This window comes from Heterodontus francisci, chromosome 17 (assembly GCF_036365525.1).
Source record: "Heterodontus francisci isolate sHetFra1 chromosome 17, sHetFra1.hap1, whole genome shotgun sequence".
NCBI classification, from domain to species: Eukaryota; Metazoa; Chordata; class Chondrichthyes; order Heterodontiformes; family Heterodontidae; genus Heterodontus; species Heterodontus francisci.
In genome coordinates, this window is record NC_090387.1 from 91,073,816 (window position 1) to 91,138,294 (window position 64,479).

The window sequence follows — 64,479 nt, forward strand, 5'->3', positions numbered from 1 at the left end:
TAGCCTAATGGTCAACAGGCAGAAACAATGCAGCAACGGAAATTTGCATATTACAAACGTTGGAACAGAAAAGTTGTCTCTCCAGGTATCTTGTGAAGTATTGCAAATCGATGAAATGGAAAACCAACCCCATTCAACACCACATGACTGGGATTTAAAAATGGAAAATGAATAGAAAACGCCAAATTTTCAAAACAGAAGTTTTACTGGGGCAAAACTTCAACACCCAAAAAAGAAATCCAACTATAACTCTGCCTCATCGAATGAGAGGATGATGAAAATCTCAAACTTGAACAAAAATCGTTTATTAACAGACAATTCCAGCTTTAGCAGTTGTAAGATTGAGGTGTGTATCAGGAGTACAGAATATGTCCAGTGGTGTGACCTTGTCACTTCCTTTCTCAACCAAAAAAAACATAAAAATGAAATCCAAGGAACATCTTTTTTTCCCCTTTTGGGGGAGGTGTCATGCTCACGAGAAGTGCAGCAATGTAAATACAGAACCACACTAAAAAAAATACAAAAGTATCTTTTCCTTTTAAAACGTGGACAATGTGCTGCAAAGTGGTTGTCGGAGGTCAGGCTGACTGGGCCTGTATATTCAAACTGTCTCACTGTCTGTTAAGGACACAAGCATGCATTCCAAGTTGCGAGGTGTCAATTACACCCATCCTGGTTTACTGTCGGTCAACACATGAAGGGAGCCATGTATCTCCTAGCGGAGGCAACTTATGAGAGACTTTATCTCTCTGGAGAGAGAGGGTAGAGATCACAACAACATCACAAAAAGCCTGTAAAGGATCCAGCAAAAACCAAAGACGAACTCTGCTGCAAATTTTACCCATCAACTTGCTGCAGCAGAGAACTTAAAGTGACCACCATCTCCAGACTGAGGTCCAACCACCAGAAAATCTACAAACAACCCAGGCCTGAAACTTTAAAAAAGAAACTCACCTCTGAGAAGATTCAACAGGTTTCCTGTCAATGCTGCACATCAACCTCACTTCAAACCACATGCCCAATTTCACTTTATCTGTTTTTGGGCATGTGCATGTGAGTGAATACAAGCTTGGGTGAGCTTGGGACCGTTTCAGTAATTAATATTGTACAATAAATAGTTAATTTTATGGTTTTAGCCTACAAGAAAGTCTGTCACTGTCTGTTTATTTGACAAGTAAAACATAAAGGGGTTAAAATCCTAGTAACGAAAAGACCTTAAAAAGTATCTCTCTGGAGAGAGACGGTAGAGATCACAACAACATCACAAAAAGCCTGTCCAGCTTACCACAAAGAACAAAGAACAAAGAACAGTTTTGCACAGGAACAGGCCATTCGGCCCTCCAAGCCTGCGCCAATCTTGATGCCTGTCTAAACTAAAACCTTCTGCACCTCTGTGGTCCATATCCCTCTATTCCCATCCGATTCATGTATTTCTCAAGATGCCTCTTAAACATCACTATCGTACCTGCTTCCACCACCTCCCCCGGCAGCAAGTTCCAGGCACTCAGCACCCTCTCTCTGAAAAACGTGCCTCGCACATCCCCTCTGAACATTTCCCCTCGCACCTTAAACCTATGTCCCCTAGGAACTGACTCTTTCACCCTGGGATAAAGCTTCTGACTATCCACTCTGTCCATGCCACTCATAACTTTGTAAACCTCTATCATGTCGTCCCTCCACCTCCGTCGTTCCAGTGGAAACAATCCCAGTTTATCCAATGTCTCTCACAGTTCACACCCTCCTAACCAGGCAACATCCTCGTAAACCTCTTCTGTACCCTCTCTAAAGCCTCCACATCCTTCTGGTCGTGTGGTAGCCAGAATGGTACGCAATATTCCAAGTGTAGCCTAACTAAGGTTCGGTACAGCTGCAGCATGACTTGCCAATTTTTTCCTCTGTTCCCCGACATAATAATTGGTTTATGCAAGGTTCGGTTAATGTCCTTGCTTTTGGACTCTATATAGAATGCCAAGATCCGTTTTTGCATCCTTTTCGGCTTCCCCTACGATCTTCAAATATATGAGCATGTCAGTCTCCAGATCTCTCTGTTCCAGCACCACCTTTCAAATTGTATATTTTGTTCATATTGTGTCTCCTTATTCTAATTCTAAAAATCCATTGATTTACTTGTGCTGATGTTACCAGTCTGCCTATGTTCCCCTGAAGTCTGCTGCTGTAATCCATGGATTACATTTCCGAACTTGGTTTCATCTAAAGATTTTGAAATTATGTCCTGTAGACTCAGATGTATTTCATTAATATCCATCAGAAACAGTAGTAATGTTAATTCCACCCTGGGGGTATACCCCTGTCAACTTCTCTTCAGCCTGAAAAAAAAACATTCTATTGAACTATTCGCTTTTTGCCCCACAACCTGTTTCCTGTGCACTCTGCCACTTTAATGCTATTAGCTGCAAATTCATTAAGAGGTCTAATATGAGGCACTTTATCAAAAGCCTTTTCAAAGTCAATTTCCACAACATTAACTGCATTACTCTCATCTTCCATGACCTTACTTTTTTAACTAACTGAATAAAGTTTATCAAACACCATTTGCCTTCAACAAATCAGTTCTTGCTTTTATTTTTGAACACATAATTTCCAAGTGATCATATATATTATTATGGATTATTATCACTATAACGTTTCCCTGCCATCTAGATTTGGTTCACTGGCCTTGCTTTCAGGGTTTAGCCCTCTGTCATTTTCTGAGCAGGGGTATGACATTTATATCCATCCTGTCCTCTGCCACTACTCTCATACCTAAGAAGGACTGGGAGATTTTGGCTCGAGCCTCCATTATTTCCACACTTACTTATCTCAAGAACTTCAGATGCAACCCAACCAGACCACGAGCAATTTCTACTGTCAGTTGCCTAACTTTTAACACTTCCCTTTCATTTAGTTTATTTTGTGACATTAGCAGAGCACCTTCTTATTTTGTGAGGACAGGTCCAAAGTACTAATTATAAGTGATCATAACATGATCGAAGTTCACATTCAGTTTGCGGGTGAGAAATTTGGGTCCAAAACTTGTGCCTTAAACTTAAATTAAGACAATTACAAGTGTATTGTCACGCTGGAGCATTGACAAATTATGAACTATAACATGAATTGATGAATTGAACTCAAAACGGAACCTTTTGCTGCAAAACAAGATAAAGTAAGAGGTCAGGTGACCTCTCCTGTACTGCAAATATGCATGGTAACTGCTGAAACTCTGAATCAATTGTCATGTCTGACCAAGTGTTGAAGAAAGCATTAGAAATGTAAATGGCCCATTCAGTATTAATGGCAACCCCTCTTCAACACATTGAGCTAACAATGAGTTGGCAGACATAAAGACTCCAGACTCAAACTCAAGATAAAGGGTGTGATAAACACCATTTTATTAAGATGGCATCGAGGTGAGCAATGTCCAAACCCATTGTCTCACAATGGGCACACCATCAAACACCATTTATGAACAAACAACTGGAGAGAAACTTTGGTCACCTGACAGAGACCAAAGGCTGTATTTTGTGCAGGAGGCAGGGCTCCCATCTAATTGTTTTCAACCCCCTGGAGTGATCTTTGGGGTCAAAGTTTAAGGAGGCATATTTCCCATCCCTTTGAAGAAGTAATAGAAACATAGAAACAGCGAAAATAGGATCAGGAGAAGGCCATTCTGCCCTTCGGGGCTGCTCCGCCATTCAAAGAAATCATGGCTGATCGTGTAATTCAGTACCCTGCTCCCGCTTTCTCCCCATATTACTTGATCCCTTTGACATTAAGAAATATATCTATATCCTTCTTGAATATATTTAATGACTTGGCCTCCACTGCCTTCTGCGGCAGAGAATTCCACAGGTTCACCACCCTCTGAGTGAATAAATTTCTCCTCATCTCAGCTCTAAATGGCATACCCCATATCCTGAGACTGTGCCCCTGGTTCTGGACTCCCCAGCCATCGGGAACATCCTCCCTGCATCTAGCCTGACCAGTCTTGTTAGAATTTTATAGGTTTCTATGAGATCCCCTCTCATTCTTTTAAACTCTTGTGAATATAGGCCTCGTCGACCCAATCTCTCCTCATACGTCAATCCTGCCATCCCAGGAATCAGCCTATTAAATTTTCTTTGCACTCCCTCCATGGCAAGAACATCCTTCCTCAGATAAGGAGACCAAAACTGCACACAATATTCTGGGTGTGATCTCACCAAGGCCCTGTATAACTGCAGTAAGACATCCTTGCTCCTGTATTCAAATCCTCTTGCAATGAAGGCCAACATACCATTCACCTTCCGAACTGCTTGCTCACCTGAATGCTTGCTTTCAGCGACTGGTGTACAAGGACACGCAGGTCTCGTTGCACCTCCCCCTTTCCCAATCTATCACCATTCAGATAATAATCTGCCTTTCTGTTTTTAAAACTGAAGTGGATAACCTCACATTTATCCACATTATACTGCATCTGCCATGCATTTTCCCACTCACCCAACTTGTCTAAATCACCTTGGAGCCTCTTTGCATCCCCCTCACAGCTCACATTCCTCCAACCCCACCCCCCCCCCCCCCCCCCCAGCTTTGTGTCATCTGCAAACTTGGAAATGTTACACTTAGTTCCCTCACCCAAGTCATTAATATATATTGTGAATAGCTGGGGCCCAAGCACTGATCCCTGCGGTACCCCATTAGTCACTGCCTGCCACCAGGCAAAAGACCCATTTATTCCTACTCTCTGTTTCCAGTCTGTCAACCAATTCTCACTTCATGCCAGAATATTACCCCCAATCCCATTTGCTTTAATTATGCACATTAACCTCTCATGCAAGACCTTCTCAAAAGCCTTCTGAAAATCGAAATACACCACATCCACTGGTATCCCTTATCTATCCTACCAGTTACATCCTCAAAAAACTCCAGTAGATTTGTTAAACATCATTTCCCTCTCAGAAACCCATGCTGACTTTGTCCAATCCTGTTTATGCTTTCCAGGTGTTCTGCTATCACGTCCTTTATAACAGACTCTGGCGTTTTCCCCACTACTGATGTCAGGTCTGTAGTTCCCTGTTCTTTTCTCTCCCTCCTTTTTTAAATAGTGCGGTTACATTTGCCATCCTCCAATCTGTAGGAACTGCTCCAGAGTCTATAGAATTTTGGAAGATGACCACGAATGCATCCACTACTTCCAGGGCCACTTCCTTTAGTACTCTGGGATGTAGATTATCAGGCCCTGGGGATTTGTTAGCCTTTAACCCCATTAATTTCCTTAGAACTTTTTTTTTACTAATCCTGATTTCCTTCATATCCTCCCTCTCATTAGATCGTTGGTTCCCTAACATTTCTGGGAGGTTATTTGTGTCCTCCTTTGTGAAGACAGAGCCAAAGTATGTGCATAATTGTTCTGCCAAATCTTTGTTCCTCATTATAGTGTCCCCTGTTTCTGACTGCAAGGGACCTACATTTGTCTTCACTAATCTTATTCTCTTCACATATTTATAGAAGCTTTTAGTCAGTTTTTATGTTTCCCACATGTTTACTCTCACTCAATTTAACCCGCTTAGTCAACCTTTTTGTCCTCCTTTGCTGAATTCTAAACTGCTCCCAAACCTCAGACTTGCTACTTTTTCTGGCTATTTTATTTGCCTCCTCTTTGGATCTAATACGATCCCTAATTTCGTTTGTAAGCCACAGCTGAGTCCCCTTTATGGTTTTATTTTTGCAGCAGATTGGAATGAATAATTGTTGTAATTCATGCACACATTCTTTAAATATTATCCATTGCCAATCCACCATCAACCGTTTTAGTAAAGTTCCCCAATCGATCATAGCCAACTCACGCCTCAACCCATTGTAGTTTCCTTTATTTAGATTCAGGACCCGAGTTTCGGATTCAACTACTTCACTCTCCATCTTAATGAAGAATTCTATCATGTTATGGTCGCTCCTCCCCAAGGGACCCCACACAACCAGATTATTAAGTAATTCTTTCTCATGGCACAATTCCCAGTCGAGGATAGCCTGTTCTCCAGATGGTTCCTCAACGTATTGGTCTAAAAAAACCATCACGTACACACTCCAGGAAATCCTCCTCCACAGCATTATTACTAATTTGGTTTGACCAATCTATGTGTAGATTAAACTCACCCATGATTGCAGTTTTACCCTTATTGCATGCACAATACTACAGATGGGGATCCCACCCCCAAGTGCTGTTGGCTAATCACAGGGCCAGCAGCTCATCAGTATCGGCAGCACCATCAGGAGCCGTAACCAATGCCGATGCTGCAGAAGCCCCAGCGCTGGAACCCTTGAGAATAGGTAGATGAGGCAGGGTTGCAGGGGCCACAGCAGGAGGCCCTGGTGAGGCAGGGTTGGGGTTGGGCATTTGGCCCACAGGATGGTAGGGTCCGGTGGTTGACTTTGTGGGCCACAAATTGCCCATGAACCATGGACCCTCCCAAGCTCACAGGGTGGGCACCACATTTCCCAAGGTGTCCTCCCCAGGCAACAGAGATCCCGCCCCCAACACCCACAGCGGCTGGTAAGATTCCATCAGGTTCTGGAACAGGCCCTTAACTGACTTAATAGGCCACTTAAGTGCTCCTGGGAGAATTGGAACCCGGAAACCTGGCATTGGGTTCTATGGTGGGCAATTCTGTCCCAATTCTCCAATCCCCTGCCATGAAACCTGCCGTTGGAATGTGAACAAGAGCCAAGTCTCTGCTAATAGGTTTTGATAAGAGACGTTGGCTGGAATTTTACATTGGACTGGATGCCTGGCCCACCGACCAAAAAGTCAGGGGAGAGCCCACTGCCACCCAGCCTGGGAGTCACACTATAATTTTAAGTAGCCCAGGTCCTTAATTGGCATCAGGTGGGACTTCCACCCTCTGAGGCAGGAAGGACCACTTCCAAGTACCGCTGGCCAATCAGCGGACTGGCGGCTCACAGTTCCAGCAGCACCACCGGGAGCAATGGGGACTGCTGGGTCTGCAGGTCGGGAGAGGTACAAGAGGGACAACAGCCACAGAGAAATGGTAAATGCTTGGGATTTCGCTGGGGACAATTGGCCGGGCCCATGTGAGGCTAGGAGAGTCGGTTGGTGGTGGGGAGGATGTTGTGCAGTGGGACATGTGAGGGGGGACCCTCGGTGGGGCATCGGGTGCCCAATCAGGAGGGCACCCCCAGTCCACAAGGAGGCCACCAGGTTTTACTGAATAGCGTCCTGGGGGACCGAAGCCATCTTCCCACTACTGGTAATATAACAGCGGTGGGGGTGGGGGGTGAGGAAGCCCTTAAGTGGCATTTAAATGGCCACTTAAGGCTTTAATTGGCTTGGGGTGAGCGGGCCGTTTCTCGCCACTGCCAGTCTTCAGAAAATTGCAGTGGGAGTGGAAGGTGATGGGAAGGGCACTCTCCCCCTGCCTCCCACTCAGTTTTATGCCCCTCCCCCGCCTCCCACCTCCCGCCTCCCGCCTCCCGCCTGCGCCTGTGTAGAACTCCGGCCATTGACTGTGCAGAAAGCCAGAAGGGAGAGAGAGGCCCATCTCAGCAAGGAGAAGGACTCTGCCAGAACATCATGTTTAAACTACCTAGAGGCAGAGACAAAAAGGTGACCTTTGAAACTCTGTACCTCTGAGAAATTGTAACAGGATTTTTGCTGTTGAACTGTGACTGAGATTTAACCAATGAAGTCTGCAGTGTAGCACCCATCCCCTGAAACTTTCCAAAGTTTAAAGTCCATGAACGAGGATAAAGGAGAAACAGGCCTGTACTGTTTTTAATTTTTTATTTTTTTCTCCCAGCGAAAGAAACAAGGATTCACAACGAACTCTTTTTAAAACCATCAGATCTATTTGTATGCTATCTTTCAATTTCTATCTTTTCCTCTGTGTGGGGGTGGGGTGAGGGATAAATATTTATTTTTACACAATTCCCAAAATGTTTGTAACTTCACCCATGTACACATTCACTCACACACATATACACATTCACTCACACACATATACACAATACATAGATAGAAAGAAAAGAGTGGATATTCTAAAGTCCAAAGTGAGCTAAGTGTATGTGGTTTACAGTAAACCTATTGTATCTTCTCAGGATTTAAAGGTGTAGGCATGGTGTTTGAGTCATGAACTTGTTGAGGTACCGTACCGGTCTTGAGGTTACAAGTCAGCTCAAAGCTGGTGTTGTGGATGAAGAGTCTTAAAGTCACTTTGTGATGTCTCTGCTGGAGTGGTTGTTCAGTTATTGTTCTGCAGGTTTGTTAAAGGAAGCCAGGGAGGGAATAATGGACGTGATGAGGATCATTTTCAAATCCTTACTAGAGACCAGCAAGGTACCAGATGATTGAAGGTCTGTGAACATTGTACCATTGTTTAAAAAGTGTGCGAGGCATAGACCAAATAATTATAGGCTGGTCAGGCTGATCACGGTCATGGGTAAATGGTTAGAATCAATTCTGAGGAACAGGATAAACTGCCACTTAGATAGGCACAGATTAATCAGGGATAGTCATCATGGATTTGTTAAGGGAAGGTCATGTCTTACTAAATTAATTGAGTTTTTTGAGGAAGTCAGAAGAAAAACTGATGATGGCAGTGCAGTGGATGTGGTCTACATGGATTTTAGTAAGGCATTTGACAAGATCCCAAATGGCAGATTGGTCAGTAAAATGAAAGCCCATGGGATACAGGGCAATGTGGCAGGTTGGAACCAGAATTGGCTCAGGGCCAGGAGACAAAGGTTAGTAGTCGACGGATGTTTTTTTGTGAATGGAAAGCTGTTTCTCGTGGCGTTCCACAGGGCTCAGTGTTGGGTCCCTTGCTGTTTATGGTATATATTAATGACTTGGGCTTAAATGTGGGAGGCATGATTGGGGAAATTTGCTGATGACACAAACATAGGCTGTGCAGTTGATTATTGATTGTACCATCGATCAACCCCCGAATGAGGCTAACCAAACCAGGTGCCTTGAAATCAACAAGGTAACTGTTTAATTAGAAAGGCTAAATTCCTAAACACTATTAAACAACATTTAAAATCGAAAAATTAAAGTACTTGCAGATTTATGCTCCTGCTAGATGTGGAACAGTTCAAGATTGCTTGAAGTCCTCTCAGCCGTCTGATGGGGAAAAAATGGTTCTTCATCAGTAAAACAGTCCGTAGACTAATTCAGAAGTTGTAATTGATGCTTTCCTTCTCCAGTGATGTCGTTCAATGAATAACAACTTACAATTACTTTTTAATGAATCAATTTTGCTTTGGAATGTTTGAGGGATAAAAGATTCTCACAGTCCAACTTCCCTTCCTTCAGTTTAAATTAGCAGAGATCTTAGTTTTGCCTTGATTTTTTAGAATGTTGAGAGAGAATAATAAATAAACAGACTAAATTCTCTTCATTCAGTTTAAATGGTCTGAGAGCACTCATTTCAGGTGCTAACACACAGTTGAATGTCTGTTTTTTGAGTTAGAACTGTCTGTTTCCACTGTAAGCCAATTCAAAATTAAATTGTAACAATGTATTTCTCAATCTCTGGTCCTGAATGGCTGTATCCCAGGCAACGAGAATGCACTCTTTGAATCACAGTCTCCGAATGGCTGCATCCGGGGCAATGAGAATGCATTCTTTGACTCAGTTTTTGGGGCTTGCTGCCTTGTAGCAGTACGGGAACTCTTCCAGCCTTAAAGGCACACCATATTCTTCCCCCCACCAAAAAAACGACAGAAAAACCAAAAAGGAAATCACATTTGACAAATTTATTAATGTTCTTTCAGGATGCAACAAGCAGTGTGAATAAAGGGGAGTCAGTAGTTGTATGCATTTGAATTTCCAAAAGACATTTGATAAGGTGAATCATAAAATGTTGCTGCACAAGATAAGAACTCATAGTGTTGGGGGTAATATGGCGAGATGACTGGCTAACTAACTGGAAACAGAGAGTTGGGATAAATGGGTCTTTTTCAGATTGGCAAACAGTAACTAGTGGAGTACTACAGGGATCAGTGCTGGGGCTACAACTATTTTCAATCTACATTGTTAGAGACAGGTGTAAGTGGGTAGTTCCCACTTTTCACCTCCCAACTGAAAGCAATCATGTTTTGTTTAAAATGATAAGCCCTGAGCATTTTACTTTCCAAATAAACAGACAGTGACAAGTTTTCTTGTAGGTGAAAAACAGAAGGTTAACTAATTATTGAACAATATTCATTCCCCGAAATGTTTGCAACTCCACTCACGCACTCATTCACCTTCAAGAGAAGATAGAAGGTTAAGGGTAAGAATTCAAGGTGTGGTAGGTGTTTATGGTTTACGGTAAACCTGTTGAATCTCCCAAGTAGGACAATATTTTTTTTTGAAGATACAGGCCTTGTTCGTTTGCAGTATTGACTTGTTGAGATGCTGTAGATTTTTGAGGGTTAAGATTTCAGATTGAAGGTGACAGACCCTTTCAGTTCTCTGCTGCACAATGTTGAAGTGTAGAATTTGCAGCAGGGCTCCTTCCTTGTTTTGGCTGGCTCTTTCCACAGCCCCTGGCTCAATTGCCTTCTGTGATGTTGCTGTGTTCTCTCCCTGTGTTCCTCAAAATGATGACCTGATAAGGTGAACTTCACAAGGGTTGGCTTCGCCCATTTGACTTCAGGTTTCAGTCCAAGTTGGGCTGTATAATGTCCTTGAAACTGGCCCCATTCTGAACTCAGGGTGGTTCACACTCCATTGTAATGGAGAATATTCAGAAATGGGAAGTCTGAGAAAAGTATTGTCTCATTGTTTTTGAGTACAGCTCACATCCAAGTGTGATTGTCTGTCACATTTCAATGCAGACAGGGCTTAATTATTCTTCAGTTTTAGTAGACAAGGATGTGGATGAGTGCAAGAGATGCTGAGGGTCATGTGTCTTGTCCTCCATTTTGTTGACAGCACATGTACCCGTCCCTTTAAAACTGTTACAAATTTTTATAACTCTTCAGTTTGGTTCTGTATTTCTATCGCTGCACTTCTCATCAACATGACAATATAAATGACTTGGATGAAAAAACTGAATGTATTGTCGCCAAATTTGCCGATGATATAAAAATATGTGGGAACGCAAGTTGTGAGGAGGGCACAAAGAGTTTGCAAAGGGATATAGATAGGTTGAGTCAGTGGGCAACAATTTGGCAGATAGCCGATATTGTGGGAAAATGTGAGGTTGTCCACTTTAGCGGGAAGAATGGAAAAGCAGAATATTATTTAAATGGGAGAGACTGCAGAATGTTGAGGTACAGAGGGATGTGAGAGGATGTTTCCCCTCATGGGAGAATCTAGAACTTGCAGGCACAGTTTCAGAGTAAGGGGTGTCCCATTGAAGATGATGATGAGGAATTTCTTTTCTCTGAGGGTCTTTAATCTTGGAAATTCTCTGCCCCAGAGAGCAGTGGACGCTGGGTCATTAATTATATTTGAGGCTGAGTTGGACAGATTTGGATCTACAAGGGAGTCGAGGGTTATCGGGGTAGGCAGGAAAGTGGAGTTAAGACCACAATCAGATCAGTAATTGACTGGCGGAACAGACCCGACGGGCCAGATGGCCTACTCCTGCTCCTATTTCTAATATTCTTATGATCAGGAGAGACTTCTTTACCCAGGGAATGGTTAGAATGTGATACTTGCTACCACAAACCAGATAATCTGTTCTTCTGATGTTGATTGAGGGATTGGCATTGGCCAGGGCACCATGGATAACTCCCCTGCTCTTCTTCAGAATAATGCCACAGGATATTTTCCAGCCATCTGAGAGAGCAGATGGGGCCTTGCTTTAGCATCTCATCCAAAGTACAGCACTGTCGATGGTGCAGCACTCCCTCAGTGCCGCACTGGAGTATCAGCCTCGATTTTTGAGCTCGGGTCTTGGAGTGCAACCTGAGCCCACAGCCTTCAAACTCAGAGGCAGGCCTGCTACAAACTTAGCCACAGATAAGTTAGATAAAGACATACTGCGGAGAAAGGAATGGAAGGATTTGGTGATGGGATCAGATGAAGTATGGTGAGAGAAGCATAAACACTGGCATGGACCTGTTCATCAGAAACAATAAGGGTTAGTTAGTCATTTAGGACTGAGATGAGCAGAAATTTCTTCATTCAAAGGGTTGTGAATCTTTAGAATTCTCTTCCCCAGATTTTTGGGTATGAAGGAAATTAATGGATATGGGGACAGTGCGGGAAGGTGGAATTGAGTTCCAATATCAGCCATGAACTTACTGGACGGTGGAGCAAGGTCAAGGGGCCGAATGGCCGACTCTAGTTCCTTTTTCTTATTACCTCAGCCACATTCTCTACTCTCAATAAGATTTCCTTTTTGGTGCCAAAATAGACCTTTTATTCTTTGCCTGTTGATAAAAAACCTCAGTGTTCATTTTTAATGATACCGACTAATCGTTTCCAATAACATCTCATTGTCCCTCTTATTTCCTTTATAAATTCTCTTCTGTTCTTTTTGTATTGTTCTTGGCTCTGTACTGTATTTGACCCTGAAATTTATCAGAAACCTATTTTTCTGTTTCAAGTTAATCTCGTCATCCAAAGAATTCTAATGTTGGGTGACCATTCTCCCCCTCATGGAATGTACCTAATCTGTACTCCAACAGTCTCTGCTTTGGAGGCTTCCCATTGCTCAATTACTCTTTATCTGTTCATGTTGGTTTTCAACTTGTTTATTTTAGTAATAATGATAATAATAAAAATGAAACAATGTTACATTGGAACAGTTGTGATAGTTGATGAAGGTTGAAGCAGCATGAGGTTTATTTTTTGGCGCCCATTTCCCTCTCCCTCAGTTTGCCTAATGATGATAAATGACCAGAATTGAACTGATTTTTGAATATTCACTAAAATAAAAGCAAAATACTGCGGATGCTGGAAATCTGAAATAAAAACAAGAAATTCTGGAAATATTCAGCAGGTCTGGCAGCATCTGTGGAGAGAGAAACAGAGTTACTCCTTTGGGTGCATGGTTTATAAAAAGACAATCATATCAATTGAGAGTATTTTTTTCCCGTTATTGCCACTAAATCATAATTCCATGTGGTTATTTGTTGCTGCAGCCCTCTAACCTTATTGGCCACGCTCCATGTATTTCCACAGACACTCTCTAACACTTTCTAGAGACCTCCGAATAGTTCCAGAGATGTAGAGGAAAGGGTAGCGAAGATGATTCTCGACAGGAGCGAGAGTAACAGGGTAGTTGTTATGGGGGACTTTAACTTTCCAAATATTGACTGGAAATACTATAGTTCGAGTACTTTAGATGGGTCAGTTTTTGTCCAGTGTGTGCAGGAGGGTTTTCTGACACAGTATGTAGACAGGCCAACCAGGGGCGATGCCACATTGGATTTGGTACTGGGTAATGAACCTGGCCATGTGTCAGATTTAGATGTAGGTGAGCACTTTGGTGATAGTGATCACAATTCGGTTAGGTTTGCCTTAGCGATGGGCAGGGACAGGTATATACCGCAGGGCAAGAATTATAGCTGGGGGAAAGGAAATTATGATGCGATTAGGCAAAATTTAGGATGCGTAGGATGGGGAAGGAAACTGCAGGGGATGGGCACAATCGAAATGTGGAGCTTATTCAAGGAGCAGCTACTGCATGTCCTTGATAAGTATGTACCTGTCAGGCAGGGAGGAAGTTGTCGAGCGAGGGAGCCGTGGTTTACGAAAGAAGTTTAAGCCCTTGTCAAGAGGAAGAAGAAGGCTTATGTTAGGATGAGATGTGAAGGCTCAGTTAGGGCGCTTGAGAGTTACAAGCTAGCCAGGAAGGATCTAAAGGGAGAGCTAAGAAGAGCAAGGAGAGGACACAAGAAGTCATTGGCGGATAGGATCAAGGAAAACCCTCAGGCTTTCTATAGGTATATCAGGAATAAAAAAAATGACTAGAGTTAGATTAGGGCCAATCAAGGATAGTAATGGGAAGTTGTCTGTGGAATCAGAGGAGATAGGGGAAGCGTTAAATGAATATTATTCATCAGTATTTACAGTAGAGAAAGAAAATGTTGTCGAGGAGAATACTGAGATTCAGACCACTAGGCTAGATGGGATTGAGGTTCACAAGGAGGAGGTGTTAGCAATTTTGGAAAGTGTGAAAATAGATAAGTCCTCTGGGCCAGATGGGATTTATCCTAGGATTCTCTAGGAAGCCAGGGAGGAGATTGCAGAGCCTTTGTCCTTGATCTTCATGTCGTCATTGTTGACAGGAATAGTGCTGGATGACTGGAGGAAAGCAAATGTTGTCCCCTTGTTCAAGAAGGGGAGTAGAGACAGCACTGGTAATTATAGACCTGTGAGCCTTACTTCGGTTGTGGGTAAAATGTTGGAAAAGGTTATAAGAGATAGGATTTATAATCATCTTGAAAAGAATAAGTTCATTAGCGATAGTCAGCACGGTTTTGTGAAGGGTAGGTCGTGCCTCACAAACCTTATTGAGTTTTTCGAGAAGGTGATCAAACAGGTGGATGAGGGTAAATCCAAAGGTGTATATGGATTTCAGTAAGGCGTTTGATAAGGTTCCCCACGGTAGGCTATTGCAGAAAATACGGAAGTGTGGGATTGAAGGTGATTTAGAGCTTTGGATCAGAAATTGGCTAGCTGAAAGAAGACAGAGGGTGGTGGTTGATGGCAAATGTTCATCCTGGAGTTTAGTTACTAGTGGTGTACCGCAAGGATCTGTTTTGGGGCCACTGCTGTTTGTCATTTTTATAAATGACCTGGATGAGGGTGTAGAAGGGTGGGTTAGTACATTAGCGGATGACACGAAGGTCGGTGGAGTTGTGGATAGTGCCGAAGGACGTTGCAGGGTACAGAGGGACATAGTTAGGCTGCAGAGCTGGGCTGAGAGATGGCAAATGGAGTTTAATGCGGAAAAGTGTGAGGTGATTCACTTTGGAAGGAGTAACAGGAATGCAGAGTACTGGGCTAATGGGAAGATTCTTGGTTGTGTAGATGAGCAGAGAGATATTGGTGTCCAGGTACATAAATCCCTGAAAGTTGCTACCCAGGTTAATAGGGCTGTTAAGAAGGCATATGGTGTGTTAGCTTTTATTAGTAAGGGGATCGAGTTTCGGAGCCACGAGGTCATGCTGCAGCTATACAAAACTCTGGTGAGGCCGCTCCTGGAGTATTGCGTGCAGTTCTGGTCACCGCATTATAGGAAGGATGTGGAAGCTTTGGAAAGGGTGCAGAGGAGATTTACTAGGATGTTGCCTGGTATGGAGGGAAGGTCTTACGAGGAAAGGCTGAGGGACTTGAGGTTGTTTTCGTTGGAGAGAAGGAGGAGGAGAGGTGACTTAATAGAGACATATAAGATAATCAGAGGGTTAGATAGGCTGGATAGTGAGAGTCTTTTTCCTCGGATGGTGATGGCAAACACAAGGGGACATAGCTTTAAGTTGAGGGGTGATAGATATAGGACAGATGTTCGAGGTAGTTTCTTTACTGAGAGAGTAGTAGGGGCGTGGAACGCCCTGCCTGCAGCAGTAGTAGACTCGCCAACTTTAAGGGCATTTAAGTGGTCATTGGATAGACATATGGATGAAAATGGAATAGTGTAGGTCAGGTGGTTTCACAGGTCGGCGCAACTTCGAGGGCCAAAGGGCCTGTACTGCGCTGTAATGTTCTAATGTTCTAATGTTCTAATCATTTCGGTTTATCTCACACACCTCCGCCATTCAGCAGTTTCTGATCCTTCCTCTTTCTGAACTAGTCTTCATTTTAATGCTGTTTGCCTCAATCAGATCTGTTTGTTCAAATGACTGTAAGCAATGGCAATGATCACCCTAACTAATTGTGTCCCTGGAGGATTTATTCTGTCTGTATAAAGGCTCGTTTAGATTATCACAGTCTCAGTTGAAGTCATTGCTTTAAGGTGAACATGAAATATCCATTCAATGTGCTCCCAACACTCGCTGATGTTGAGTTCATTTACTGTCCTGTTCTTGGGGCCATCGGAGTGCCCAGTAAGTAATTAATATCTGTTCATTGCTGTCATTGACCAAGTGTTTCTGCTTTGAGCACAATCGGCAATCTGGTTACAAATTGTGCTCAAAATTATGCCAGTTTTGAGAAATGCTTTTTTTCCCCTCAAGTTTTCATTCAAACTCATTTGTATGTCTCTGAATGTCAAATCTGCAAATCTGCCATGGATCAGCACAATTAGTCAGCATTTTAGCATCTACCGATATAAAGATTTCATTTATAATATCCCTTGACTTATTTAAGAATGATAATCTCATGCAGTTTTATTAAACAGCTGAAAATGTGTTTATCACAAAAAAAAATCAGTGTTTAAAATCAATGTGTCCAGTCTTTCACCTTTGTGTAAACTTATTTTAAAAATTGAAAATAATGTAAAAAAAATACAGAACCATTCCATAATTACACTGGTGTACAATAGTCAATTTCTTCGTAATTAAAAAAAATGATGTTTAATGCTTTTAAAACATGCTTCTCAGAGTCCTTGCGCATAAACAAAAACAAAGCTTAATTTTAGGCACCTCCTTGAAGGCTCGCAAATAGGTGCAATTAGTGGAATCGCTCCATGGTAATTAATTAGATCAGGAAAGTGGGCCAGTTCTGTGGACAGGGTCAATATCTAGTGCAATATTTTTAAAACTAAAACAAAAGATTGGAGAAATCCTATTTGTGCTTAACACAATTTGTGCTTATAATTCCATGATCTTTTGCAATTGTTTGGCCGATTTCAGGTGAATTGTGCTGAAAAACCAGTGCTACTGTAAAGAAATTCTTGCCAATGTCTTTACTATTTGTTTTATTTTTGGAGGTTCAATAATGTGGCACTGTGTCTAATATCTTCATAACACAGTCACATGTTTTTGGTGAGTATGTACTGCACATGTGGTATTTACTTAGTGATTTTTATATCAATAATGATGGTTGTGGAATCCCACTCTGGGATGTTTGATTTCATGTGTTACCTCACCTTCCTCGATCTGCTCTTTTAGCAAATACTTAGAAGGTCATTGAGAGGATTGTCAAGGGGGAAGGGGCACCTGAGCCTTACTGGAGATTTATGGACAAGATATGTTGTGGATTCAACAATGATCCATCAAAGTAATAGGTGCGATGCAATGCAAATAGGCAGAAAACAAACCTGATTGAGTTCTTTGATGAAGTAATGGAGGGGGTTGATGAGGGTAGCACAGTTGATGTTATGTCCATGTATTTTGGAAAGGTGGTTGATAAAGTCACTCAATTGTTAAAGACCTGATAGCAGAATGAAAGTCTATGGGATTAAAGGGAAAGTAGTTGTGTCAATATGAAATTGGCTAAGGGGCAGAAAAGAGAGAGTTGTGGTGAATGATTGTTTCTCAGACTGAAGGGTGGCATACAATGGCATCTGCTAGGTTTCAAAATTTGGACTACTGCTCTTTTTGATTGTTCTTTGTCATTCATATAGATCTAAGAACAAAGAACAGTACAGCACAGGAACAGGTCATTCGGCCCTCCAAGTCTGCGCCGATCTTGATGCCTGTCGAAACTAAAACCTTCTATACTTACCGGGATCATATCCTTCTATTCCCATCCTATTCATGTATTTGTCAAGATGCCTCTTAAACGTCGCTATCGTACCTGCTTCCACCACCTCCCGGGCAACAAGTTCCAGGTACTCACCACCCTCTGTGTAAAGAACTTGCCTCGCACATCCCCTCTAAACATTGCGCCTCGCACCTTAAATCTATGTCCCCTAGTAACTGACTCTTCCACCCTGGGAAAAAGCTTCTGACTATCCACTCTGTCCATGCCACTCATAAATTTGTAAACCTCCATCATGTCGCCCCACCACCTCCGTCGTTCCAGTGAAAACAATCCGAGTTTATCCAACCTCTCCTCATAGCTAATACCCTCCAGACCAGGCAACATCCTGGTAAACCTCCTCTGTACCCTCTCCAAGCCTCCACGTCCTTCTGGTAGTGTGGCGACCAGAAATTCTTGCAATATTCTAAGTGTGGCCTAACTAAGGTTCTGTACAGCTGCAGCATGACTTGCCAATGTTTATACTCTATGCCATGACCGATGAAGGCAAGCATGCCGTATGCCTTCTTGACTACCTTATCCACCTGCGTTGCCACTTTCAGTGACCTGTGAAATCTGTACGCCCAGATTTTTCTGCCTGTCAATACTCCGAAGGTTCTGCCATTTACTGTACACCTCCCACCTGTATTAGATCTTCCAAAATGCATGACCTCACATTTGTCCGGATTAAGCTCCATCTGCCATTTCTCCGCCCAAGTCTCCAACCGATCTATATCCTGCTGTATCCTCTGACAATCCTCATCACTATCCGCAACTCCACCAACATTTGTGTTGGCCGCAAACTTACTAATCAGACCAGCTACATTTTTCTCCAAATCATTTATATATAATACAAACAGCAAAGGTCCCAGCACTGATCCCTGTGGAACACCGCTAGTCACAGCCCTCCATTCAGAAAAGCACCCTTCCACTGCTACCCTCTGTCTTCTATGACCGAGCCAGTTCTGAATCCATTTTGAGAGCTCCCCTCTGATCCCGTGTGACTTCACCTTTTGTACCAGTCTGCCATGCGGGACCTTGTCAAAGGCTTTACTGAAGTCCATCATGACCTGGTGTTGGGGATACAGCGCATCATTTTAAAGTTTATAGGTGACATAAAACTTGGAAATGACAGACTTCAGGACGACATAGATTGGTGAAATGGGCAGAGACAAGACAGGTGAAATTTAATGCAGTGAAATGTGATGTGATTAAGTTTGGTAGAAAGAATGAGGATGGATGTACATCTTTTTGAAGATGGCACTGCAAGTTGAGAAAACAGTCAAAAAGGCATATGGTGTTTGTTGGCTTTACGAAGACAGGTTCAGAACAAATAAACAACAACATTTTGCTAACCGTTTCTTAAACACTGTTTAGGTCTGAGCTACAGTATTCTGGCCAATTCCACACACCATATTTTCGGAATAAAGCCAAGGCTTTAAAGAGAGCACAGTTGCGATTTACTAGAATGGTCCCAGGGATGAATTGCATCAGTTACTTGAACAGACTGGAGAAGCTGGGGGTTTGTTCACCCTGGAACAGAGAAGTTTAACTGGAGATTTGATCGAGGCATTCAAAATCATGAAGGGGTTCAATAGATTAAATAAGGCAAAACTGTTACCAGTGGGACAAGGTAACCAGAGGACACAGATTTAAGATAATTGACAAAAGAACCAGAGATGACATGAGGGGACTTTTTATCAGCACGTTCTTGTGATCTGGGATGCACTGCCTGAAAGAGCAGTGGAAGCAGATTCAATAATAAAACAGAATTGGATAAACACATGAAGGGGAAGAAATTGGAGTTTTATGTGGAAAGAGCAGGGGAGTGGGACTAATTGGATAGCTTTGTCAAAGAACTAGCACTAACACAACAGATCAGGTGGCCTCCTTCTGTATTGTATTATTAGATGATGTTATAAAAGCATGTTTATTTTAGAAATGCTGGTGTAATTGTCAAGTATAATCCTAGAGTTCTAGAAGACCTGCGGGCCAGTTGCTGAATCACTGTGCAGCAATATTCACCAAAATAAATTGAAATTGAATCATGTATTTATAACATTGGAAATAAAATGAAGGAGCAAAGCTCAAAGTGAGCACTCAGTCCAGTTCTGGTCCCGAGTATAAAAGGAAGCAGTTTAGAGAACAACCAGAAGATCTCTGGGCACTGAGAACAAGTTGTGAAGGACAATTGATAAAACCTGAACTTTTCAGCCTTGAAAGGAGTGGTTGAAAGATGTATTGACTGATGTAAAAAGGCAATAACGATAAGCATACTGGGCACTATTTCAGACCAACCCATGACAAGGGGTCAAGTGCATACAGTTCCAAACTGGATATTGACAAATTTTCAACAGATTTCAGGAAATTCTTGAAACAAAACATTTAGATTCCTGGACGACTGGGACCGTTTCTGGGGAAGGTGGGACCTGTACAAGCGGGACGGTCTACATGTGAACCAGAGGGGGACTAACATCCTTGCTGGAGTGTTTGCTGGTGCTGTTGGGAGTAGTTTAAATTAATTTGGCAGGGGGAGGAGATGCAGACTCCTCGCAGAATAGGGACACAGCTAAACATAGGAAACCAAACAAGTCAGAGGGAATACAGCGGAAGTAAGTTTCAAGGGAGTAAGACCAGGATGGATGGCCTCTACTTTAATGCCATTAGTATTACAGGTAAAACGGATGAGTTAAGGGCAAGGATTGACACGTGGAATTGTGATATAGTAGCCATCATGGAGACATGGTTGAGGGATGGGCAGGATTGGCAGCTCAATATCCCGGGATCTAGAATCTTCAGGCGAGACAGAGGAGGGGGTAAAGGAGGAGGGGGCATTGCAATATTAGTTAAGGAGTCAGTTACTGCAGTAAGGAGAGATGATATCTTGGAGGGGCATCAAATGAAGCTTTATGGGTAGAGTTTAGGAATAAAAAAGAGACAGCCACATTGCTAGGTGTTTATTATAGACCCCGAGATAGTCAGCGGGAAATTGAGGAGTAAATATGTGTGTAATTCGCAGAGGTGTGTAAAAATAAAAATAGGATAATTATATTAGGTGATTTCAACTTTCCCAACATTAATTGGATAGTCATCATGTTAAGGGCTTAGATGGAGTGGAGTTCTGAAAATGTATACAGGAGAACTTTTTTAGCTCAATATGTAGAGGATCCAACAAGGAAGGGTGCAGTGCTGGACCTAATTCTGGGGAATGAAGCCGGACAGGTGATTGATATGTTGCTGATAACGATCACAACATGGTACAATTTAAGCTTGTTATGGAGAAAGAAATAGACAAGTTGCAAAAAAAGGTTTTGGATTGTGGGAGAGCGAATTTTAGTAAAATAAGGCAGGATCTGGCCAAGGTAGAATGGAAAGAGTTAGTTGTTGGGAAATCTACAGAAGAGCATTCAAAAAGGAAATGGGGAGGGTACAGGCCCAACATGTTCCCTCTCGGGTAATTGGTAGGAGCAACAAGCCAGAGAACCATGGATGACCAGAAACATTCAGGGTACGATGAGGAGGAAAAGAGAGGCTTTTAGCAAATACAAGGAGAGCAAATCAACTGAAACATTAGTGGAGCTGAGAAAATGTAGGATGGAGCTTAAGAAAGCAATTCGGAGAGCAAAGAGGGGAGATGAGAAAGCTCTGGCTGGCAAAAGTAGGGAAAATCCCAAGATATTCTATAAGTATATCAATGGGAAGAGGATAACCAGGGAAAGAGTAGGACCCATTAGGGACCAAGGGGGAAATCTGTGGGTGGAGCCAGAGGACATTGCTAGGGTGTTGAACAAATACTTCACATTTATCTTCACCCAATAGAATGAGGATGTAGATATGGAACTCAGAGAGGGAGACTGTGAGGTTCTTGAGCAAATTGTTACAGGGAGTGACAAGGTATTGGAGGTTTTGGCAGGCTTAAAAGTGGACAAATCTCCAGGTCTGTCCGATTTGTGTCCCAGAATGCTGTGGGAGGCGAGGGTGGAGATTTCAGAGGCACTGACCCAAATTTCTAATTCCTTTCTGGCCACGGGGGAGGTGCCAGAGGACTGGAGAACAGCTAATGTGGACCCACTATTTAAGAAAGGTTGTAGAGATAAGCCAGGGAACTGCAGACCAGTGAGTCTCACGTCAGTGGTAGGGAAACTATCGGGGAAAATTCTGAAGGTGGGAATCTATCTCCCCTTGGAGAGGCAAAATTTGATTAGGAATAGTCAGCATGGCTTTGCCAGAGGGAGATCATGCCTAACAAATGTGATTGAATTTTTTGAGCATGTGACCAGGAGTGTAGATGAGGGTAGTGCAATTGATGTAGTTTACATAGATTTCAGCAAAGCCTTTGACAAGGTCCCTGGGCTCTGTTGCACTAAGAAAAGCTGAGAACATACATAATAAATTCCACTTCGATTTGCTTATCAAGAAAGCAAATGGGATATCGGGTAACTTGATAAGGTGGATTCAAAATTGGCTTAGCTGTAGGAGACAGAGAGTGATGACAGACGTCTGTTTTAGTGACTGGAAGCTAGTGTCCAATGGCGTACCACAGGGATCTGTGCTGGGTCCCCTATTGTTTTCATTTATATAAGCAACATATATGACTATGTGGGGGGTAGGATCAGTAAGTTTGCGGATGACACAAAGATTGGCCGAGTGGTTAACAGTGAGGTTGAGTGTCTTGGTTTACAGGAAGATATAGATGGGATGGTCAAATGGGCAGAAAAGTGGCAGATGGAATTTAAGCCTGAAAATTGTGAGTTCATGCACTTTGGAAGGAGTAATGTGACACGGAAGTCCTCAATGAATGGCCTGACACTGGGAAGTTCTGAGGAACAAAGTGACCTTGGCGTGTTTGTCCATAGATCTCTGAAGGCAGAAGGGCAGGTTAACAGGGTGGTGATAAAGGCATATGGGACACTTGCCTTTATCAATTGAGGCATAGATTACAAAAGCAGGGAGGTCATGTTGGAGTTGTATAGAACTTTGGTAAGGCCACAGCTGGAGGGGGTGCAGAAGCGATTCACCAGGATGTTGCCTGGGATGGAACATTTAAGCTATGAGGAGAGCTTGGATAGGCTTGGGTTGTTTCCGCTGGAACAGAGAAGACTGTGGGTTGACCTGATTGAGGTGTACAAAATTATGAGGGGCATGGACAGGGTGGATCGGGAGCAGCTGTTCCCCTTAGTTGAAGGGTCAGTTACGAGTGGACTCAAGTTTAAGGTGAGTGGCAGGAGGTTTAAGGGAAATTTGAGGAAGATCTTTTTTACCCAGAGCGTGGTGATGGTCTGGAATTCCCTGCCTGGGAGGGTGGTAGAGGCGGGTTTCCTCACATCCTTTAAAAAGTACCTGGATGCGCACTTGGCACGTCACAACATTCAAGGCTATGGGCCAAGTGCTGGCAAATGGGATTAGGTAGACAGGTCAGGTCTCTTTAATGCATCGGTGCAGACTCGATGGGCCAAAGGGCCACTCTGCACTGTATTATGCTGTGATTCTGTGATCAAGCTATTTCGACTGGACTTTGGTTTGGATATTAAAACAGATTCCCCGGAGCATGTGAGAAACTACTCAATACTGTTTTCTGTGGAGTGTGGGTACATTATGGGGTTATTCTGAATGTTAGAATTGAAGGTAAATCCAATGATCCTTTTCTTTATCTGTTTTGTGGCCTTGATCCAGATCTGGTTGGGAAGCACTGGAAGATATCCCAAGGCCCTGAAAGTCATGATAAAAATACAAGTTCATTCTGCCACACGAAGCTCCATTCATCTACTATTCATGTCATTACTATGATCTACTGGCTCCCGTTCGCCATTCATTAATTTGAAATCTTCTTCTTTGGCCTCCTTGTCTCGAGAAACAATGGGTAAGCGCCTGGAGGTGGTCAGTGGTTTGTAAAGCAGCGCCTGGAGTGGTTATAAAGTCCAAACCTAAAGTGACAGACTCTTCCACAGTTGCTGCAGGTAAAATTGGTTGTCGGGGCTGTTACACAGTTGGCTCTCCCCTTGCGTGTCTGTCTTTTTTCCTGCCAGCTGCTCAGTCTCTTCGACTTGTCACTCTTTAGCCCCACATTTATGGTTGTCAGCCAGCTCGGGCGATCACTGGCAACTGACTCCCACGACTTGTGATCAATGTCACAGGACTTCATGTCGCGTTTGCAGACGTCTTTAAAGTTGCGACATGGACGGCTGGTGAGTCTGATACCAGTGACGAGTCCGCTATACAATGTGTCCTTGGGGATCCTGCCATCTTCCATGCGGCTCACATGGCCAAACCATCTCAGGCACCGCTGGCTCAGTCGGGTGTATATGCTGGGAATGTTGGCTGCCTCAAGGACTTCTGCGTTGGAGTTACAGTCCTGCCACCTGATGCCAAGGATTCTCTGGAGATAGCGAAGATGGAATGAATTGAGACATCGCTCTTGGCTGACATACACTGTCCAGGCCTCGCTGCCGTAGAGCAAGGTACTGAGGACACAGGCTTAATACACTCGGAAATTTGTGTTCTGTGTCAGTGCGCTATTTTCCCACACTCTCTTGGCCAGTCTGGACATAGCAGTGGACGTCTTTCCCATGCATTTGTTTATTTCTGCATCGAGAGACATGTTACTGGTGATAGTTGAGGCTAGGTAGGTGAACTCTTGAACCACTTCCGAGTGTTGTCACCGATATTGATGCATGGAACATTTCTGACGTCCTGTCCCATGATGTTTATTTTCTTGAGGCTGATGGTTAGGCCAAACTCAATGCAGGCAGCCGCGATCCTGTCGATGAGTCTCTGCAGACACTCTTCTGTGTGGGATGTTAATGCAGCATCGTCAGCAAAGAGGAGTTCCCTGATGAGGACCTACATTGCTTTGGTCTTCGCTCTTAGATGGGCAAGGTTGAACAACCTGCCATTTGATCCTTTTATTTTTTATTTATTTAGAGATACAGCACTGAAACAGGCCCTTCGGCCCACCGAGTCTGTGCCGACCAACAACCACCCATCTATACTAACCCCACAGTAATCCCATAGGCCCTACCACCTACCTACACTAGGGGCAATTTATAACAGCCAAGTTATCTATCACCTGCAAGTTTTTGGCGGTGGGAGGAAACCGGAGCACCCGGAGGAAACCCACGCAGACACAGGGAGAACTTGCAAACTCCACACAGGCAGTACCCAGAATTGAACCCGGGTCCCTGGAGCTGTGAAGCTGCGGTGCTAACCACTGCACCACTGTGCTGCCCCTTGTGTCGAGGAAAATTCCTTCTTCTGAAGACTTGAATGCATGTGAGAGCAGCAGGGAGAAGATCCCAAACAGTGTAGGTGCGAGAACTCAGCCCTGTTTCACACCACTCAGGATAGGAAAGGGATCTGATGAGGCGCCGCTATGCTGAGTTGTGCCTTTCATATTGTCATTGAATGAGGTGATGATACTTCGTAGCTTTGGTGGACATCTGATCTTTGCTAGTAGTCTGAAGAGATCACGTCTGCTGACGAGCTCAAAGGCTTTGCTGAGATAAATGAAAGCATCGCAGAGGGGCATCTGTTGTTTGCGGCATTTCTCCTGTAGCTGGCGATGGGAGAAATGCATGTCATTAGTGGATCTCTCTGCTCGAAAGCCACACTGTGCCTCAGGGTAGACACGCTCATCCAGCTTCTTGAGCCTGTTTAAAACGACTCGAGCAAAGACTTTCCCCACAATGCTGAGCAGGGAGATTCCACAGGAGTTGTTGCAGTCACCGTGGTCACCCTTGTTCTGATAGAGGGTAATGATATTGGCATCGCGCATGTCCTGTGGTACTGCTCTCTCATCACAGCACAGGCAAAGCAGTTCGTTGGGTGCTGAAAGAACAGCAGACTTGGCACTCTGGATTATTTCAGGCTTAATGCCGAGCTTCCCAGGGGCTTTTCCGCTGGCTGGAGAATCAATGGCATCACTGAGTTCCGATTTTGTTGGCTGTTCGTCCAGCTCATCCATGGCTGGCAGAGACTGGGCTGCATGGAGGGCGGTTTCAGTGACAACATTTTCCCTGGAGTGCAGTTCTAGGTATTGGTCCACCCAGTGGTCCATTTGCTTGTGTTGGTCAGGGATCATGTTCCCTGATTTAGACTTGAGGGGGGCGATCTTCCTAATGGTTGGCCCAAAAGCTCTCTTAATGCCTTCATGCATTAACAAAGAACAAAGATCAGTACAGCACAGGAACAGGCCATTCAGCCCTCCAAGCCTGCGCCGATCTTGATGCCTGCCTAAACTAACACCTTCTGCACTTCCAGGGCCAATATTCCTCTATTCCCTTCCTATTCATGTATTTGTCAAGATGTCTCTTAAACGTCGCTATCGTAACTGCCTCCACCACCTCCCCTTGCAGCAAGTTCCAGGCACTCACCACCCTCTGTGTAAAAAACTTGCCTCGCACATCCCTCTAAACTTTGCCCCTCGCACCTTAAACCTATGTCCCCTAGTAACTGACTCTTCCACCCTGGGAAAAAGCTTCTGACTATCCACTCTGTCCATGCCGCTCATAACTTTGTAAACCTCCATCATGTCGCCCCTCCACCTCCGTCGTTTCAGTGAAAAACAATCCGAGTTTTTCCAACCTCTCCTCATAGCTAATGCCCTCCAGACCAGGCAACATCCTGGTAAACCTCCTCTGTACCCTTTCCAAAGCCTCCACGTCCTTCTGGTAGTGTGGCGACCAGAATTGCAAGCAATATTCTAAGTGTGGCCGAACTAAGGTTCTGTACAGCTGCAACATGACTTGCAAATTTTTATACTCTATGCCCCGACCGATGAAGGCAAGCATGCCATATGCCTTCTTGACTACCTTATCCACCTGCGTTGCCACTTTCAGTGACCTGTGGACCTGTACGCCCTGATCTCTCTGCCTGTCAATACTCCTAAGGCTTCTGCCATTTACTGTATGCCTCCCACCTGCATTAGACCTTCCAAAATGCATTATCTCACATTTGTTTGGATTAAACTCCATCTGCCATTTCTCAGCCCAAGTCTCCAATCGATCTATATCCTGCTGTATCATCTGACAATCCTCATCATTATCCGCAACTCCACCAAACTTTGTGTCATCCGCAAACTTACTAATCAGACCAGCTACATTTTCCTCCAAATCATTTATATGTACTACAAACAGCAAAGGTCCCAGCACTGATCCCTGCGGAACACCACTAGTCACATCCCTCCATTCAGAAAAACACCCATCCACTGCTACCCTCTATCATCTATGACTTCTGTATCCATCTTGCCAGCTCACATCTGATCCCGTGTGACTTCACCTTTTGTACCAGTCTGCCATGCGGGACTTTACTAAAGTCTTTACTAAAGGCTTTACTAAAGTCCATATAGACAACATCCACTGCCCTTCCTCCATCAATCATCTTTGTCACTTCCTCAAAAAACTCAATCAAATTAGTGAGACATGACCTCCCCTTCACAAAACCATGCTGCCTCTCGCTAATAAGTTCCTTTGTTTCCAAATGGGAGTAAATCCTGTCCCGAAGAATCCTCTCTAATAATTTCCCTACCACTGACGTAAGGCTCACCAGCCTATAATTTCCTGGATTATCCTTGCTACCCTTCTTAAACAAAGAAACAACATTGGCTATTCTCCAGTCCTCTGGTACAAGAGCTGTAGCCAATGAGGATGCAAAGATTTCTGTCAAGGCCCCAGCAATTTCTTCCCTTGCCTCCCTCAGTATTCTGGGGTAGATCCCATCAGGCCCTGGGGACTCATCTACATTAATGCTTTGCAAGATACCCAACACCTCCTCCTTTTTGATAATGAGATGACTGAGACTATCTACACTCCCTTCCCGAGGCTCATCATCCACCAAGTCCTTCTCTGTGGTGAATACTGATGCAAAGTACTCATTTACTACCTCGTCCATTTCCTCTGGCTCCACACGTAGATTCCCTTCTCTGTCCTTGAGTGGGCCAGCCCTTTCCCTAGTTACCCTCTTGCTCTTTATATACGTATAAGAAGCCTTGGGATTTTCCTTAATCCTGTTAACCAATGACTTTTCACGACCCCTTTTTGCCCTCCTGACTCCTTGCTTAATTTCCTTCCTACTGTCTTTATATTCCTCAAGGGATTCGTCTGTTGCTAGCCATCCAGCCCTTCCGAATGCTTCCTTTTTCTTTTTGACTAGGCTCACAATATCCCGCTTTATCGAAGGTTCCCGAAACTTGCCAAACGTATCCTTCTTCCTCACAGGAACATGCTGGTCCTGGATTCTAATCAACTGACGTTTGAAAGACTCCCACGTGTCAGATGTTGATTTACCCTCCAGCAGCTGCCCCCAATCTAAATTCTTCAGTTCCTGCCTAATATTGTTATAATTAGCCTTCCCCCAATTTAGCACCTTCACCCGAGGACTACTCTTATCCTTATCCACTAGTACCTTAAAACGTACGGAATTATGGTCACTCTTCCCGAAATGCTCCCCTACTGAAACTTCGATCACCTGGCCAGGCTCATTCCCCAATACCAGGTCCAGTACAGCCCCACCCCTTGTTGGACTATCTACATATTGTTTCAAGAAGCCCTCCTGGATGATCCTCACAAATTCTGCCCCATCCAAGCCCCTAGCACTAAGTGAGTCCCAGTCAATATAGGGGAAGTTAAAATCACCCACCACTACAACCCTGTTACTTTTACATCTTTCCAAAATTTGTCTACATATCTGCTCCTCTCCCTCCCGCTGGCTGTTGGGAGGCCTGTCGTAAACCCCCAACATCGTGACTGCACCCTTCCTATTCCTGAGCTCCACCCATATTGCCTCGCTGCACGACCCCTCCGAGGTGTCCTCCCGCAGTACAACTGCGATATTCTCCTTCACAAGTAATGTAACACCCACACCCCTTTTATATCCCCCTCTATCCCGCCTGAAGCTTCTAAATCCCGGAACATTTAGCTGCCAATCCTGTCCTTCCCTCAACCAAGCCTCTGTAATAGCAACAACATCACATTTCCAAGTACTAATCCAAGCTCTAAATTCATCTGCCTTACCTGTTATACTTCTCGCATTGAAACAAATGCACTTCAGACCACCAGTCCCACTGTGCTCCATGCCTGCTCTTCCTCTCAGTCTTACTGGCCTTATTTACTAGTTCCCCCTCATTTACTTCACGAGCTTTCCTACTGCTCTGGTTCCCACCCCCCTGCCACACTAGTTTAAACCCTCCCGAGTGATGCTAGCAAACCTTGCAGCCAGGATATTAGTGCCCCTCCAGTTTAGATGCAACCAGTCCTTCTTGTACAGGTCCCATCTGTCCCTGAAGAGAGCCCAATGGTCCAGATATGTTAAACCCTCCCTTCTACACCAGCTGCTCAGCCACGTGTTTAGCTGCACGATCTTCCTATTTCTAGCCTTACTGGCACTTGGCACAGGGAGTAATCCCGAGATTACAACCCTCGAGGTCCTGTCTTTTAACTTTCTACCTAACTCCCTAAACTCCCCCTGCAGGACCTCGTCACTCTTCCTGCCTATGTCATTGTTACCAATGTGTACCACAACCTCCGGCTGTTCACCCTCCCCCTACAGAATTCCACCTGTCCGTTCAGAGACATCCTTGACCCTGGCACCAGGGAGGCAACATACCATCCTGGAGTCTCTTTCACGCCCACAGAAGCGCCTATCTGTGCCCCTAACTATAGAGTCCCCTATAACTATTGCTCTTCTGCGCTTTCTCCCTCCCTGCTGAACAACAGTGCCAGCCGTGGTGTCACTGCTCTGGCTGCTGTTGTTTTCCCCTGATAGGCCATCCACCCCCAACAGTATCCAAAACGTTATACTTGTTAGAGAGGGGGATAGCCACAGGGGATTCCTGCACTGACTGCCTGCCCCTTCCAGCTGTCACCCATCTATCTGCCTGCACCTTGGGTGTAACCACTTCTCTAAATCTCCTGTCGATGACACTTTCTGCCACTTGCATGCTCCTAAGTCCATCCAGTTGCCACTCCAAACGATCCATGCGGTCTGTGAGGAGCTGCAACTGGGTACACTTCCTGTAGACGTAGTCGTCCGGAATGCTGGAAGCATCACGGATCGTGGTGAATTAGATACTAATGCATGCAAAACAGTATTTTACCCCAACTCCTCCCAAATCTCTGACTTCACAGATTCAAGCTGTCAGGAGGCTTCATAACTCTCCGTGATCTTGTTGTTATCAGATACAGAAGATAGGTGGCCTTTCTCTGAACTCTTGTTTCTTGACTTGGACAGCCTTCATTGAGGTTTGTAATATCCAGTGCTTTCTGAATTTCAGGTTCAGCTTTTAATTCTTCCAAATGTTTGACTGACTGACGTCTTTGATGAATAGGAATACGATTCCTTCAGTTTCTCCGTAAAGTACCTTCTCAAGTTCGATGAAGTAAGATCGCTGTTGATTCACCTCTCTCTGAACAATTACTCCTTATCTGCTTTGGTCTCATGCCCCTACCTTCTGCCCTTCTGACAATCTCGATAGGTTTCTAGTATTTCCTGTTGTAATTATGGGGTTATTTCTTTCGGCAAGATTTGATTCTGTCTTGAACTCTCAGATACTTTGGATTTGTAGCCCTGGAAGTCATTCTTTGAGTAGGATTGGAAGTTGGTTTCGAGGTTTTCTTCCCATTAACAGTTCGGATGGTGCTAATCCACATGACAATGGAGTATGTCTGTAGTTTCGAAGTGTTGATTTTTCTTTAACAGTGCTTTAATAGTTCTGACTCTTTGTTCAGCTTCTCTATTAGATTGCAGATACCTAGGAGAACTTGTTGGATGTATCAATCCACTGATTTCCACAAAGTGCTTGAAGTAGTCGTTTCTAAATTGCGGTCCATTATTGGAGACTATCTGATCAGGTAGACCATGTGTTGCAAAGTTTTCACCCTCCTACCTTGTTCCCCCACACTATTAACACTAGAACCTCTTCCCTCACTGTTCCCCAGGTCATATGGCCAGAACTCATGCCTGTTTTTAAGATTAATGCTGCTTTTATTTCTCTCAGTTGATTCACAATTTGTTTTATTTTACAACCCGTTTCCTGTTGAAAACACTGGTACAATCAGATGTCATTTTCAAATAAAGGATGCAGTAAATTCAACGTAATATCCTGTTTAACTGATGCTTTGAACTTGACCAGTAATTCCTACCTTGTTTTTTTTTGCAGTTAACTTGCTGGCAATTGTGATCCTGTCTCGGGGAAACTGCGGTCTCTCCAAATGTGTCACTCATTACCTGGTAGCCATGGCAGCGGCCGATCTCATGGTTGTCATGACTGATGTGATTCTGAGGTGGCTGATTGTTTATTTCCCAGTTTCTTTCCTGGATATTACTCCTGTTTGTAGTTTGGTTGAGGTGCTCATTCCTGCTACGACAATGAGTTCTGTCTGGTTTACAGTTGCTTTTACCTTTGATCGATTTGTGGCCATTTGTTGCCAGAAGCTGAAAACTAAATATTGCACTGAGAAAACTGCAAGGGTGATTATTGGAGCAGTGCCTGTGCTGAGCTGTTTGGAAAGTATTCCCTGGTTCTTCAAATTTAAAGCTCAGTACATCTTCAATAACTTGGAATGGTTTTGCATCACAAAACCAGAGTATTACATTTCAATCTTCTGGGCAGCATACGAGATTCTTCACCGCCTTCTATCCCCTTTGCTCCCATTCGTTTTGATTCTGCTTCTCAACACTCTGACCGTCAGACACATTTTAATAGCTAGTAGAGCCCGCCGGAGACTCCAGGCAGACAGTGATAGGGAGAGTCCCAGTGACTCTGAGATGGACAAACGCAGAAAATCCATCATTTTACTCTTCACTATCTCAGGCAGTTTTATTGTTTTATGGACGACCTATCTTACGTGTTTCCTGTATCAGCGAATTGCATTCATGTCTGATTCCTATACCCCTTCACCCACCGCAGGTACTATCGGATACCTGCTCCAGCTCCTCAGTACCTGCACAAACACCTGTATCTACACAATGACTCAGAGCAAATTCCGAGAGCAGCTGAAAAATGTTGTGAAATATCCTTTCACTGTGATTCTCAGATTCATTAAACAGTGAATGAAAAGATTTCTCAGCATTAGAATTCAGTTCCATCTCATAAATAAGGCTATATCCCGATGAGCAGAGCTAAATTCAGAGCTCAGAGGAGCAGGAATGTATCAGACCCCAAATCCCAGAGCTCCGAGCAGCTCAGCATTGATTCCCTGACAATATTTATCCAATTCCCTTCGGAAATTTTCTATTGTTTCTGCTTCCAGCACCCTATCAGGAAGTGCATTCCAGATCATAACTTACTGACTAAATGTTTTTATTCCCATTTCCCCTCTGGTTCTTTTGCCAATTGCATTCAATCTGTGTCCTCTGGTTCCTGACACTACTGTCAGTACAAACATTTCCTCCACACGATTTTGAAGACTTTTATTAAATCGCCTCTTAACCTTCTCCACGAACAACAATCCCAGCTTCTGCAGTCTCTTCACATATACTCCTTCATCCCTGCTACCTACCCTGGTATTTCTCTGCAATCTCATTGAGGTCTTCACATCCCTCCTAAAATGTGATGCTCACAATTGGACACAAAACTCCAGCTGCAGCCCAAAAAACAATTTAGAACATTTTACCATAACTTCCTTGTTTGCGTACTCTGTGCCTCATTTATAAAGCCAAGGATCCCATAGGCTTTTTAACAGCCTTCTCAATTTGTCAAGCACGTTCTAAGATTTATGTATGTGAACCCCCCCAGGTCTCTGTTTTATTCTGTCTCTCTGTGTTACACACCCTTTAAAATTGTACCTTTTACTCAATATTGTCTCTCCTGCTTTTTCCTTCCAGCATGTTTAAATAAAACGCAAATAAACTGAATCTGATAGAATTCAGTGATAGCAGTGCAGCATACGACGTTTGAGAAGACTATACAATCGAACTTTATGATAATTGATAAGGGCTGTGATTTACATTATGGTAAAATAGTCTGGACTGTAAATCTGTCGTTCTGACAGATAATGACAGGAAATTATGCATTTCACTGTGTTGTGCTGGGCTAATTTGAGAGGTTGGAGACTGTTGGCAAGGAGGAGGCTAAAGTGTGTGCATTGTAATAAATTACAGGCGACTTTCAAAGTAAATAGGATATAAAACTTGGCCTTGAGCAGAGATAAAAATTGGGCAAGTTCTGAACTGAGTGACTGAACCATCGGTGTCACACTGAGAAGGTCCACCTCACTGTTTGCACCTCACACTCTGCCAGTGTTACAGCAAGACAATCTATCCCACTGTTTATGCAATCAATCCTCTGTGTGACACTGAGACAGTCTACCCAACTGTTTATGCAATCAATCCTCTGTGCGACACTGAGACAGTCTACCCAACTGCTTATAACACACAACATAAATTAATAATGCAATAAAAGCACAACCTACTCCTAAACCACAACCCATCTCCCAGCAGCTGGAAAGAGAAATAGTAATTTAATGTTTAAAAATTCTGAAATATGACAATCTAGCAAACACCAATATGGTGAATGAATACTTCATCTGCTTTTTGTGATGTTAGTTGAGGGACTAATGTTAGGAAGATAGGAACAAAGAAACACGAGAGGCCATTTAATGTTTTGAGTCTGTTCTGTCATTTAATGAGATCATGTCTTATCTGTGACCTAACTTCATATGTGCATCTTTGCCCCATTTCCCTAATACCTTTGAATAACAAAAATATATCAGTCTTACATTTAAGATTAACAATTAATTTCGCATCAGTTGCTGCTTTCAGAAGATAGTCATTGGGCAGGATTTTATCGAGCCCTCGATGCCTGGATCCGTTGTGGGGGGGGGAGGCATGAAGATTGCCCCAGACGAGGCCCACAATGGACTTTTAATCCTGACAGCAGTGACGAGGCCTCGTGGTGGCCTCCTCGCTGCTCAGCGACAGGACCTCAATTTTAATATGGAAATAAATTTACTTACCTGACTTAATGATGGTCCCATCGCCTCCTGATGAGCCGCCGCGATCTTCAATCTGGTGGCTGGAATTGACGCCCCTTCGGTTCCCCGTCCGGGGAAATGAGGCACAGTAACTGTGGGAAAGGTTTGAGGGTTACAGTTTATGAACTTGGTTGTGGGGGAAGGTCACGTAGTTAAGGTAAGTATTTGGGGGGTGCTGAATGGGCAAGGAATTAAATGTAAGGCCTTGGGGGGCCAGAGTAGGAGAGGGGATGAAAGAGTAATTATTTTCAATACTTTTTGAATGCACTGTGACTTTAAAAATTCAGACTGTCATTTTGGGTTCTAAGCCCTTTAAAAATGGTGCCAGTGCCTGCGCATTGGTGCCGGACGCTGTTGCCAGGGACAGTTCTCCTGCCCCCTCCATGTCATCGGAGGTGAGGGCGACCACACCAGCCCTGTTCATATCGCGGTTCCTCCGCAGAGTGAAAGCCGCATATTGGGTCCGCCATCTTTTAAAGCTGCCGTCACACTCAGCGGTGGCCACATAAAATGCAGCCCATAGAGTCAGAGACATTTACAGCACAGAAGAGGCCATTCAGTCCATCGTGTCCATCCCAGCTCTCTGCGGAGCAAACCTGTCAGTCCGACTCCTCTGGTCAATCCTCGTATTCCTGTAAGTTTATTTCCTTCAAGTATACATCCAATTTCCTTTTGAAATCATTGATTGTCTCTGCTTCCACCAACCTCGTAGGCAGCGAGTTCCAGGTCATTACCACTCACTGCATTAAAAAGTTCTTCCTCATATTCCCCCTGCAACTCTTGCCCAAACCCCTAGTCCTTGTACCATCAGTTAATGGGAACAGTTTTTCCTTGTCTAACTTTTCCTAAAGTGTGGTGACCAGAAGTGGATGCAATACTGTACTTGCTGCCTAACCAGAGCTTTATAAAGGTTTAGCATCACTTCCCTGCTTTTGTACTCTATGTCTCGAATTCTGAAGCCCAAGATCACATAGGCTTTCACTAACTAACCACTGACTCAGTATGTCCTGCCACATTCAAAGATCGATGCACATGGACCCCCAGGTCTCTCTATTCCTGCGCACTCTTTAGAACTGTGTCATTAAGTCGTTATTGTCTCACCCTATCCCTGCTGCCAAAATGCATCACGTCACACTTATCTGTATTAGATTCCATCTGCTACTTGCCTGCCCATTGTGTTGGCCTATCTATGTCCTGTTGCAGTCAGTTCATATCACACTCACTGTTTGCCACTCCTCCAATTTGGTATCATTGGCAAATTTTGAAATTTGACTCTGTATTCCAAGATCCAAGTCATTTATATATAGTGGTCCGAGCATTGACCCTTGGGGAACACCACTGTCTACCATGCTGCAGTCTGAGAAACAGCCATTTACCGTGATTCACTACTTTTTGTCCTTAAGACAATTTTTTTTATCCAATTGGACACTGACCTGCCTATTCCATGAGCCTCGATATTGTTAACCAGCCTTTTATGTGGTACTTTATCAAATGCTTTCTTATAATTTAGTGAACCTTCGCTGCACAGCCTCCAATGCAAATATATCCTTTCTTAAATGTGGAGACCAAAACTGCACACAGTACTTCTGATGTGTTCTCACAAAAACCCTGCACAATTGTAGCAAGACTTCTTCATTCCTGTCTGCCAATCCTCTTGCAAGAAAGGCCAACATGCCATTTGCCTTCCTCATTGCTTGCTGCACTGCATGTTAACTTTTGTATTTCTTGTGTGAGCACACCCCAGTCTCTTTAAACAGCAACAATTACAAGTTTCACACCTTGTATAAATATTTTGCCTTTCTATTATTACGACCAGAGAGAATAAATTCACACTTCACTATATTATGCTCCATCTGCCATCTTATTGCCCACAACTTAACCTGTCGATGGCCAGAATTTTACCTGCACAAAAAGGGCCTCCTCCAAGGTGGCTGAGGCAAAAAATGGCGAGTGATGACATCGGGCTGGGTCTCCGATGTCACGCTGCCCAATCCCCATTTTACGGAGGTCGGACAACAGGCGGGCGAGATCGAGATCGACGCACTGTCCGCCATCTGCTTTGCAGCAATTAAGGACCAATTGAGGTCATCTAAAATTCAATTGACAGGCATTTTACGTCGTCTGTCACATTTTACGGCTGTCAAACACGTCGAAGGGGGAGTCAGGAACCCGGCAGCTTTAAAAGAGCAGCAACCAGTATATCTGTGAAGGAGTTGGAGGTACTGGATTTTTCATTACTCTGATGGATTTGTGCACTGTTTTGAAGGTTGGGGCTGTTTTTACTGGTTCACCAGGATTCACCTGAGTGTTTCAAACTTCTGGTAGGGCCACAGCATCACTGATTTATTCTGTGTAGAGGAGGGGGACTGTGAGCACCTGTCCTTACAGCAGGTTGCAAATACCTGTCCTCATAACATCTCTGGGACACTGCAGCCAGGGAATTGTCCGCTCTGGAGGTGGCTTGACTACTGAGGAAGACGAGGCCACACGGAGGGACAGGAGGAAAACTGGCCAGGGAAATTAGCAACTTACTGGCCAAGTGCAGCCTGGTAATGAGGGAGGGGCAGATGGTTACAGAGTGCGCTGCGGGCAACCAGCAGTGAGCAGGCGAGCCTACCCAGTAGGCAGGGTCTACCACCCACAGTTCAGCTTTCTGCAAATGTCAGAGCACCAGTACCGAAGAAGACTGCGCCTATCACGGGAGACAGCCACATCTCTGTGTGAGGTGATGGCAGCGGAGGTCACTTCCAACTGTGTGGGTGGCCATCCAATACTGGTCAGACTGAAGCGAACAGTCGCTCTGAACGTCTATGCATCAGGCTCCTTCCAGACTTCATCAGGAGACATGTGAGGAGTCTCATAGTCATCAGTGCAGCACTGCATTAAGGTGGTAACTGATGCCATATTCAGACATGCCAACCCGTTCATCAAGTTTCAGACAGACTCCGGCAGTCAGGCCAAGAGAGCCAGAGGCGTCAGTGCCATTGCTGGGTTCCCCATGGTCCAAGGTGTAATTCAATGCACACATGTGGCCATTAGAACACCTGCAGGTCTGTCAGGGGCCTTCATTAATCGAAAGGGGTTTCACTCAATGAATGTGCAACTTGTCTGTGACCATCATAAGAGTGTACTGCAGGTGTGTGCTCATTATCCTGGAAGGTGGCACGATGCATTCATTCTCCAGAACTCCCAGCCTCCCAGGAACACACAGAATGAAGCCGAGGAATGGTAGAGTGTGAGCCATGTGACCACCAGAGTCACCATTGAGCAGACCATAGGACTGCTGAAAATGAGATTTAGCTGTCTCAATCACTCAGGTGGTGCCCTATAGTACTCGACAGAAAGGGTATCTCGCATTGCTGTCATCTGCTGCTCTTTACATAACCTGGAGCTGCAGAGGGGGGAGGCCCTGGAGGGTGAGGATATTGTTCAGTGCGAGGCATCCTCAGATGAGGATAATGAAACGGCTGAGGATGAGGAGAGGGGGCACAGCCACATGAACGTTGAGGGGAAGGAGCTGGAGGTTTGCAGTAGTTGAGTGCAAGGTAGGCCCTAATACTCAGGCATTTCTCCTGAACGGAGGCTCATCACCCAGGGATTGACATATCAGTCTGAAATGAGGCATTCACATCAGCTGGAAGCACAGAAGTACTCACCTTCGGGGGAAATCTCAGCTGCAATTGCCGACCTTTCTCTCAAACACCACAAGGTCCGAATGTGTCACCTCCCCTAATATCCTTCTCATGCAGAACAACCAGATCGTCTAAAACATCAGCATTGTCTTGTGACAGATGAAAATGAAAATGCCAAGTGAAAAATGTAGAAATTTCTGATGAGTAATAACAGCAAATAAATATTTACAAATCGCACCAGTGACCCCGTAGTGCAGTTCTTGTGATTGTTTGAACCGTTTGCGAGTGCTCACCCATGTGGACGACCCTTCGCCGCCAGCCACGGCAGAGGCCGATGACTGTTCAGGATGCACCGTGGCTTTGGATGAATTTAACAGGCATCCTTTGCCTGCCCGAGGCCGTGAGGGCTCCGGCATGTTGAGGTGATCTTGAGCAGTCTCAGGACCACCCTCTGACACCCTGGGATTATGAAGTGCTGATGTCACTGGCGGAGAGGACAAGGAGCTGCTGAATATATCAGAAGTGCCCTGAGAGGACACCCCATATAAACACTGCTGCTGCCCCTGTGCCCTTCGAGGCTCAATCAGGCCACCCTGCTGACCTCAGAGGGATGAGCAGCTTCCGGATGTAGTTGGAGCCTCATCACTTTCTCTGTGAGTTTCTGCAGGACCTCCAGGATCGGGCCCACCACGGCAGGCACCAATCTGTCAATGAAGGAAGCCAGATGGTCAGAGGACAGGGACTGTGTGGTACTCGTGGCCTGGATGGAGATCTCCAAAGTCCAAGCCAGAGCATGCATCTCTGGTAACTCTGCCAGATCTCCCCACACCTCACACTGCAACTGCAACATCTCCCATTGAATGGATGTCCTCAGAGGCTCATCATCAACATGGGTTCAGCACTGGCCTGACCTCCCACAGTCCTCCGAGTGTCAGAGGCTTTGGCCGATACTGCCTCTGCCAGCTGGTCCGGCACTGTGTGGCACTGGCACCAGATTGTGAGCATGAATCGGAGCAGGCTAACAGCCCAACCGAGGTTACTGCCTGTGTGCTGGTGTTTGGTGCGGGGAGAGGATAACGCTGCACCCTCTGAGGTCCGCTCAACCTCCTCAAAAGTGGACGGATGTGCCCCAGAGACACTGCCTGGCCAGTCCTGTGTTTCACCTGCAGGAGAAAAAGAATGATCAGTTGTGATCAGCACTCTGACTGAAGGACATGTCATTGACTGCAGTTTGGCCACATGTGTGAGATTTTGACCTTGCGAGCAACCTTGAGCCAAGCCCCCAACCACCCCCCTCCCCCTCGAACATACTCTGGGGAACTCACCCTCCTGGCCAGGTGCTCTGGCCTCACCATCAGCTGCTGAACATCCTCTGTCCTCCCCTGCAAACGTCAAAACCTCCTCCTCCACTCTGGTGAGAAAGGTAAAGCGGGCCACTCCACCACCGGTCCTGGGCACTTTCTTGGGCATTCTGTTCCCTATTCTGTCGAGACACAATTAGTTCATGGCAATTAGTTCAGACACTTGACTTGCAAGAGCACCCACTCACTCCTCGTGCTGCATGCTGCATCTGGAAACAATGCCATTGAAGTACATGATTGGCACACCTCTGGACCATTGTGCGTCTCAGATGTGTCCAGTACACGGTGCACGACAGAGCTGCAAAATTCACTGCAGATGGATGGCTTTGACTTTGTAGCATCAGCACACAGTGACCCTCCCGTGTCATTTAAAAGCTGCAATGACTGCGGAATGCCCCTCACCCTGGCAGAGTGCAGAAGCATTGACCTGCTCGCGGCACTGCAGACATGTCCTCCTCACTACCCCATGGCTTCTGACCTTCTCCACTACCTCCACCCATGCCTTCTTGGTGACTTGGGGAGGCCTCCTCCTTCCTTCTGCTGGGAAGAGGACCTCCCGCCTTGCCTCTGCCGCTTGGAGCAGGAAATGCATGGAGTCTTCAGAGAACCTGGGTGCCATGCGGTTGCATCTCTCTGCCATTGCCAAAAACGGGTTCTGGTATGTTTCAGGGGTATTAATGTTTACTGAAGGTGGTGCCCCTTTAATTCCTGTGGCACTCCTTTCACACTGAGGCAGCTATATTCCTTTTTCTAATATGCTGCTCCTTAAACGTCCTCCTTGCTGCAGTAAGCCTCTCCGAGCCACTGAGGTAGTTTTGAAGCCTGTTTTGAGCACCCTCTACCGGCTCTAACCCTGCCCCCACCAACGCTCACCCTCCTGCCCATGCATGCCCTTTTCGGTCAAAAATATGCCGCCGAGCCGCTAATTGGACACTTAAGCGCTGAATTGCGGTGGCAGCTGAGCGCAGAGCATGGAGCAGGATCGACTGCGGAACCCACTTCCACCTCCGGGACTGTGGATCCGCTGGGAAAGGTAACATTCTGACCTATATCTCTTTGCAGCCTCTCTGTGTCCTCCCCACAGTCTACTTTTCCACCTACCTTTGTATCATCAGCAACTTAGATACATTAGTCTAGATCTCTCCATCTCAGTCATCTAAGTAAATTGCTGAGGCTCCAGCACTGATCCTTGCGGCACTCCACTATTGACTGCCTGCAAACTTGAAAATGCCCTGTTTATGCTCACTCTTTGCTTCTTGTCTGTTACCCAATCCTCTGTGTAGGCTAATATATGACCCCAACTCCAGGAGTCCTTAACTTGCCTATTCACATTTTGTGTGGCACCTAATCGAATGCCTTTTGGAAATCTAGGTCTACGACATTTACTGGTTCCCCTTTACCTACCCTATTAGGCACATTCTCAAAAAACTCTCATAAATTTGTCAAACAGGCTTTTCCTTTAGTAAAACCACGCTGGCTTGTTCTAATAATACTATGCTTTACAAGTGCATTATTTAGATTTCCTTAATAATAGCTTCCAGCATTTTTCCAACAACTGATGTTAGGCTAACAGGCCTGCAGTTCATGGTTTTATCTCTCCCTCCTTTCTTGAAAAGTGGTGTAACATTTGCCAACTTCCAATCTGATGGACCATTCCTGAATCTAAAGAATTTTGGAAAATCATAACTAGTGCACATACTATCTCTGCATCCCAAGGATGTTGGCCATTGGGTCCCAGGGATTTGCCAGATTTTAGTCCCTTAAGTTTCTCAAATAATTTTACTCTGCTGATATTAATTTCCTCCTATTACCTTCTATTTCTGGGATGGAACTTGTGTCTTCTACTGAGAAGACAGACACAAAATATTTTTTAGTTTAGGTTTGAGATAAAACACTGAAACAGGCCCTTCTGCCCACCGAGTCTGTGCCGACCATCAACCACCCATTTGTACTAATCCTACACTAATTCCATATTCCAACCACATCCCTACCTATCCCTATATTTCCCTACCCCCTACCTATACTCGGGGCAATTTATAATGGCCAATTAACCTATCAACCTGCAAGTCTTTGGCATGTGGGAGGAAACCGGAGCACCCGGAGGAAACCCACGCAGACACAAGGAGAACTTGCAAACTCCACACAGGCAGTACCCAGAATTGGACCCGGGTCACTGAAGCTGTGAGGCTGCGATGCTAACCACTGCGCCACTGTGCCGCCCACTGAGACATTGTTCAATGTCTCTGACATTTCCTCATTCCCCATGATAATTTCTCCTGCCTCTGTTTACTTTAGCTATTCTCTTCCTTTTTATATACTGATAAAAGCTCTTACAAATCTGTCCCCTATTTTTTGCCCTTGTTTGAATGTACCTAGCCTGAACCTGAGGTACGCCTTCCTTAAAGATAACCCATTGTTCTGTTACAGGTTTCCTGTCAGTCTTTGGTTTTATTTTATTCTGGCTAGATCCCTCCTCATGGTATTGAAATTAGCCCTCTTCCAATCTAGATATTCGACCTTATATTCTTCCCTGCTTTTCTGCATTACTAGTCCAAACTTTGATACACTTACCCAAGTGCTTCCTACAGACACTTGTCCACTTGGCCGACTTCATTCTGCAGAACCAGATCCAGCAATGCCTCCATTCTAGTTGGTCCCCCTCACTGAATCCCCCACTATCAACAACCTGGGGGTTACCATTGATTGGAAACTGAACTGGAGTAGTCATATATAAATACCGTGGCTACAAGAGCTGGACAGAGGCTGGGAATCCTGCAGCAAGTAACTCACCTCTCGACTCCCCAAAGCCTGTCCACCATCTACAAGGCACAAGTCAGGAATCTGATGGAATACTCTCCAGTTGCCTGTATGGGAAAAGCTCCAAAAACACTCAAGAAACTCGACATCATCCAAAACAAAGCACCCCGCTTGATTGGCACTCCATCTACAAACACTGACTCCCTCCAGCACTGACGCACAGTGGCAGCAGTGTGTACCATCTACAAGATGCACTGCAGCAACCCACTTAATTTCGGTGACTGCAGCTTTGATAGTAACGGAGGTGCGGGAGCGGGCTTACAGCTGTGAAGTCAATTTCAGTGTAAGTTTAAAAGTGAATTCCCTTTGGTTTTCGGAGGACCAGGGGACTGCTGGGTAAGTAAAAAGTATATATTTGTGTGGTGGCTCCTCGAGAACCGCGTTAGGGAACTGGAGCTGGAGCTGGAGCTGGATGAACTTCGGGAGGCGGATGAGTTATTGAGAGGAGTTATGGGGAGGTAGCCACACCTCAGGTAAAAGAAGTAGGTAGATGGGTTACCGTCAGGGGAAGGAGAGGGAACCAGCAGGCAGTGCAGGGATCCCCTGTGGCCGTTTCCCTCAACAACAGGTATACCGTTTTGGATACTGTAGCGGGGGACGACTTAACAGGAGTAAGAAGAGCAAGGAGAGGACACGAGAAGTCATTGGCGGATAGGATCAGGGAAGACCCTAAGGCTTTCTATAGGTATATCAGGAATAAAAGAATGACTGGAGTTAGATTGGGGCCAATCAAGGATGGTAGTGGGAAGTTGTGTGTGGAATCAGAGGAGATAGGGGAAGTGTTAAATGAATATTTTGCGTCAGTATTTGCAGTAGAGAAAGAAACTGTTGTTGAGGAGAATACTGAGATTCAGGCTACTAGGCTAGATGGGATTGAGGTTCACAAGGAGGAGGTGTTAGCAATTTTGGAAAGTGTGAAAATAGATAAGTCCCCTGGGCCAGATGGGATTTATCCTAGGATTCTCTGGGAAGCTAGGAAGGAGATTGCAGAGCTTTTGTCCTTGATCTTTATGTCGTCATTGTCGACAGGAATAGTGCCGGAAGACTGGAGGATAGCAAATGTTGTCCCCTTGTTCAAGAAGGGGAGTAGAGACAGCCCTGGTAATTATAGACCTGTGAGCCTTACTTCGGTTGTGGGTAAAATGTTGGAAAAGGTTATAAGAGATAGGATTTATAATCATCTTGAAAAGAATAAGTTCATTAGCGATAGTCAGCACGGTTTTGTGAAGGGTAGGTCGTGCCTCACAAACCTTATTGAGTTTTTCGAGAAGGTGACCAAACAGGTGGATGAGGGTAAAGCAGTGGATGTGGTGTATATGGATTTCAGTAAGGCGTTTGATAAGATTCCCCACGGTAGGCTATTGCAGAAAATACGGAAGTATGGGGTTGAAGGTGATTTAGAGCTTTGGATCAGAAATTGGCTAGCTGAAAGAAGACAGAGGGTGGTGGTTGATGGCAAATGTTCATCCTGGAGTTTAGTTACTAGTGGTTTACCGCAAGGATCTGTTTTGGGGCCACTGCTGTTTGTCATTTTTATAAATGACCTGGAAGAGGGTGTAGAAGGTTGGGTTCGTAAATTTGCAGATGACACTAAGGTCGGTGGAGTTGTGGATAGTGCCGAAGGATGTTGTAGGGTACAGAGGGACATAGATAGGCTGCAGAGCTGGGATGAGAGATGGCAAATGGAGTTTAATGCGGAAAAGTGTGAGGTGATTCACTTTGGAAGGAGTAACAGGAATGCAGAGTACTGGGCTAATGGGAAGATTCTTGGTAGTGTAAATGAACAGAGAGATCTTGGTGTCCAGGTGCATAAATCCCTGAAGGTTGCTACCCAGGTTAATAGGGCTGTTAAGAAGGCATATGGTGTGTTAGCTTTTATTAGTAGGGGGATCGTGTTTCTGAGCCACGAGGTCATGCTGCAGCTGAACAAAACTCTGGTGAGACCGCACCTGGAGTATTGCGTGCAGTCCTGGTCACCGCATTATAGGAAGGATGTGGAAGCTATGGAAAGGGTGCAGAGGAGATTTACTAGGATGTTGCCTGGTATGGAGGGAAGGTCTTACGAGGAAAGGCTGAGGGACTTGAGGTTGTTTTCGTTGGAGAGAAGGAGGAGGAGAGGTGACTTAATAGAGACATATAAGATAATCAGAGGGTTAGATAGGGTGGATAGTGAGCGTCTTTTTCCTTGGATGGTGATGGCAAACACGAGGGGACATAGCTTCAAGTTGAGGGGTGATAGATATCGGACAGATGTGAGAGGTAGTTTCTTTACTCAGAGTAGTAAGGGCGTGGAACGCCCTGCCTGCAGCAGTAGTAGATTCGCCAACTTTAAGGGCATTTAAGTGGTCATTGGATAGACATATGGATGAAAATGGAATAGTGTAGGTCAGATGGTTTCACAGGTCGGCGCAACATCGAGGGCCGAAGGGCCTGTACTGCACTGTAATGTTCTAATTCTAATTCTAAAAACTCATCAACGCTCATTAGACAGCACCTTCCAATCCCATGACCTCTACCATCTAAAAGAACAAGGGTAGCAGATAAATGGGAACACCACCACCTGCAAGTTCCCCTCCAAGCCACACACCATCCTGACTTGGAACTATATCTCTGTTCCTTCACTGTCGCTGGGTCAAAATCCCAGAACTCCCTTCCTAACAGCACTGTGGGTATACCTGCCCCACATGGACTGCAGCGGTTCAAGAAGGCAGCTCACCACCACCTTCTCAAGGGCAATTAGGGATGCGCAATAAATGCTGTCCGAGCCAGCGATGTCCACATCCCAGGAATGAATTTTTAAAAATACTGATCAAGGAACTTCTCCTGAACACATTTCAGAAATTCCTCCCCAAACGTTCACCACATTTTGTGAGAAGAAATGTTTCCTAGTTTACTCCTGAAAGGTTCTGGCTCTGATTTTTTGATTGTGCCCCCTAGTACTAGACTCCTCAACAAGTGAATATAGTTTCTCTCTATCAACCACACTCTTGTATTCTAGTCCACTTTATGTAAAGTCCAGCATTCCATTAGCCCTTTGATTTTAACACCAGGACACAGGGAGAACTTCACAAACAAATATAGGATATTTTATATACATCTAAATATGCAGAATAGGTCTCAGTTCAACATCTCAAAAGAAACAGGATGTTATTTATCATAATTGTAATGTTCTAAATTCTAAATAATTATCTTCTTCAGCTCTATTATTCATCCACTGAACTTCACACCGATACTGTAACAAACCCAAAGTCTTTTCCATACCTCGAGCATTCAGATCCAAGGAAAATGCCAGTGAATACACTGCACTCTCAGGGCTTAACATTGTGAAGCCAGCAGAGTACCTGATGCCAGGCTGAAAAGGCAAGGAGACCACCACCTTCGCCCTTTAGAGGCCCACCGGCTCAATTTAACGGCGTTCAGGCAGTTAACTGCCCAATGCCATGACCCTCATCCTTTTAAGGATGAGGATCCAGCCTCCAAGAGCTGCTGGCCAGTCAGGGTGCCACTGGGAGTGGTGGCCATTGTTGTTAGTACAAGAGGCCCGATACTGGGTCCACCGCTGAAGCTCTGGACCCCAGGTAAGTGAGGCAGAGTCGATGGGGCCAGTCCAGTAGGCGCTGGTGAGGTGGGGGCTGGTGATCTTTGAAATTAGGTGGGGTTAGCAGAGGGGCAGTTTTTGCCACTGGAGGCTCATTGTGGGCCACAGATTGCCTATGGAGGAGGACCCTCCCCCACCGTCCACCGCACCCCCGCCCCCCTCACAAGCCTGCAGTGAGGCTGCCTTCGTTTAATAACATCAACCTGCATCTAACTCAGCAGGAACAAAGACCCGAGGCAACCACGGAAATGGGGAAACGGAAGAGAAACTTCCCCAGAAAAGAACCACATGTTTATTGGGATGTCAAAAAAGGGGCGATTTTACTAAGTTTCTCACGAGCCTTTAAATGAAATGCTCTTTTCTCAAATCGCATTTCATTCCGTTGGGTGCGGAGGTGTCATGCTAGTCCCCCACCTGCCAAAAATGAGGCACATGAATTTTGTCATGAACATTGATTTTAAACTGTTACTGGAGTGAAGAAAGGATTTGTTAAACAGATCAGCCGTGGCTGGAAAGACATTTGCTTATGAACTGGCAATGTTTGAAAGGACAAAGCAGCCATTCCCTGACACATTCAAACACAATGGACTTTTGATCACCAGATGTTGAAGGTGGGGGCGCTCGTATTCCAGGATGACTGCTAAGATGGTCGAATATACAAATGGATATTGTCAAACCAGCTCGTCACATGACTAACCTGCTGGGCAACCTGAGTTTTTTGAAATTGTACAAACAGTTTGGGCAGAAAGCAAAATTCTCCTGGACTGAGAAGTTCTCTCCTGGCTGGTTCAAAGAACAAAGAACAAAGATAATTGCAGCACAGGAACAGGCCCTTCGGCCCTCCAAGCCTGCGCCGATCCAGATCCTCTCTCTAAACATGTCGCCTATTTTCTAAGGTTCTATATCTCTTTTCTTCCTGCCCATTCATGTATCTGTCTAGATACATCTTAAAAGACTCCATCGTGCCCGCATCTACCACCTCCGCTGGCAATGCGTTCCAGGTGCCCACCACCCTCTGCGTAAAGAACTTTCCACGCATATCCCCCCTAAACTTTTCCCCTTTCACTTTGAACTCGTGTCCTCTAGTAATTGAAACCCCCACTCTGGGAAAAAGCCTCTTGCTATCCACCCTGTCTATACCTCTCATGATTTTGTACACCTCAATCAGGTCCCCCCTCAACCTCCGTCTTTCTAATGAAAATAATCCTAATCTACTCAACCTCTCTTCATAGCTAGCGCCCTCCATACCAGGCAACATCCTGGTGAACCTCCTCTGCACCCTCATGACAGACTCTCCTGTTTGCCTGCTCCCATCTCTTTTTCACAGAACTCCAAATCCACTGAAGACACATGAACCCCAAAACAGATACATCTCTTACAGTGAACAAGGTTTAAGAAGAATACTAGGCCCTAACGAAAAGCAAGTACTACCGACAATAAAAGGACACTACAGTAATATAAAAGCAAAATACTGCGGATGCTGGAAATCTGAAACAAAAACAAGAAATGCTGGAGTCACTCAGCAGGTCTGGCAGCATTTGTGGAAAGAGAAGCAGAGTTAACGTTTCGGGTCAGTGACCCTTCTTCGGAACTGACAAATATTAGAAAAGTCACAGATTACAAGTCACAAAAGGACACTACAGTGAGCTCGAACAATCATAACGCAGAAATCGCCCTCAGATGTTGCCTTAAACTTTTCCACTTTATTTCTTTGGTTTTCTTTCTGTCTCTATCTGCGTGTATGTATCGCATGTGCATGTTAGCATGGGTGTGTCATGCATCCATAGGCGTTAACCGAATTACAGTTTAAGTTTCTTCTTCTTTGGCCTCCTTATCTCGAGAGACAATGGGTAAGCGCCGGGAGGTGGTCAGTGGTGTGTGGATCAGCGCCTAGAGTGGCTATGAAGGCCAATTCTAGAGTGACAGGGTCTTCCACAGGTGCTGCAGATAAAATTGGTTGTCGGGGCTGTTACACAGTTCGCTCTCCCCTTGCGCTCCTGTCTTTTTTCCTGCCAACTACTAAGTCTCTTCGACTCGCCACATTTTAGCCCTGTCTTTATGGCTGCCCGCCAGCTCTGGCGAACGCTGGCAACTGACTCCCACGACTTGTGATCAATGTCACAGGATTTCATGTCGCGTTTGCAGACGTCTTTAAAGTGGAGACATGGACGGCTGGTGGGTCTGATACCAGTGGCGAGCTCTCTGTACAATGTGTCTTTGGGGATCCTGCCATCTTCCATGCGGCTCACATGGCCAAGCCATCTCAAGCGCCGCTGACTCAGTAATGTGTATAAGCTGGGGGTGTTGGCCGCCTCGAGGACTTCTATGTTGGAGATACAGTCCTGCCACCTGATGCCAAGTATTCTCCGAAGGCAGCGAAGATGGAATGAATTGAGACGTCGCTCTTGGCTGACATACGTTGTCCAGGCCTGGCTGCGATAGAGCAAGGTACTGAGGACACAGGCTTGATACACTCGGACCTTTGTGCTCCGTGTCAGTGTGCCATTTTCCCACACTCTCTTGGCCAGTCTGGACATAGCAGTGGAAGCCTTTCCCATGCGCTTGTTGATTTCTGCATCTAGAGACAGGTTACTGGTGATAGTTGAGCCTAGGTAGGTGAACTCTTGAACCACTTCCAGAGCGTGGTCGCCAATATTGATGGATGGAGCATTTCTGACATCCTGTCCCATGATGTTCATTTTCTTGAGGCTGATGGTGAGGCCAAATTCATTGCAGGCAGCCGCAAACCTGTCGATAAGACTCTGCAGACACTCTTCAGTGCGAGATGTTAAAGCAGCATCGTCAGCAAAGAGGAGTTCCCTGATGAGGACTTTCTGGACTTTGGACTTCGCTCTTAGACGGGCAAGGTTGAACAACCTGCCCCCTGATCTTGTGTGGAGGTAAGTTCCTTCTTCTGAAGACTTGAACGCATGTGAGAGCAGCAGGGAGAAGAAAATCCCAAAAAGTGTGGGTGCGAGAACACAGCCTGTTTCACGCCACTCAGGATCGGAAAGGGGTCTGATGAGGTGCTGCTATGTTGAATTGTGCCTTTCATATTGTCATGGAATGAGGTGATGATACTTAGTAGCTTTGGTGCACATCCAATCTTATCTAGAAGTCTGAAGAGACCACGTCTGCTGACGAGGTCAAAGGCTTTGGTGAGATCAATCAAAGCAATGTAGGGGGCATCTGTTGTTCATGGCATTTCTCCTGTATCTGACGAAGGGAGAACAGCATATCAATGGTCGATCTCTCTGCACGAAAGCCACACTGTGCCTCAGGGTAGACGCACTCGGCCAGCTTCTGGAGCCTGTTTAAAGCGACTCGAGCAAAGACTTTCCCCACTATGCTGAGCAGGGAGTTTCCACGGTAGTTTTTGCAGTCACCGCGGTCACATTTGTTTTTATAGAGGGTGATGATATTGGCATCGCGCATGTCCTGAGGTACTGCTCCCTCGTCCCAGCACAGGCAAAGCAGTTCATGTGGTGCTGAGAGTATAGCAGGCTTGGCACTCTTGATTATTTCAGGGGTAATGCTGTCCTTCCCAGGGGCTTTTCCGCTGGCTAGAGAATCAATGGCATCACTGAGTTCCGATTTTGTTGGCTGTCCGTCCAGCTCATCCATGATTGATAGAGGCTGGGCTGCATTGAGGGCAGTCTCAGTGACAACATTCTCCCTGGAGTACAGTTCTAGGTAGTGCTCAACCCAGTGGTCCATTTGCTTGCGTTGGTCAGTGATTATGTCCCCTGATTTAAATTTGAGGGGGGCGATCTTCTTGATGGTTGGCCCAAAAGCTCTCTTAATGCTATCATACATTCCTCTGATGTTTCCGGTGTCGGACGCCAGCTGAATATGACTGCGTAGGTGCTGCCAGTCGTCATATGCGCAGCACCTGGCTGTTCTTTGTGCAGTGCTTCTGGCTGCTTTCAGTGCTACGGATGTTAACTCGCTGGGGGCTTTCTTGTTGTTCAACAGTGCAATGGCGCTTAGCGACTATGACAATTTCAAGCTCGTCAATATGAGATTGAAACCAGTCTGCATTCCTCTTCGTAAACCCTAACAGAAAATCCGGAGCGGAACCCCGTAGGCGGTCATGTGTCACCCTTGGCATGCTTCCGGCAGTTCCTGCAGCCATACCGGTGCCAAACGTCGTGGTCTGCACTCCTTTGGACCCCACCAGAAAGGCAGAGAGGGGGGTTTTGACGCTTGGGCAACTCTCAACCTCCATACATTCACCCAGGCATGCGCCATGGAGAGGTCACTCTATAGTCACCTCACAGCGACTGAAATAACCCATAACTGCTGCCTTCCGTGTTGTAAGTCCAGCTCAATTGGCGTAGAGATTGGGCGCCATGGGTTGCCTTTGTCGGTGGGAGAGGTCATCGCACCTCACTGGACAGCTACCACCCGCCTCAAACCGGGCAGCCCCCGGTCAATAAGGTTCTGTATCGCCACAGTCCGCCTGCTTCAATGGGTGCTTGGAGCTCAGGGTCATTGCCCGACAAGTGGACTGCAACACCGCACCAAACAACATGAAAAAAGGAAAGAAGGTACCAGCCCTTCGCTTTGCAAGCTGGAACGTCAGAACTATGTGTCCTGGCCTGTCGGAAGACCTTACACAAATCAACAATTCTCGAAGACCGCCATCATTAACAACGAGCTCAGTAGACTCAATGTAGACATTGCAGCACTTCAGGAGACACGCCTCCCCGCGGTGGATCTCTAGCAGAGCAAGACTACACCTTCTTCTGGCAGGGTAGGGATCCTGAAGAACCAAGACAGCATGGAGTGGGCTTCACCAACAGAAACTCCTTGCTCAGCATGATAGAGCCCTCCTTCAAATGGCTCGGAACGCATACTGTCCATCCGACTGCTCACCGCCTCTGGTCCAGTATACCTACTCAGCATCTATGCTCCAACACTCTGCTCCCCACCTGAAGCTAAAGACCAGTTCTACGAGAAACTCCATAATATCATTAGTCGCATCCCCAACACCGAACACCTGTTCCTGCTGGGGGACTTTAATGCCAGGGTTGGGGCCGACCATGACTCATGGCCCTCCTGCCTTGGGCACTATGGCATTGGAAGGATGAATGAGAACGGGCAGAGACTGCTTGAGTTGTGTACCTATCATAACCTCTGCATCACCAACTCGTTCTTTCACACTAAACCCTGTCACCAGGTTTCATGGAGGCACCCAAGATCGCGTCGCTGGCACCAGCTAGACCTCATCGTCACAAGGCGAGCCTCCTTAAACAGTGTTCAAATCACATGCAGCTTCCACAGTGCGGACTGCGACACCGACCACTCGCTGGTGTGCAGCAAGGTTAGACTCAGACCAAAGAAGTTGCATCAGTGGCGCAGTGGTTAGCACCGCAGCCTCACAGCTCCAGCGACCCGGGTTCAATTCTGTGCACTGCCTGTGTGGAATTTGCAAGTTCTCCCTGTGTCTGTGTGAGTTTCCTCTGGGTGCTCCGGTTTCCTCCCACAGCCAAAAGACTTGCAGGTTGATACGTAAATCGGCCATTATAAATTGCCCCTCGTATAGGTAGGTGGTAGGGGAATATAGGGACAGGTGAGGATGTGGTAGGAATATGGGATTAGTGTAGGATTAGTATAAATGGGTGGTTAATGGTCGGCACAGACTCGGTGGGCTGAAGGGTTTGTTTCAGTGCTGTATTTCTAATCCTAAATAAAAAAATCTAAATTCCAAGCAGAAGAGCCACCCGCGCATCAACACGAGCAGAATTTCTAATCCACAGCTGTTACAAAAATTTCTAAATTCACTTGTAACAGCCCTTCAAAACACTCCCACAGGGGATGCTGAGACCAAGTGGGCCCACATCAGAGACGCCATCTTTGAGTCAGCTTTGACCACCTACGGCAAACGTGCGAAGTTTAAGTTTAATAAAGTTCAACTTTTCTTTAAATCGAAGGAAGCCTGTTTGTGCTGGTTTCTTTGCCTTATAATTCGAAAGCACGAACAAGGATTCAACAAGGGGGAGCTAAAAACAGTGCGTTTAAAATTAAATCCTGTCTACAGTAAGACCAGGTGAAGGCTGAAAGCGAACCCTAGACTTCTTTCCCACCTGATTGTAACAGGAATTTGGGTGCTAGTGTCTCGAATTGACCCACAGACAAATGAGAGAAATTGGAAGTGGGAAGCCAAATTGTTCCCAGTCAAAAAAGAGCAAGATTTCAAAACAGGTTTGCTTGTGGTTGTGTGTGCTTGAATACTAACATCTCTGCAGCGAAAGTGAGTAGCTCTCCAAGCCAGGGTGAAGTAACTTGGAATAAGTTGAAAGCACTGTCTATGGAGGAGTTGAGGAAAATGGCTGAGCAGTGTGTGATCACTGTACATGGCAAAGCGAGGAAGTCTGAACCCTTAAGACCAGTGGCCAACCATTGAATCTGAAGAAAGAGAAACAGGGTTAGAAGCAGACTCTGACAGGGTATTGCTGGCAAAGATACAATTGGAACAGAGGAAACTTGAATTTGAGGAAACAGAGAGGGAGAAAGAAAGCACCTTCCAGAAGGAACGTGAAGAAAATGAAAGACAGAAGAAGGAACGAGGGAGAGGGGAGAGAAAAAGAGAAAGAATATTCCAGAAAGAATGTGAAGAAAGAGAGCTGAAGCAGCTTGAGCTAACTAGAGGGCGACAGTGTAACCCCAGTGAAAGCATGGCCAATATGGAGGAGCATAATTCAGGGCTAGATACAGAATTGTTCAAACTAGCTCAGCTAATTCCAAAATTCAATGAGGAAGATGTAGAAGCTGTTTTGTGTCCTTTGAGAAACTGGTAAGGCAGCTAAAATGGCCAGCTGAGACCTGGCCTCTTTTGCTTTAAAGCAAGCTAACCGGAAATGCCCATGAGGTTTATTTCCTGTTGCCAGATGAAAGTTCATCAAATTATGAACTGACCAAAAATGCTCTTCTCGGGGCAGATGAATTAGTACCCAAAGCCTATCGCCAAAAGTTTAGAACCCTTAAGAAGCAAGTTAATCAAACTTATCTGGAGTTTGAAAGAAGCAAGCAGCTTTCTGTTGACCAGTGCCTGAGGGCTCTTAAAGCTCAGCTATGAGAATCTCATGGGAGTAGTTTTGTTGGAGGAATTTAAAAACCCTCTCCCACTCTCCATAAAGACCCATGTAGAGGAGCAGCAGGTCCAGAGAGCCCAGCAAGCGGCTGTTCTGCCTGATGAGTTTGTTTTAATTTATAAGTTGGTTTCCCGGGGAGAACCTTTTCCCAGTCACCCGCACAAATCCGAAAAGGACAAAGGGTGGGAAGGTGATAGGAGCCCCAGCAGTCCTGGGAGAGAAAGAAAAGCAAGAGACATGGGAGCCCTCCTCTAGCCAAGAAGGAAGGTGCTCTTGTCCATAGATCATTGAAGGCAGCAGTCCAGGTAGATAAGGTGGTTCGGAAGGCATATGGAGTACTTGCCTTTATTAGCTGAGGCATAGAATATAAGAGCAGGGAGGTTATGATGGAGCTGTATAAAATGGTAGTTAGACCACAGCTGGAGCACTGTGTACAGTTCTGGGCACCACACGATAGGAATGATGTGATTGCACTGGAGAGGGTGCAGAGGAGATTCACCAGGATGTTGCCTGGGCTGGAGCATTTCAGCTATGAAGAGAGACTGAAAAGGCTGGGACTGTTTTCCTGCGAGCAGAGAAGGATGAGGGGGGATATGATTGAGGTATACAAAATTATGAGGGGCATTGATAGGTTAGATCGGAAGAAACATTTTCCCTCAGTAGAGGGGCCAATAACCAGGGGGCATAGATTTAAGGTAAGGGGAAGGAGGTTTCGAGGGGAAGGAGGTTTCGAGGGGATTTGAGGAAAAATATTTTCACCCAGAGGGTGGTTGGAATCTGGAACGCACTGCCTGAAGGGATGGTAGAGGCAGAACCCTCACAACATTTAACAAGTATTTAGATGAGTACTTGAAACGTCATTCCGTACAAGGCTATAGGTCAAGTGCTGGAAAATGGGATTAGAATCGTTAGGTGCAGATGGCTGGCACAAACACGATGGGCCGAAGGGCCTGTATCTGTGCTGTATAACTCTATGACTCTAACCCCATACCCCTTGAGTGGGGCAGGCAAGCCCATAGTAATAGAATGCAGCAAATGAGACTGCAACCAATAAAACAGTGTGTTTAAAATGAAACCCTGTTGTGATAAGACCAGGTGAAGGCAGAAAGGGAACCCCAGACATCTTTCTCACCTGGTCTTAACAATTCTGAGTAGTTTTGATGGAGTAAGCAAAAGTTGTTTCCACTTGTAGGTGAATCGGTGCCCAGGGATCACAAATTTTACATAATTGCCAAAGGAGCCAGAAAAGTTGAAAAGAATTTGTATTACACAGCAAGTTATGATGATCTGGAATGCACGACATGAAAGTTTAGTGGAAGTACATTCAATATCCCTTTCAAAAGGTAATTAGATGTATATTTGAAAAGGAAAATAAATTACATCACAAAGGAGAAAGATCAGCAGAGTGGCACTAATTGGATTGGTCTTTCAGAGCCCAGGCAGACACGATGTACCGAATGGCCTCATTCTGTGCTGTATGATTATGTTTTACAGAGATCATTGTGAAGCTGTGGGAGCCCTATCACCACTCGGGACCCAATTTTGCTGCCTTCATGCAGACCCAGTGATAATCCCAATTCCACCTTTGCTGCAGCACACCCATATTAGTTTGAACTGTTAGAACAGTGGGTCAGATACGGGTGTAACAAATGAAATGTGAGTCACAACTTTGTCAGAGAGAATAACATGACATTCTTCATCATGCAGTGAAGTTATTTCGTACATCCTGTAATCTAAGTGATGAAGGTGCCAGTATGACATCTTTGCTTTTCTCTATTACATTGCAGCCTTATTGTCCCCTTTCATGTAGGCAGTGTTCTATTTTTGGCTGCTGTTCTCACCAACCATGCTCCTATCACTGCACTTTCCTTTTCTGTTGACATTCTCATATATGTCACACTTCCATCCACATAAATTAATTTTCTGTCTTTCTATAAGCAGACAATTTGGTTTACTCTTTGTGATATCACGAAACGACTGAAGGCACTGGATAATGGGCCTTGACAACATCCCGACTGGAGTACTGAAGAGTGCTGCTTCAGAATTAGCTGTGCCATTAGCCAAGCTATTCCAGTACAGCTACAACACAGGCAACTGGAAAATTCCCCAGGTAAGTGCTATCCAGAAAGAGCAGGACAATTCCAATCCAGACAATTACTGCCCCATCAGTCTACTCTCAATCAGCAGCAAAATGATGGAAGATGTTGTTGACAGTGCTAGCAAGTGGCAACAACAACCTGCTCACTGATGCATAGCTTGAGTTCCCCAGGAACTCTTCAGACCTCATTACAGCCTTGGTCCAAACATGGACAAAGAGTTGAATCCCTAATGTGAACTGAGAGTGACAGCCCTTTACATTAAGGCAGCATTTGACCCAAAAGTGGAATCTAGCAGCCCTAGAAAAATTGAAGTCAATTGGAAACAGTGGGGGAATCCTCCACTTCCTGGAGTCATACCTAGAGCAAAGGAAGATGGTTGTGGTTGTTGGAGGTCAAACATCTCAGCTCCAGGACATCACTGCAGGAGTTCTGCAGGGTAGTGTCCGAGGCCCAACAATCTTCAGCTGCTTCATCAATGAACTTCACTCCAACACAAGGTCAGAGTGGTGATAGGTGACAAGTAACATTCACATCACACAAGTGCCAGGCAATTACCATCTTCAACAAGAGAGAATGTAACCATCTCCCCTGACATTCAACAGCATCAATCCACACCAATTCCCAGTGCAATATCGGGGCAGTCCAGTGATTTAGACACTGCAACTTCGGTTCCAATGCATCGCTTGTTGGTGAGATTGAGATCGTCTCTGCCTGTAGGCTGTAGTGTTCTATGTTGTATGATTCAGAACAACATCAATATTATTCTCAAACTGTTTGAACTATAGCTTCGAACTCCAATGCGACCTCAATGGATACTGTTACTAAGACAATCCTTGGATAGTATCACAGAATCTAAAAAGCTTTCCAATTAGTTTGCCTATTCTTTCCCCAGAGCCTTGCTACTTTTCTCCTCTCTAAACATTGAAATCCGTTTTGAAAGTTACTATTGAAACTGCTGCCATCACCATATCAGGAAAAGCATCCATTTTATAACAACTCACTGTGTAAACAAGTTATTTGAAATCATACCCTCTGGTTTCCCACCGTTCTATCAGTGGAGACAATTTCTACCTATCTACATTGTCCAAAACCCTCATAATTCTGAACATCTCCTTTAAATCTCCCTTCATCTTCTATGCACTAATGAAAATGATCTCGGCTTCTCCAGTTTCTCCAGATAGTTAAAGTCCCACATCCCTAATTTAATTCCACTAAATCTCCTCTGTACCCTCTCGAAGGCCTTGATACCATCTTAAATTGTGATGGTAGAAATTGAATACAATACTCCAGTTCATGCCAACCATTGATTTGTGCAAGGTTCACCTAACGTCCTTAATTTTGGATTCTATAAGCATCGTTCTTGCATCCTTATTAGCTTATCCTGCCATCTGCAAATATATGAGCACGTCAGCCACCAGATCTCTCTGTTCCTGCAAACCCTTTAAAATTGTACCATATTCATTCATATTGTCTCTCCTCATTCTTATTTCAAAAATTCATTGCTTTACTGATGTTCATTTCATCAATCTGTCTCTATCCACCTGAAGTTTACTATCTCCCATTTATTACATTTCCAAGCTTTGATTCTTCTGTAAGTTTTGAAATTATGCCCTGTCGACTCAAATCCATGTCATTAATATACATCAAAAACAGCTGTAATGCTAATACCACCCTTGGGGTATACCACTATAAACTTTCCTTCAGCCTGAAGAACAACTGTTCATTACTACAAATTGCTTTATGCCCCAAAGCCTGTTACATTTAGCACTGTCACTGCCACTTTCATGGTATGGGCTTCAAATTTGTTAATAGGTCTCGGATGTGGCACTTTATCAAAAGCCTTTTAAAATTAATTTCCACGACTTTAACCTTCATCTACCCTTATTAACTAAATCAATAAAGTTTTTCAAACATGATTTTCCTTTAACAAATCAGTGCTTGTGTTATTTTTGAACCCATATTTTCCAAATGATCAAGTATTTTCTTGTGCATTATTACAGCTATAAATGTTTCCCCACCATCATATTGTGTAATGAGATAGGAATAATTGACAATCTAGTGGTGCGAGACTTCTTTGGAACGAGCCACCATAATATGATAGAATTCTTCATCAAGATGGAAAGTGACATCGTAGGCCATTCGGCCCTTCGAGCCTGCTCTGTCATTCATAATGATCATGGCTGATCATCCAACTCAATAACCTGTTCCCGCTTTCCACCCATATCCTTTGATACCTTTCACCCCAAGAGCTATATCTAACTCCTTCTTGAAAACATTCAACATTTTGGCCTCAACTGTTTTCTGTGATAGCAAATTCAACAGGCTCACCACTCTCTGGGTGAATAAATTTCTCTGCATCTCAGTCCTGAAAAGTTGACCCCGTATCCTTAGACTATGACCCGTGGTTCTGGACTCCCTCACCATCAGTCTCAATGGATTGGAGGAAATGCCAATGTAACACCTCTGTTCAAGAAAGGAGGGAGACAGAAAGCTGGAAAATATCGGCCAGTTATCCTAATGTCTATCATTGGGAAATGCTGGAATCTATTATTGAAGAGTGAGTAGCAAGACAACTAGAAAATCGCAATACCATCAGGCAGAGTCAATATAATTTTGTGAAAGGGAAATCGTGTTTGACAAATTTACTAGAGCTCTTTGAGGATGTAACAAGCAGGCTGGATAAAGGGAAACCAGTAGATGTAGTGCATTTGGATTTCCAAAGGCATTCGATAAGGCGCTCTATAAAAGGTTACTACACAAGATATGAACTCATGGTGTTGGGGTGATATATTAGCATGGGACCTGAATATTCAAGGGTATTTGACATTTCGGAAGGATGGGGGAAAAGGAAAAGGAGTTGGCATAGTTCTGTTAATAAATGATGCTATCAGTACAACTGTGAAAAATGATCTTGGTTCAGAAGTTCATGGAGTAGAATCAGATTGGGTAGAGATAAGAAGTTGCAAAGGAAAGAAGTCACTGGTGGGAGTAGTTTATAGGCCCCCTAACAGTAGCTACAAATTAGGACAGAGCCTGCACAAGACAAATTGGGGGCTTGCAAGAAAGGTAAGGCAATAATCGTGCATGACTTTTATCTTCACATCAATTGGACAAATCAAATTGGCAAAGATAGCCTGGAGGAGGAGTTCATGGAGCGTATTTGGGACAGTTTCTGAGAACAATAAGTTCTAGAACCTACCAGGGACCAGGCTATTTAGGTCTGGTATTATGTAAAAAGACAGAATGTCAGAAAGGTACGGCGATATTCCTCGGGGATTTTAATCTACTTATAGACTGGAAAAATCAGATGGGCAAAGGTAGCCTAGATGAGGAGTTCAGAGAATGTTTTGGGGTTAGTTTCTTAGAACAGCACATTCTGGAGCCAACCAGTTAGCAGGCTATACTAGACCTGGTATTGTGCAATGAGATAGGATTAATTGATGACCTCATAGTGAAGACGCCCCGAGGTAGCAACGGTTATACTATGATTGAATTTTACATTCAGTTTGAGGGAGAGAAGAATGGGCCCAAGGCTATTATTTTAAGCGTAAATAAGGGCAATTTTGAGAGCGTGAAAGCAGAGCTAGCTAAAGTGAAATGGCAAATTCGGTTAAGGGATAAGTCAGCAGAGATGCAATGGCAGACATTTAAGGGGATAGTTCAGAATACAGAGAATAGATACATTCCAACCAGAAAGAAAAATTCCAAGGGGAGGACCCATTATCCATGGTTAACGAAAAAAATTAGATAGCATCAAACTTAAAGAAATAGCATGTAATTGCACAAAGATGGGTGGCAAGTCAGATGAATGGGCAGAATACAAAGAACAGCAAAGAATGACTAAAAGATTGATAAGGAGGGAAAATTATAGAGTACAAGAGAAAGCTAGCTCGAAATATAAAAACAGATAGAAAGAGTTTCTATAGATATTTAAAAAAGAAAAGAGTTAACAAAGTGACATTAGTCCTATAGAAAGTGAATCTGGGGAACCAGTTAGGGAAAATCAGGAGATGGCAGATGAATTGAACAGGTATTTTGCATCGGTCTTCACTATAGAGGATACAAGGAGCATCTCAGAAATAGCTGTAAATCAGGAAATGGAAGGGAGGGAGAAACTCAAGACAATTACAATCACCAGAAAGTGGCACTGAGCAAATTGTTGGAGCTGTGGGCTGACAAGTCCCCGGGACCTGATGGACTTCATTCTAGGGTCCTAAAAGAAATGGCCTGTGAGATAGTTGATGTGTGGGTTTTAATTTTCCAAAATTCCCTAGATTCAGGAAAGGTTCCATTAGATTGGAAAATAGCCAATGTAACTCCTTTATTCAAAAAGTGGGGGGAGACAAAAAGCAGGAAACTGCAGGCCAGTTAGCTTAACATCTGTTATCGGGAAAATATAAGAAGCTATTATTAAAGACAATATCGCAGGGCATTTAGAAAAATTCAAGGCAATCAGGCAGAATCAACATGGTTATGTGGAAGGGAAATCATGTTTAAGCAATTTATTGGAGTTCTTTGAAGAAGTAGCATGTGCTGTGGATAAAGGGGAACCCATGGATCTGCTGTAAATAGATTTCCAGAAGGCATTTGATAAGGTGCCACATAGGTTATTGCAGAAAATAAAAGCTCATGGTGCAAGGGGTAACATATTGGCATGGATAGATGATTAGCTAGCTAACAGGAAACAGAGAGCAGGCATTAATGGGTCATTTTCTGGTTGTTATGAAGTAACAAGTGGTATGCCGCAGGGATCTGTGCTGGGGCGTCATCTTTTTACATTTATATAAATGACTTGGATGAAGGGACCGAAGGTATGGTTACTAAATTTGCTGATGACACAAAGATAGGTAGGAAAGTAAGTTATGAAGAGGACATAATGAGGCTACAAACGGATATAGATTGGATATGTGAGTGGCCAAAGATCTGGAAAATGGAGTATAAGGTGGGAAAATGTGAAATTGTCCATTTTTGCAGGAAGAATGTTATCTGAAGTGTGAGAGATTGCAGAACTCGAAGATGCAGAGGGATCTGGGCGTCTGAGTGCATGAATTACAAAAGGTCAGTATGCAGGTGCAGCAAGCAATTAGGAAAGCTGATAGAATGTTATCATTTATTGCAAGGGGAATTGAAAGCAAAAGTAGGGAGGTTATGCTTCAGTTATGCAGGGCATTGGTGAGACCACATTTGGAGTACTGTGTACAGTCTTGGTCTCCTTATTTAAGGAAGAATGTCAATGCATTGGTAGCAGTTCAAGAAGGTTTACTAGACAAATGACTGGAATGGGCGTGTTGCCTTATGAGAAAAGGTTGGACAGACTAGGTTGATATCCGCTGGAGTTTGGAAGTGTAAGAGGCAACTTGATTGAAACATACAAGATCCTGAGGGGTCTTGCCAGGGTGGATGCAGAAAGGATGTTTCCCCTTGTTTGAAATCTAGAACTCGGGGTCACTTTTTAAAAATAAGTGTTGTCTCATTTAAGACAGAGATGAGGAGATTTTGTTTTCTCTGAGGGTCATGAGCCTTTGGGACTCTCTTCCTCAAAAGGCAGTGGAAGCAGAGTTTTTGAAAGTTTTTTAGGCAGCAGTAGATTGATTCTTGATAAGCAAGGGGGTGGAAGGTTATTGGGGGCAGACAGGAATGTGGAGTCGAGGTTACAATCAGATCAGCCATGATCTTGTTGAATAGCAGAGCAGGCTCAAGGGGCTGAGTGGCTTACTCCTGCTCCTAATTCCTATTTTTGTATGTGTAAATCGAGACCTCCTAGTAAAGAATCTGTAGGCAAGAGTGATCATAACATGATAGAATTTCACATTGGGTTTGAGAGAGAAATGTCAGCCATAACTCGCATCTCAAACTTAAATAAAGGCAAGTACAAGGGTATGAAGACTGGATTGGCTAAAGTGGACTGGGAAAATAGGTTATAAGGTAAGACAGTAGCAAAGCAGTGGCAGACGTTAAAGGAGATATTCCATAACTCGATACAAAGATACATTCTACTGAGAAAGAATGACTCTACCGAAAGTATGCACCATCCATGGCTAACTAAGGAAGTTAAGGGTGGTATCAAATTGAAAGTAAAGTCAGGCAATGCTGCAAAGATTGATGGTAGGCCAGAAGATAGTGAAACATTTTAGAAACCAGCAAAGAATGACTAAAAAATTAATGAGGATGGAGAAACTGGTGTATGAGAAAAAGCAAGCAAGAAACATAAAAACAGACAGTAAAATCTTCTGCAAATATATAAAAAGGAAAATAGTTGCTAAAGTGAGCATTGATCTATTAGAGGGTGAGACTGTGGAATTAATAATGGGAAATGAGAAAATGGCAGAGGCTTTGAACAAGTATTTTGTAACTGTCTTCACAGGAGAAGACACAAAAAGCATCTCAAGAATAGCAGAACATCACAAGGCAAAAGGGAGGGAGGAACTTCAAACTATCACATCACTAGAGAAAAAGTAATGGGAATACTAACGGGATTAAAGGCTAACAATACCCCTGGACTAGATGGACTGCATCCAAGTGTCTTCAAGGACGTGAATGCAGAGATAGTGGATGCACTTCTTATAATCGTCCAAAACTCCCTAGGTTCTGGAAAGGTCCCAATGAATTGGAAAACTTCAAATGTAACACCTCTGTTCAGAAAGGAAGGAGTCAGAAAGCTGGAAGGTTTAGGCCAATTAGCCTAATATCTGTCATCGGGAAAATGCTAGAATCCATTATCAAAGAGGTAGTAGCAGGATAACTAGAAATTTACAACACAATCAGGCAGAGTCAATATGGTTTTGTGAAAGGAGAATTGTGTTTGACAAATTTATTAGAGTTCTTTGAGGATGTAACAAGCAGGGTGGATAAAGGGGAACCAGTAGATGCAGTGTATTTGGATTTCCAAAAAGCATCCCACAAGGTGCCACATAGACGGTTATTACACAAGATAAGAACTCATGTTGTTAGCATGGATAGAGGACTGGTTAACGAACAGGAAACAGAGTGTCGAGATATATGGGTCATTTTCAGGATGACAAACTATAACTAGTGGAGTGTCACAGAGATCAGTGACTGGGGCCTCAACTATTTACTATCTACATTAATGACTTGACTGAAGGAACTGACTGTATTGCAGCCATATTTGCTGGTGATATCAATATAGCTAGGAAAGCAAGTTGTGAGGAGGATACAAAATATCTGCAAAGGGATATCGATAGTGTTAAGATCTTGTAGCTTTTTTTGTTCCAGGAAGAATGCGGTGAGCCTTCAAGGCTGGAAAAAGAGCTGTACTGCTTTAAGGCAGCTTGCTCTGAAGACTGAATCAAAGAATGCATTCTCATTGCCTTGGATACAGCCATTCAGAGACTGCGATTCAAACGGTGCATTCTCATTACATTGGATACAGCCACTTGGACTGAGCATTTGTTACAATTTAATTTTGAACTGGCTTATAGTGCAAACAGACTGTTCTAAGAGAGGACACAGACAGACAGCTGTGTGTTAGCACCTGAAAGGAGTGCTCTCAGAACATTTAAACTGAAGGAAGAGAATTTAGTCTGTTTATTTATTATTCTCAATCAAAATTCTAAAACGTCAAGCCAAATCAGAGATCTCTGATAATTTGAACTGAAGGAAGGGAGACTGGACTGTGACAATCTATTATCCCTCAAAAATTCTAAAGCCAAATTGATTCTATTGAAAGTGGTTGCGAGTTGTTGATCTACTGTGGGCATCGCTGGAAGAAGGAGGAGTTTGAAACTTCGGGTGTTGGACTGTTTTACTTTCCTCATCGGACCCTGGAAGATTGCTTGGACTTTTACACCTCCAGCAGGAGTGTAAATCTGAAAGGACTCTAATTTTTTCTATTTTAAATGTTGTTTATATCTTTGTAGCATTTAAGAATGTAGTTTGTCTAATTATACAGTTAACTTGTTGATTTAAAGACACTTGGTTTGGTTAGCCTCATTTAGGGGTTAATTGATGGTACAATTTGGCTGGGTATTTATTTGATTTGGAAAGTTTAAGTTGATATGTTAGGCAATCTGTGGAGGGACGGAACTGAATTAACAGTGTGTTTCTCCCACCATAATCAGAGTTGCATATTTTGATTGGGAGCTTTGACTGGAGCAGTCGGTCACAACAATAGGTTAAGTAAGTGGGAAAAAAATTGCAGATAGAGCATAATGTGGAAAAATGTGAGTTTGTCCACTTTGGCAGGAAGAATAGAAAAGCAGAATATTATTTCAATGGAGAGAGACTGCAGAATGCTGAGGTACAGAGGGACCCTGGGGGTCCTTGTACATGAGTCACAAAGTCAGGATGTAGAAACAGCAAGTTGTCAGGAAGGCAAATGGGACGTTCGCCCCTATTGCAAGAGGAGTATAAAAGTAGGGACATCTTGCTGCAGCAGAGGAGATTTACTAGGATGTTGCCTGGTATGGAGGGAAGGTCTTACGAGGAAAGGCTGAGGGACTTGAGGTTGTTTTCGTTGGAGAGAAGGAGGAGGAGAGGTGACTTAATAGAGACATATAAGATAATCAGAGGGTTAGATAGGGTGGATAGTGAGAGTCTTTTTCCTCAGATTGTGATGGCAAACACGAGGGGACATAGCTTTAAGTTGAGGGGTGATAGATATAGGACAGATGTCAGAGGTAGTTTCTTTACTCAGAGAGTAGTAGGGGCGTGGAACGCCCTGCCTGCAGCAGCAGTAGGCTCGCCAACGTTAAGGGCATTTAAGTGGTCATTGGATAGACATATGGATGAAAATGGAATAGTGTAGGTCAGATGGTTTCACAGGTCAGCGCAACATCGAGGGCCGAAGGGCCTGTACTGCGCTGTAATGTTCTAATTCTAATTCTAACTCAAAGGGGCATTTGTGAGACTGCACCTAGAGTACTGTGTAAGTCACCTTATTTAAGGAGGGACATACTTCCATTGGAAGCAGACCAGAGAGGTTCACGATACTGATTCCTGGGATAAAGGGTTTGGCTTGTGAGGAAAGGTTTAACAGGTTAGGCCAAAAGTCATTGGGGTTTAGAAGATCGAGAGGTGATCTTACTGAATCATACAAGATTCTGAAGGGGCTTGACAGGGTAGATGCAGAGAGGATGTTTCCCTTTGTGGGGGAATCGAGAACTAGAGGGCACAGTTTACAAATTAGGGGTCTCCCATTTAAGATGGCGATGAGGAGGAATTTCTTCTCCGAGAGGGTCATTGGTGTTTGGAATTCTCTTCCATAGCGAGCAGTGGAAGCTGGGTCATTGAATATGTTCAAGACTGACTGAGACAGATTTTCGATTGACAAGGGAATCAAGGGTTATGGGGGGCAGGTAGTGGAGTTAAGACAAAAATCAGATCATACATGATCTTCTTGAATGGTGAAGCAGGTTCGAGGGGCCGAATGGCCTACTCCTGCTCCTATTTCTTATGTTCTTCTTCTTTTCATCCAGTTTACCATATCCAATTTCTCTACTCCCACCCCATTATTCTCGGACTTTGGCAGCAGCATCTTCTTGTTTTCTGAGGACAGATTAATAAAGTACTTATTACCTCATCCATGTTCTCTGCCCTAAAGCTGATTCCCTTTTTGCTCCCAAATTGGTCACATTTCTTTAATTTTAATTTCCTTTTTTCATGTTGATAAAAGTAATAATGATAATAATACTATATTACTTTGGAACAGTTGTGGTGGTCTTTGAAGATTGAAGCAGAATAAAGTCCATTTACATGCACATCTCCCTCTAAAACACCTGACCTCAGCAGACCTAATGCTGACGTTAAATGACCAGAATTAAACTGATTTCTGAATATTCATATTCCTCTATTTGATGAGCATAAACATAACATGGATCAAAGTTTATTATTTAAGTAGAAGTTCGGGGTGTGGTGGAGTTACTCATTCAGGTGTACGGTTTGCAAAAAGACAGTCAGACAAATTGAGAGTGTTAGTATATCTTTTCCATTATTGCCACTTTACCATAATCCCATGTAGCTACTTGAGCCTGCAGCCCTCCAACCTCATTGACCACACTGCAAGTACATACACACCTGCACGACAGACCCATTTTAGATATCACACATTCCTCTATGCTACCACCACCCGACCCCCCACCCCTTCAAACCCTGTCTTATCCCTCCCACTTCTGAACTATTCTATGCTAATGCTGTTTGCCTCTCTCAGATCTGTTTGTTCAAATGACTGTAAGCAATATCAATGATCATCCAACCTAATTATGTCCCTGGACGATTTGTTGTGTATGTATAAAGGCTCCTTTAGATGATCACAGTTTCAGTTAAAGTTGGAGTTCTTGCTTTAAACTGAGCATGAAATATTTGTTCAATTTAATACCGACACTCGCTGATGTTGAGGTC

The 64,479-nt window shown here is 44.4% G+C and overlaps 1 protein-coding gene across 1 annotated transcript; it reads left to right on the forward strand.

The window, feature by feature from the left end:
- The first annotated feature begins 15,893 nt into the window (after positions 1–15,893).
- Positions 15,894–31,597, forward strand: LOC137378630 (probable G-protein coupled receptor 139). The gene is made up of 2 exons (XM_068048923.1): positions 15,894–15,978; positions 30,705–31,597. The coding sequence occupies exons 1-2, from the start codon at positions 15,894–15,896 to the stop codon at positions 31,595–31,597; spliced, it is 978 nt and encodes a 325-aa protein (XP_067905024.1).
- Positions 31,598–64,479: the final 32,882 nt, after the last annotated feature.

What these genes read in the sequence shown, in the direction of transcription:
- LOC137378630 (XM_068048923.1), top strand. Translation starts at nt 15,894, where the DNA reads ATGAAATATCCATTCAATGTGCTCCCAACACTCGCTGATGTTGAGTTC. An exon ending in TGGGGCCATCGGAGTGCCCA is followed by an intron (nt 15,979 to 30,704) that starts GTAAGTAATTAA and finishes TTTTTTTTGCAG; the next exon opens with TTAACTTGCTGGCAATTGTG.